We start from the raw sequence: 69,449 nt of genomic DNA on the forward strand, positions 1-69,449 counted from the left end.
CTGATATTTAAAGACACTTTATAACAGTTATTGTCTAATTATTGACTTTTGAAAAACTGATATTCACTGAGGCCAACTGCCGAAGTGGATATCATGTCCTATGTTTTTTCAATTTATTCCACTGTTTTGATATTCATTGTATGCTATTTTACTTTTCAAAGTTATTTCATTGTATCGGTGTTCATTGTATCTTTAATGTATTTTACTTTGTTCCACTGCATTTATGTTCATTGTAGGTTCTATGTATTTTTGATTATTCCACTTTATTGATGTTCCTTGCATGTTGTTACTTTTTAAAGTTATTTCACTGTTAGTTTTATATTTTTAATAATTTCACTGCAGAGATGTTCATTGTATGTCCTATGTTTTTCAAGTCATTCCACTGTATTGGTGTTCATTGCATGTTCTTTGTATTTTAAGTTATTCCACTGTATTGGTGTTCATTGCATGTTCTTTGTATTTTAAGTTATTCCACTGTATTGGTGTTCATTGTGTGTTCTTTGTATTTTAAGTTATTCCACTGTATTGGTGTTCATTGCATGTTCTTTGTATTTTAAGTTATTCCACTGTATTGGTGTTCATTGTGTGTTCTTTGTATTTTAAGTTATTCCACTGTATTGGTGTTCATTGTGTGTTCTTTGTATTTTAAGTTATTCCACTGTATTGGTGTTCATTGCCTGTTCTTTGTATTTTAAGTTATTCCACTGTATTGGTGTTCATTGCCTGTTCTTTGTATTTTAAGTTATTCCACTGTATTGGTGTTCATTGCATGTTCTTTGTATTTTAAGTTATTCCACTGTATTGGTGTTCATTGTGTGTTCTTTGTATTTTAAGTTATTCCACTGTATTGGTGTTCATTGCCTGTTCTTTGTATTTTAAGTTATTCCACTGTATTGGTGTTCATTGTGTGTTCTTTGTATTTTAAGTTATTCCACTGTATTGGTGTTCATTGTGTGTTCTTTGTATTTTGAGTTATTCCCCTGTATTGGTGTTCATTGTGTGTTTTTTTTTTTAAAGTTATTCCACTGTATTGGTGTTCATTTCATGTTCTTTGTATTTTAATTTATTCCACTGTATTGGAGTTCATTTCATGTTCTTTGCATTTTAAGTTATTCCACTGTATTGGTGTTCATTTCATGTCCTTTGCATTTTAAGTTATTCCACTGTATTGGTGTTCATTGCATGTTCTTTGTATTTTTAGTCATTCCCCTGTATTGGTATCCATTATGTGTTCTTTGTTTTTCAAGTTATTCCGCAGCTTTGATGTTTATTGTATGCCCTTTTATTTTAAGTAATTCCACTGTATTGGTGTTTATTCCATATTGGTATTCAATATTAGTAGGTTTCTCTATATGAATTGGATTTTGAATAAAAAAGCATATTCACCTGAGAAAGTGTTATTCACTGCACTAAACGTCACACGCTTTTATATGCAATGACTTTTGAAAAACTGATATTTACTTCGGCAAGTCAATAAAACTGCATATTTACCTCACCAAAAGACAGTAATTTTATATTCTATGTACTTATAGTTTTTCAACTATTTTATGTTCAATGTATGTTTAATGTTTATTTCTTCCTCTGCTATATTGATGATCAAGTTATGTGCTATGTTCTTTAAGTTATTTCACTGTATGTTCTTAAGTTTTTACTGTATTTGTATGCATTGTGTGTTCTAGTTATTCCACTGTACAGGTTTTCATTTTGTGTTCTATGTATTTCTGGTTATTCCACTGTCATGGCTGTTGTTATTCCCCTTTATTGATGTACATGGTATGTTCTATATACCTTAAGTTATTCCACTGTAATGATGTGATATGTGACAATTTGATTTTAGAATTAGAAGCTATGGTTTAATTGCCAAGGGTGACAATCAGCAAAAGACCAAACACCAAAGGACAATGATGTAAACAACTTCAATATTTGCCAAGTTCATGCTGTATAGTTAGCTATAAAAGGTCTTGACACGGCAAAATATGTACCAATTCAAAAGAGAAAATCAACGGGCTGATTTTTCAATTTTTTACTGAAAAATTAAAAATAGCTTAGGCACACTTGTTTGATGGCAAAATAAAAGTCCTAAAAACCCTGCTCGTAGCAAGTATGACTCTGATGGGGGTCATTTGTGGTCATAATGCATTGACTTCATTAGTCATTCTAAATCTCATCAATATGGGTGTAGCAACTTTTGATTGTTGATGGCTGTTCAGTGACTTATGGTTGTTAACTTCTACTTCATTAGGTCTTTAGTGGAGGGTTGTCTTATTGGCAATCGTACCACATACCAGTATTCTTATTTTCATATTATTATGATGTCAAAGCAACAAGTCATTGTTCATGAATATTTTTATTCAATGACTATATATAGATATATATATATAGAACTAATGAGAAATGATGAGTATGATGATGGTTTAATACTGCCCAACAATCTGACAAAAATATCATACACTGTACAAAATATCACAGAATTAGTATAATCGGCCAGATTTTATATCAACTTTTAACTATACAAGAAAAGTATTTCTAATTTATTACCATCAACAATTTAATTTTTAAACAGAGCAAAGATAGGTTTTTCGTTAAAATTTGTTTAAGGGGAGATAATAGGTTTTTGTTAAAATTTGTTTAAGGGGAGATAACTTCCATTATTATCCTCATTTGCTTATATTAAAAATTGGTTTGAAACTAGTAAATTCATAACTTACTCAACATCTTTTAACTCAAATACGCAGTAAGAAATATAACTGAACTAAAACATAAAAATTCTAGAATTTAAAAAGTTATAACATTAGAAATATAATAAAATTATGTACTAGCAAGTCTTTGTATAGTTACAAATACAAAGCATTGGTACTAGCATATGTTTTTTCAGTTAAACCAAAAGCCTGAATATGTAACTGATTTAAAAGATTGATAGATATTCAGTTAGAAAAAAAGTTTTCAGATAATGTTTGTAATTACAGAGTCAATATAAGCCCACATGTTTTAAATAACATAGCTGTTGAAAATACATTAAAGAACATGATTATATTACCTATACAATGAAATATACACCAATTAACAACATTAAATGACTTGTTTACATGCAAAAATAAAACATTCGTCATAAAAAACCTTCTGTAAAAGGACTGATTTAAAACATCAAAAGTTCATAAAACACTCCAAATATAAACAGCCTAGCTGCAATATAAATGACTAAATCTAAAATAATTTAAATTCATAAAACTATACTTTAACCCTTAACACATTTTCTTGAAATTAAAAGTGAAATAAAAGTCAGCTTTCGTAAAATATAAAGATTAAAGAGTAATCACAATTTACATTGCCAAATTTTTGCATTTTAACATTACACAATTATTCTTTAAAGCATATCTAAATTAACTATTAAAAATAATAAGTATTTGATGTAAAGCGAAATAACATTTAATGGGAAGGCATTTTCATGAAAAAAAAATTAATGACTCATTTAAAGTTTATATCTTTGGCATTTAATCAAATAAAGGTTTTTTAACATATATATTTTCTTACTGCTTTTTAGTTTTCAAAGAGATTAAAACAATAAATGTATCTTAGTAAAATACACAATTAAGCACCTTGTGAACACTAAAAGAGTACACCCTAGTAAAGTTTCAAATCCACATAAAAATAATAAAACCTGATTCACAAAATAATGCAAAATGAATGTTTTATTTTTAATTCATATAAAATAGCAACCATTGTATTTATACTTTATAACCAACTTCCAGTGTATAACAACAATAGTCTACTAGCATAAAAGAAATATATAATAAGGCCACACCAATTTGATTACTTGTTCGACGGACCCGCCCGCACCTTTTTTTTTCAAAACAGATTTTTTTTATTTTTATTATATTCCCGCTTCCCGCATCCGGAAATGAAATCATGTCCATTTCCCGCACCGTTTTTTGTAAATATTTTATAAAGATCTCAACATTTGTTTTTTAAAATCACAGTCTAGCCTTTATATAACGATTTAAAACCTATCAGCACCCTACCACACTGTAAATATCTGCGAGAATGTTTGTTTTAGCATGAAACCAATTTATTCCAAGCGGGAGTGCTCCGATATAAATAGAAATACCAGTACAGAACAAAACGTTGGTTTCTTTCCCCCTAACTTATATTCCCTATAAAAAAATGTTCGTTGTTAAAATAAAGTACAAAGAACTTCTGAAGGATTTGCCTGCAACTGCAATTATAATGTATGGTGACGGTCATACACGCTGCAGGTTTGTGCACCTGTCCTGGTTGATTCAGAGACCTGTCATTCAGCAGTTATCGTTTGTTGATGTGGTTCATTGGTATTTTCCCGTTTGGAAATATAATTTAGATCGTTGGTTTTCCTGTTCGGATTGTGTACAATACTAAGTTGTGGTCCCTTATAGCTTGCTGGTTGGTCTTGATCAAAGCACTGTGTAAAAGGCCGTACTTTGACCTATGTTTGTTATCAGGATGGGACCAACCCTCCCTCAGACAAGGGCCTTGAAGGGGTCATTTTACCAAGTTTACTGTTCAGTCTGTTGTAGAAAAGAAAATAGAAATACTAAGGATTTGTACAGTGCTACTATACAAAACCTTTGACAACTTAGAATTTTTTACTCAAAAAGAGGAGAAATACATTATATTTTAAACAACTTTTCTAAAAGAGGGATGGGTCCACTTATTTTGAATAATATTAAACTGTTAAAGTAAATGTGTTAACATGGTTAAAGTCCAGGAATATTACAAAATTCTTGGACATGATTTGACCATTTAATACCAAATATTATAGTTCTTTGGGAAAATATAAGCCCTTTTGTACTTAAAAGTGTTTTTACCAAAAAATATATTATAACTTTAATATTTTGACCCCTCGTAAAAGGGATATTCATAACATTAAGGGGTTGTTCTGAACCTGATTATGACTTGGATGGAGAATTGTCTCATTGTCAGTCACACATACACAGACCAGGTTTAATTATTCAATTATTTTTGTTGAACAGGGAAAAAATACTTCATAAATTAAAGAAATGTCAAGGTACAAGTGATAAATCAAGTTTTAATATAGTCAAAAACCTACTATTTTATGTTTACAAAAAAAAATTATAATCGCTCGCCTTTACTTTTTAAGCTTCGCCTCAAAAATTTGCAAATTAAATTATTTTTTTATTAAAATTTTCAAATCGCTCGCTCGCCCCAATTTTTGGAGTCCAAAAATCCGTAGAACAAGAAATTAAATTGGTGTGGCCTAAGTGTATTGTTAAATTGCAATTTAATAAAACCTCACAAGCAAATCCCTGTGTACAACACTTTAAAGGCAAACTTACAACTAATCTAACCAGGATTCAGTCTAAAAGACTTAGGACAGGATAGTTAGGATAAGAAACCATACCTGCCAACTGCCCCTATTTGCTGCAGATTTATTTTGCCCATGAAAGCTCCCAAATTGAAATTTTTAATAAAGAACTTTTGTCAACAATTTTAAACAAAACAGTTAATTTTACAATGGCTATAGGCTTATAAAAGTATGAAGAAGCCAAAAAAAACAACCCAACATTAAAATACATTTAAAGGCCCACTTGAAGGTTTCTTAGTACTAGTATAAACAGCTCTCTTGCATGGAAAACCCCCATGGGTATTTTGAAAAGTTGGCAGGTAAAAGAAACCTATAAAAAAGTAAATTTCTATAAACAAATAGAAAATTTGGCCATAGGAAAGTTAAAAGTCCATTATTCTTAATTTTTTCTTTCAAGTTGCTTTGCTTATTCTCAACATTAAATTAAGCTAGAAAATGCAAATTATCTTTAATATTGAATTATAAAACTTTGATGATATATTGCAAATAGTTTTACAGACTTAGTCATTAAAAAACCCTTATTAACATTGCCCTAACTTGTAAATTGTTAAAATGATACATGTAGCTACCGGTAAATATCGATGCAGAATGGTCTATATCTCTCATGTCTCTTATGAGTACAAAATTATCACCTTATTAAATCATGTTTTAAAATGATTCCCTATAGATGAGCCCTAATCACTAATGCACTAAAAGATCCAACTATTACAGAAATAAATAAATAAACAAATTTCCTGAACTTATTGTATGTAATTGGTTATAAACTGGATGAAAATGCCATAACAAAAATAAATTAAACCCTGAGAAGCAACATTCTGACAAAAACCTGCTGCTAACGAATTTCTGTTGCTGAGACAAATAGCATAAATTATAATGAAATAATGACAACTAAAATTTAAATCTTGAAGCCATTAATGAAAGTGACAGGTGTTTTAAATGCAATTTAAATGTGCCTCTGAGGTCAAATCAGAAACAGATGACCATAATGTTGATCTACAATGACGAATTAATATAAAATTAATAACATAAATTCTCGGCAAAAATGTAAGCAATGTTGATGTTATTCTAATGCCACCTTTTAATCTTTTATAACCTTTTTATTCTTTTATACTCTATTGAATGCGAAATGAGAATGAACATGAAACGTCAATAGAGTATTGATAGATAAAAGAATTTTAAATCACCAAGAGTTATCTCCCTTATAACAAATCTTTGAAATTTATTAAATCTTTCTGCTCCGACCAGCAATAATTATATTAGTGAGTTGTGTGAGCTTTTGACTTTTTAGATTTTTAGATGACATCAAATAATAAAAGTTTTGTTCCTTTCTTTCCTCCTTAATTATAAAGATGACAAATACAAAAATATTTTGTAGAATTTCTAAGAGTACTTAGAACAGGAACCAATAACACAATAAAAATTTCCCGAAAATTTGGTTTAAAGTCTGTATTGTACAATGTGGTTTTAAAAAAAATATGTATCGTGCAACTGTCAGCTAAAAAACAAAGCATTAGTAATTGTTTGTACTATTTTCAATAATTTTACGACACTTTACATAATTATTCAAAGATTTAGATGCCTTAACAAATTACTTAATGACAGAAGGAAATATAAAAGTAGCAATCGATCACGTAAATCACAATGACATTTTTATATTGACAGTTAATAACGATGACTTATCTTGTTGTGGAACTTTTATTGTAGAGAGCATCTCAAAACATGTAAGCGGAGAGAACCTGACGTCAGAGGTTGTCTCGTCTTATCTCACTGTCTTTTCTCATTTCATGAATTTAGTGTGGTGGCGGCAGATCTAATACATCATACATGTATCTGTTTTGATTTATTTTTCAACTCCGGATGATTTATGGCTAAATTGTAATAATTTTCATAATCTATAGAGTACATTTCAGTGGGAGTGAGGGGTTTTCACAACTTTGTAAGGAATATGTTTTGAGATGCTCCCTTTGATACGTTACCACAAGTACAAATGACAAATCCCATCTTCATTAATGAAATATAATTATAATAATTTCGTGAAGGAATACCTTATTCATGACAAAGAATGTCATTATTGACAATTTCAGATATTGAATATTTAAGAATTTCCAAATTTTTTGAGTCGATAACATTGTTCAATGACATTAAAACTACATGACATATTTTTTTAATGATTGTTGACATGAAAGATGTTCATCAGACATTTTGAAGAATCAGATATCCCAGAAGCAATAGTTTTTATAAGTAGATTACAAATTGACATTTATTATCTTTATCATCTAAATTGGCCAGGAATTCTGCTCTTATGCCCTAATTAAGATTAATATCGAAAAAAAACCTAAGGTCTGACAGTTTCTACAAACAAATCTGAATATAGCCAATCAAATTACAACTGAATATTTGACATATTTGCCCTTAAACTTTATTTTACTTTTTTATGAATAAAAACATTTCACTCTTTCAATTTTTTTCATTTTTTCTTTAATTCGTTATTAAAAATTTGCTTGTTAATGATTAAAAATTATTTAAAAGTTAAATTGTAAATTAAATCCAATAAAATAATTTATGGTAACTTAATAAACCTTACATACCATAACATTTAAAAATATAAATAAATAAGGTTAGCTATAAAAAGATATTTATATGCTCAGCTAGTACAACAAAAAAATATTTCGAAAATACACATAAATATCATTATATACATAACATTTTGCTACACCAATGTTGACAACTTAGTACCTGACTCTTCAAACAAGGCAATAGTTTTAAATGGTTTATCTGGGAACACTTTATCCGATGATGTGTGACGTGGAAGTGTTGAAGACTTAATGACAGGTGCCACCACTGGTCCATGTTCTTCTACAAGTTGTCGCCGTGGCAACATTTCAGGTGTTTCATTCATTTGTTGTCTATTTAGAATTAAAACATCATGGTGAGTGTGTTCTTTAGTTTTACCTTGATTGCCACTTTTAGATGATTTGTCCGTTGATTTTGAACTATCTCCACCCGTGGAAGATTTTCGCTTTTTCCCGAATAAACTTCCAAATGGATTCCATGATTTATTTTTAGAAGAAACACTTGTTGATGATGACCTTGGACGAGGTTCGTCCCTTTCATTGAAAATATCATTTGGATCGCTTTTCCCTGATGCCACAGAAACAGGCACTGCATGAAAACTATGACGATATGATGCAGGTCTTTGAAGTTGCGTAGCTAAATTCTCCTTACTCTGAAAAAGATTATATATATCAGCAGAACTTGCAAAAACGGTCCTTTTCCCATTTTGATTGATATTGTCCACAGACACATATTTAGTCTTATATAAGTTTCCTGGCACTGAATGGCCAGAGTGTACACTTATATTATCGTTACTTGCATGAATAAAGTCCTGCGAAGAAAAATGTCCCGAACTATTTGATACAAGCGATCGGTATGAGGTATTCTGACTTTCATAGCCATTGGTTAATCCATAGTTTTGAATGTGCCGTGGATCTTGTGAATATGCTCTCTGGCATAATTCAGGCATATTTCTAGCATGCGATTGTGTTGGCAATGTCTGTGTCCTAGAATAATCCACTGGATTTGAAGCACTTTGATAAGAACTAGGTTTGTAATAATTGTCTTCTCCATATTGTTGTTTAATCATTTTCTCTTGAAAATATAGCACTTTTGAACTATCCTTTTCATCACTTTGCATATTATCAAATCCATAATAGTTACGGTAATTCAAATCCATGTCTGTTAATTTATCGTATAATTCACCTTCAAATTTCTTTAAGTCATTTTGAACCACCTCTTCCTGTTTTTCCTCCTCTTCTGACGAGGGACGACCTCTTCTAGTTACACGGCTATTGTCTCTTGTTTGTGTAGAATTAACAACACATTTCCAATGTGAATCATTGTCAGAAGAATAACCGAAACTTCCAGCATCAGAATTTCTTCTTAGTGGTCCTAATCTATCTTCCTGATTTTCTTCATGAGTATTTTCTTCTTCAATAATGGCAAGTTGACGTAATTTTTCCTGTAATGAATTATCTTGTGATTCTGTCATTTTTGTCCTTCGTTTCACAGCCCATGTAGTATTAGACTGTCCATTTTGTGAGGTATTGTACACATAAGAATTTGCACTTGTATTTATTCCGTTTGGCATATTTCGTCCAGTTTTCTTTAAAATACCATGAAGTGGTTTTTGTTCTAGATCACCATTAGCAAGCAATGACAAAGAAGAAGAAAAGTTTGTACTTGTACTAGAATTTGTACCATATCCATCATCTTCTTCAGAGCTTTTAGGTGATAAATCAATGTCCTTAGAATGTTTAAGATATTGTGTACCACCATTTTGCATTCCAATGCCACCATTTTGCATTCCGATAGGATTTACAGTCTCCCTTGTAGGAGTCAATTCACTAGTTGATCCAGATTTTGTATTCTCAAATGTTTTCTGATTCTTTTGGATTTTTTCATCATTCCGCTGTTCTTCTTCCGTGGTCATCATAATCATCGTATCAGCTGATGAATCACTAGCTGAGTCTAATGCATCAAGGGGATCATAATTATTCCACAATTCTTCAGTAGTTTCAGGGGTGATGTCCTGAAGAGGCGGTACAAGTGTTCCGGGTTCATGTTTAGGTTCATCCTTTACCCAGATTTTGTCATGTTGAGTAACATTGGTTCTTGTTAGTGGTTTAGCATCCCTTTTTTGTTCGGATATTCTAGTATCCTGAATCAAACCTCTTTCTGAATGCAATTTATAGCTATTTTCCTTTCGTACAGAAGTCAAATTTTTGTCTTTATTTGCTATCTGACTTGACCTCCTTTCAGTTCTTACTGGAAGAGAACTTGATTCGTTTTCTTTACTTTTCAGTTGATGATTTGGAGTCCTATAACTCTGGCTAGGGACTGAATATTGTGTTCTCTCAGATTTGTTTGAGGTCTGCTCTTGAACTCTTGGTGACAGCAGTGTCCGTCTATCTGTTCTTACAGGTAAATTACTCTGTGTTCTTGTAGATGATGGTTGGCTTGGCAACCTTTTTCTTGGAGGTAACCTTGGCGGTGCTTCTATATTTTCCTCTTCCTTTTCTTCTTTATGAGTGTCCTTTAAATAAGATGAAAGTCGTGCAACAGAAGAAACAGGTGTGATGATACGTGGCTTTGGATCTTTTGTATCCTTAAAGTCCTGAGAATTTCTATCCACTATTTTTGACACAAAATTATTAGCATCTGGTGGAAACAATGGTTTAAATCCATGTGCTTGAGTTTTACTACGCCCAGTGACAACTGATCCTGATCTTGTTTTTTGAGCCTCTTTACGACCATCCCTAGGCAAAGAGCTATGTGCAGACGAGGAAACAACTGGCAACATTCGTGAACGATAGATCTCAGATTGCCCTGAGCTTACTTTGCTAGCCATTGTGATCAACTTTTTATCAGATAACAATTAACAATATCAGTCTGGTGATCTTGATCTGAATTCATCCATTTTTATCCAATTAAATCATGACGTCTGCAAATTATAAAAATGTTACGTCTGCTTATTACCTACAACCAGGTATACTCAAATTAGCAAAATGTATTCCAAAGATATTTCTTCACTGAACTAAACACCAAATAGGCCTTTGGCTATGTTAACATATGTAACACATAAAGTAAACTTTTTAATTAAAATTTGTTAAAAAACTTTCCTGAAGTTAATTTTCCACCATTCAATTGTAAATCCTTTTCATAACTATGTCAGCAATAATTTTCCGTTAACTTTTTTGTTCTTCGTATTGGTTATATATCCTCAAGATACATTTAATGTACGGTACTTTAAAAATTTTAACATTCTTGTCAATAATTTATGAATAACATGTATCCAATATTTCAAAGCAAATAGGTCACAATTCACGCTGAATTAACCATAAATTGCAAAAAAATATTTATTTTTGTTGCAAATTGTTTCCAATCCAACAGTTTAGTAATCCACTCATGAATATATCGAAAATCACTTAATAGCTCCGAAAAACTGACTTCGTATAGGTTTAATGTGTTATATTTAGCCCTCCTTGTAACCTGCTACCATCTTTTATATTCTGAAAAGAGAAAAAAGGACAAATAAGTATTATTTCAATACCAAATGGTGCAAATGATAAATACGAAGTCTGTATAAATGTAATATCTAATCAGCTTATATGAAAGTTCATATGAAGACATCAACCGAATTGTACGTGCACTTTTACATATAAATCTTACATATAAAACTTGGTTTAGTTCATTTGCATATTAATTTATTTCAAATCTCATGCATCTCCCAACATTTAATTCTGGAATGATTGAAAATGTCACATATTTACTTGTTGTAGTGAAAATGTATGTATTTCACAAAATTAGGTCTAATATAAATTACCAAAAGAAAGATTCAATATAACACTGAGTAATTTATTTTAACTGATTATAGAATTTCACTCATTACATTATCTCAAATATCCAATAAATATTGCACTTGAACTAATTTCAGTACAACCCTCATTTTTTTTAGTCTCATCTTTTAATTCCAGAAATATGAACCTCAAAATATGTCAAATATATATCTATATTTTATCTTAAAAAAATTAACAGATGGTAAAGTTATTTTTAGACCTATTTACACTTGTATGCAAATTAGTCCACCATTACATAAAATCACACAAGTTCCAATAAAATTTGTCATCATTTAAATATTTTGATGTCACATTTCAAAAGTGATTGTTGCTTGGTGCCAGAAGGCTATTGGAGCAGATCTTATGTCTTTCTGAGACAAAGTTCAGCTTAATTCATGTACTGAAAGTGTCAATTAGTTGAGTCCTATAATGTAAAAATTCTCCAAAGAATATATTTACCCCAAATAATTGATTTAAATGTACCTTCCATTAGTATATCTGACCTCCAATCATGAATCTGATATTGAGGCTAACAGTTATTTTTACATGTACAACCAATTAAGAATAACATCCTAATGACATATTACATGTATACTATAATGTACCTGCCCACAGACACCTTGTTCTTGACAATCTAGAACAATAAGCATGTTACCTGTTAATGACTTCCTTTGATGTTACACAGGTGAGAACAGGTATGCCCTGACACCTCTTACTTCATCCTAACACCCCAGGGAAACAAGGTACATCTTGTAAAACATTCCATGCTTCCTTTCAACCAAGACAATGTCATTATCCAGGGGGGGGGTGTGAGTGAGGTGATTAAGTATGGTCAGGACATAAGCAATAGTTAATTTTTTACACCAAGAGCTCAAATTCTGGGCTGCATTTTCTTAAAGGGTAAAGGGGAAGTAACTCTTAAATAGTAAACTTTTTACTTACCATATGCTTTTTTGCGACCAAGACAATGTCATAAATATCCAGGGGAGGTGATTTAGTATGGTCAGGACATTAACAATATTTAATTTTCAACGTTAAATTTTTTCATCAAGAGCACAGTTTGCAAAAAGGGGAAGTAACTCTTAAATATGTATGAGACGATTAGTTAAATATCAAAGTAATAATAGTTTTAATAGGCAAGAGTTTCATATGGTACTCCCACTATTCCAAAAATACACACTAATGTATTAAAGTTTATTCTGTGAGGGGTGCAAATGGTACTCTTTCAAAAAAAAGTTTAAACTCAAATTTTCAAGACAATATAAACAGGTTTTTCTGCTGCATTGATGTAAATGACCTAGATTGACAGTGAATTTTCCAACATCCAGGTAACAATTTTATTTTAATGAAGTACTAAAACTGCTACATCAGCCACATAAAACCATAGAAACAGATAATAAACCATTTAGACAAAATGTTTTTAACAGAAAGTACTAATTTATTCCACATGAAACCCACCTGCATTCCTTAGAATCAGTTCAATCTATTTTAATATCTACCTAGATAATTTTTTCAAGGATAAATTGATTTGTTATTAATTTGATCAACAGATAGTTGCATAACTTTTGAGTGATATTTTCTAGATAAGGGGAGATAACTTAACCTAATCTTACAGAAATCTAGTGATGCACAATCTTCTGACAGAAGATCAATTCTTCTGATCAACCTTTCAAAAAGTAACTTCAAATTTATAGATCTGCAACATATATGCCTGGTCATAAGGAATACTTTATTAATAAATAACAAAGATACCTTTAGACTTCTTTACTTAATTTCATTTGAATAAAACACTTGGTTTTTTTTGGTGATTTTTAACAATTCTAGAGTAGCTATGACATAAAAATACTTTGCTTTGTAAACTATTGCAAACCTGCTACAAGAAGATGTATCTAGATATAGGAAGATGTGGTGTGAGTGCCAATGAGACAACTCTCCATCCAAATAACAATTTAAAAAGTAAACCATTATAGGTTAAAATACGGCCTTCAACACAGAGCCTTGGCTCACACCGAACAACAAGCTATAAAGGGCCCCAAAATTACTAGTGTAAAACCATTCAAACGGGAAAACCAACGGTCTAATCTATATAAACAAAACGAGAAACACTTATATATTACATAAACAAACGACAACTACTGTACATGGATTTTAAAAAAACTTTGCTTTTGTAATGTCCAGTCGCAAACATTTCATGCAGATTTAGGACGTTTTAACAGGGAATACTTAATGATATTTTGAAAAAGTTAAAACCTCTCTGTCCAATGAAATAATAACAAATCATCAAAAAAGAAAACAAACATCTTTGTCAACCATTTTCCTCATCCATGCATCCATTCATTCCAACAGGAAGTTGATGCTTCACCAGATCCAATGTGTTACGATTTATAAATGTATTTATTATACAAAACAGATTATTGGTAATTATTGTCATGTATACAACATGACCACAATAAAATATAAATGTCAGTTGCCAAACCATTCATCAAACAATTGGTTCCATTCTATATCAACAATATGTGTACCAAACAACCCTGCCACGCCCCCTTATTATGTCCTACTTATTAAACTGTTCAATTTTTTTAATTTTTATTTAGAAAATATTAATTTGATTTCTTTGTCTATGAATCTGATCTAATCTAATAAAATCAAAACTTAAAGCCATAGATTGTTGACTAAACTCAGTATTATCAGTTAACAGACTGCCATATTGAGTTGCAAAATATTCAGAAAAAGTATCAAACTTAAATATTAATGGCCAATATTAAAATGGCTACATTAACTATATATTTGCCAATATGACAAGTTTTCCTTTTAAGATACTTATGCACTAACTGATTATAAGTTAGAACACATACGTTCCCTAAGGTTTCTGACATATAAAATATTAGAATCACTTTTATTGAACCAATAACCCTAGGCCTTATAACAACCTATAAACCTACTTAAAGAAAGTCCTTACATGTAACAAGGTATAAAGGTGTCTATAAAATTATAATAAATATTTTTTGTTTGTTTCTCGTGAAGAAGGATGTAACAATAAAAAGTTCTGACAGTTTAATGTATCATATATTTGTTATTAAATACTTATCAGTCAAAAATAAAATGATAAAAAAGTTTTCAAAAAACTGGTTACTGTACAAATTTGGCAGACACAGATCTAGAGTTCTTGAAAAGTGGCAGTCTAAAGGTTTTGACCACAAAAATTTTGAAAATTACCACATAATTGGGGTATTTTGTAATAAAATAATAGTGAAGACCAGAAGATTTTTTTCAGGGACCACATGAGGGAAAAAGATTTTTAGAGCTCTGCTGACTTTATGATTCATTCTTTGTTAATTCTGTTTTTTTCTAAATTTATTTTGACATCAAGAGTTCTCCAAACATGATTTCCAAGAATCAATATAATCTGTTAAGAAGAAATGTGGGTTTTTTTAACAGGCAATATTTGAGACACATATCTTAATGTATTTATACATTTATCATGTAGTGGGTGGCTTTAAAAAAAGAAATGGTATTCCTTTACTTTATAAACTGGATTACCCCTTATAGAAGGGATAGTGTACCAAATAGCTTGCTAAACTGCACCTCTTTTAAACAAAGTAAGAAAAATGGCTCATTTAAGTTATTAGTGTGGTTTTATCATTTTTCCTGTTTGAGGAATTTGAGGTTTGTTGATATAGGAGAAAATGTCATCTGTTTTACTTCCAAATCATAGAATTTTTCATGTCCTTTCAAGCAAAAGTTTGGGAATTATCTATATTTCATTTCATCATATTGAGTTTTACTTTCATTCTTAAGAAATTACATCTTAAGAGTTGGACATATTTCAACATAGAATAGTGAATGGAAATGGGAATGTGTCAAAGAGACAACGACCAAATCAAAAGCAAAAACCTGCCCTATTCCACCAATGGATCTTCAAATACAGCGGGAAAATGATTGATTATTGGTGTTTTAAAGCCATTTTAAAGCACAGCTTTTGGGCTTATTTCATGGCAGTCAGTTTTTATTGGTAGAGGAAAAAGGTGCCTGGAGAGAAAAAATAAGACCTTTGATTGGAAAACTGACAATGATAGTCAATTAAGATTGAATTCCAGTGCACCCCCAGAAGCAGGGATCATACTCTCAACCTCAGTGTTGACTGGCTACAGGTCCGCAGCCAGGAATTACCAAGGGGGGTGGGGTTTGTTGGACTCACGAACTCGACTTTTAGTCACAATTTAAACAGAACATTGACTTTAACGAACAAACCCACCTGGCTACGGGTATGGGCTAGTGATCCCAGTAGTAACTTCTTAGACCACTCTGCCACCAAAGCCCCAAAAAAATGTTTCACAGCCAGTTTGAAGGAATGAATGAGTGCTAACAATCCCTATAATTGTAAAATAAAATCACAAATGTCCCTGTATTTATATTCCAATATCTCCATAACTTGTCTTTAGTCCAATCTATTGACAAATTGGGTCATAAAATTGACTCAATAGAACCTTTTGTTTTCAGTGTATTTTTTTGTTGATACATTATTAGGTCTTTGATCATTGTTGATAAGCTTAGATTGATTGATTCTTGTTTGTTAAAGGTAGATGACTGTTGAAGACATTACAGTTACCAGAATAGATGTCTAATTGGCAATAACAACCTGTACACCCATGACACAAAATCTGTACACACTTCACAAAGCCTCAAGCATTAAAGAGCACTTAATTCATTTCTGTTTTTTGTAGTGAAGAAATCCAAAATGGGAGCAAAAACTCATACGACACTCCATGTCCCAAGACAGCCACTATCATTAATGGACGTTCACAACAAAAGTGCAGGATTACAAATCCATGAATAATGAACTATTACATAAAAAAGAAATGTCACAACTGCAGTCATTATGTAGACTATAATCTCACTGTAAAATACATGTATATATGTCACGGAATAGATTCGTTCCTTCATAATATAAGTTCCAAAAGGAAAAATTATTCTGGAATATTATTTCCACAAATAAATATTACAGAACTTGTTCCTAACGGAATAAATGGTATAGAATTATTCTGAATATTTGTTCCAACAGGAATAGATATTATGACAATGTTTATAACTAAGTTTTCATTGGAACTTCTGTTAGGCAGAACAAATATATGTTGACATATATAGCCCCCATTTTTGCAAAAAAAATCTTAAAATCACTTTAAAAAAAATTAAACTTACATGATTTGAAAATTTGCATCTTTACTTAGAACATAAGGTCCAATTGTCCTTTCTTAACTGAATGTATAAATGAATTGGCACTAACTTAGACAACGTGTGTCCTATTTATAAAAGTAATAACAACATCCCAGAAATAAATGCACTACATGTAAACAAACCTGCACTATTTGTAAATAAATTCATTGCCAACTATTTGGAGCCAATTATAATAGAAATGTTGCAATATGTGTGATATGTGTTACAAAGTACAATGTATTACATAAAGATAGCTAGCTGTAATCAACTTGATAATTAGCCAATTTTATAATCAAGCAAAAAATGAAAGTCAATAAACTTCTGATGTCAACAAGAAATAAATCAGAATTTTTTTTGCAAGTAATGCCATGAAGAATCTCAGGAAAACTAGATTTCAGTAACCTTTTTTGCATACTGATAAAATTAGATCAAAGATAGATTTTTAACAGCTGAATGATTCATGATTAAGTCATAATGGGTTCATCAGAATTCTGTGTCTCAACAGCCATCATTGCTATCAGAGTAACAGTGTAATGTTGACTGCCAAACATATCACATAATACAAATATATGTTGACATATATAGCCCCCATTTTTGCAAAAAAGAATCTCAAGAAAAACTTTGAATTTTCGAAAAAACTGAGGATTTTTTATCCCAGGAATAGATTACCTTAGCCGTATTTGGCACAATTTTTGGGAATTTTGGATCCTCAATGCTCTTGATTGGCTTTATAAATATTTTGATATGAGCTTCACTGATGAGTCTTATGTAGACGAAACTCGCGTCTGGCGTACTAAATCATAATCCTGGTACCTTTGATAACTAATCCACATATCAGTAAAATACAGAAAATTAGAAATAAATGAACAATTTCTTTATAATGTTAATTCTTGATCTTATCAAAGTTTCGTAACACTCACAGTCCATGAAGATGACAAAGATATAATGTTTAAAAAAATATATTTTGGAACGTCTTGCAGTTTTTGAGGATTTTAATGCTTTTTTAATTTATAGGTTACTCTGCATTTATTAGCAGTAAATAAATAGTTGCACACTTGTAATGTAAATGGATATACATGCATCTGACAAAATAAAATGAAATGATAATAATTATCTATCAGGATGATTAATCTTTGTACTTTTATGTGTTGAATAAGGTCTTCAATGTCTAGTCTGAATAAACTTTAAACATGTAAATCATTTATTTATTTAAAAGATGATTTTATTTATACTGCAATATAAAATGTTTGCATATGTAAATCCATTCATTTCTTTTCTATTTATCTACACTTTTCCTGCATGACATTGCATAACAAACTGTAAACCAAAGGCATGTAAAATCATCAAATATGTAAATAATTTATTTATTTTTCATACCTTGCAGGTAAAAAATTGTTTATCAATTAGTTTCATGTCACTGGCCCATCAATCAAAGGCGAGAAAATAATTTACAAATTTATTAAAAATGAATGGGATTTCTAGTAGTCTACTGAAATGAACATGATTGAATAATCAGGTATTTCTGTAATTTATGAATGTTTTTGCAAGAATGATCACTCACTATAAATCTGCCAACTTGTCAATTTCAGGTCTCAAATCTTTATGAAATTATTAAAACTCAATTTAAATAAATTTAAATATGAAATCATTTTACTGTCAGTTTGTATATATATAAAATACAAGTATTGCAAAAATTCACTTTTAAATAAATTATGATATATGAAGTTAACATTGACCTTTAACCTTAATAGGGGGAGTTAAAGATACATTTATTTACAGATTACTCTACGGACAGTTTAGAAAATAGTTTGAAGAATAGCAACCACTTCTTTAAATAGCTATAAATACATCCTGTGTATATGTTAAAGTGCGATACAAATAGTACATGTAACAACTTTTGCTTCTGAAAAGAAGAAACTCTGTACAGAAAAAACTCTAATTAACAAATATATTTTCTGTAAAACAGGGGGGGAAATATTTTGTAAAATAGAACAAAACCTGTATTATAATTTACCAACAGTAAATCTTTGTAATCATGGGAGTATCTAGTACATGTTTTCACACGATCCAGATGATAGTTTGCCATAATCAAAATAAAATACAAGCTGATGCCAAATTCAATGCCAAGTTGCAAAAAAGAAGCAAAGAAAATGTAAATATCCAGATACACTTCTACAATATCAAGGTTTCACTGGCTAACTGAATCAACCAATCACTTTTCTACTGGTTAGCTGAATTCACAATGGCAATGTTTTATTGACTCACTGAATATGCAATGTTAGTGTTTCATTAATGAACTGAACCCATACTGTCAGTGTTTTACTAATGACTGAATCCACAAATGGCAGTGTACATTTTATTGACAAAATGAATCCAAAATGCCAGTGTTTTACTAACTGACTGAATCCACAATGTCTATGTTTTGCTAACTGACTGAAAACTCAATGTCAATGTTTTACTGGCTCAGATTGAACCCACAATGTCAATGTTTTACTAACTGACTGATTCCACAATGTCAATCTTTCACTGACTCATTGAATCCACAATGTAGCTGCTTTATTGAAATTGAAATCCACAATGTCAATGTCTAATTGACTGACTTAAATCCACAATGTTAACTTTTTCTGACCAACTGAATCCACAATGTCTTTCTATTAGTAACTAAATCTACAATGTCTACCTATTACTTACTAAATCCACAATGTCTACCTATTACTTACTAAATCCACAATGTCTACCTATTACTGACTAAATCCACAATGTCTACCTATTACTTACTAAATCCACAATGTCTACCTATTACTGACTGAATCCACAATGTCTACCTATTACTGACTAAAACCACAATGTCTACCTATTACTGACTGAATCCACAATGTCTACCTATTACTGACTAAAACCACAATGTCTACCTATTACTGACTGAATCCACAATGTCTACCTATTACTGACTAAAACCATAAGGGCTATCTATTACTGACTGAATTCACAATGTCTACCTATTACTGACTGAATCCACAATGTCTACCTAATACTGACTCAGTGAATCCACAATATCTACCTATTACTGAAACAGTGAATCCACAATGTGAATGTTTTAATGACTGATTAAAATCCACAATGTCATTTTTTACTGACTGCAGATTTCAAAGTCATAACTTTGTCTAAATATAACTGTCATTGAGAATAATACTTCAATATTATATAACAAAGTCACTACTAAGAGATCACTAACAAGATGTAAAATCATGTTCTAATTTAAACTTATGCAATGAGTTAATTAGTACTATCTCGGTACACAAAGGTGATAGGTACTGATAAAAAAAATCAGTTTTAAATATTATATCATGTCTTTTGAATTGTTTCATTGTCAAAAGATGCAACATGTGTTCAATGTTAAAACTTACATGCAATTTTAAATGTTACATGTTACATAATGTGAAATATAGATAACCAGCCAAATTCATACTGCCGCATAATGACTGAAAAGTCTTTTTTTTTAAATAGATTGTAAAATTGAGGATGGAAATGGGGAATGTGTCAAAGAGACAACAACCCGACTATAAAGAACAGACAACAGCAGACGGTCACCAACAGGTCATTTCAGACCTTGAAGCATTTGTTCCGAATGATTGTGAACAGTGCTGATTTGTATAAATTACTTCATTTTTGTTTTATTTCAATATAAGAAAATTAAAAGAACATAATGTGTATACTATCAACATACCTTATGGTAAAATTTAATTGTTTAAATGCCATAAAAAAAGCCCAAGAATGAGCCGACCATGTTAGAGCTGTATATCCAGTCAAGGTCGTTAAAAACTTCCAACATCATACTATCAACTATCTAAATTATGATCCCTTCATTTTATCATCATTAAGAATTACATTGACTCCAAATTATATGATTTACAAGAATAAGTTATTCTAAAAAAAAAAAGTTGAAGTTAAGCAATAAAGTACAGAGAAATATATAAAACTTATCTTCTCTCCAATTTCAGATTTATTTTATTTTAATATCACCAGGTTAAGTTTAATTTGGTCAGATTCGACATTAAACTCTTGGCAACTTATCCTCTATTGAACCAACAATATCTACACACAAAATCTTCTACATTATGACTTTCTTTCTATATTATCTCATTTAATTTACATTTAGAAGATGTGCTCTAGAAATCATCTACTTATGATACATTATCATAAAAAATAGCTTTTGGAGGTATGATTTTATTTCAATTTTCTTTATGCCTTACATTGGTGTACATGAGAGTTAAAATCACTTTGAGGTGTACCAATCTCAACTTATACAAGGATAAGGTATTAGAAACATATTAAAATGCTAACTTCTAAGTGTGATTTGAACCATTGCAATCAAATCAAAATGAATTATAGTGAATTGTTGAATAATTGAATTGTATTTTTTTTATAACATTTTGGTGGATTTTGTTTGTTGGAGATTTTGTCCTGATTTATTTTTTGAACAGAATGAAATCAAATGCCAAAATTTTCAAAGTTTTGCATATTTCAAGCATTTTTTGCCAGTTGTTCAACATTGACATTGATAAATACATGCAAAAAATTTTAAATTTAGTTTATTTCTCCAATGGAATGAAATAATCAATGCATTTTTTTTTCTAATTTTTAAGGAAATAAAAAAAAAAAATCAAAGAAAAAAACATAATATTTTGTACAACACTTTTACACTTATTCTGTTTTTAAATTGTTGAAAAACACCCTTTAAGAACTATCAGCAAGTTGCTATTTATATAAATTCATACTGACATAACCTAATTTCTGTGAAAAATAACACTTGTTATGTGTTAAAAATAGTATATATAAACAACAACCATATGTTACTTACAGTTTACAAATTACATCCATGCTGATCAATCCTCGAAAAAAATGCACCAAAAAAAAATCTCACAAAAAATTCAGTCCCAAAATTCACCGAAAATAAAAACTGTCTGATAATTTGTCTACAAATCATCAATAATCTATGAGTATTGATCCCGTACTGATCATAGCAGTGAAATCACCTTGCTCCAGGCCCTGTGTGTTATGACAATTTATTACCCTACCTTCACCTAGCCAAATTACTACATACTTTACTGATGAAATCACCTTGTGCTATTTTTACCTGTTGAGAAACATTAAAAATTATCACCACCTTTTATTACAATGTATTAGCATTGGGTTGTTACCCCCATATTGTGCAGTTACGAATGGTCTTAGCTCCTTGGTTTACAAATAGCATTGTGCAGCGTGACAATAGCTATAGAGATTTACCTTAGGAATTTAAATTTTCTTTTTTTCTTCTTTTGAATTAATTGCAGGGTATTTTATTGCAAGCTAGTTCTTTGGTTGACCTTCAAAATTTTAACACATTTTAAAATCCTTTCAATAGTATGCAGTATTATCGCAGAAGTTTACCTAAGATAAGATTATACAGAACAATCGCATGATATACTGCATTGTTTGGCTTTTAATTTTCTTGTTTGTGTTTTGTTGTTACATGCATGTGCAATAAAAGTATTTAAATCTAATAGATTTTCTAAATACAAAAAATAACACTGTTGAAACACCTGACACAGATTGGCATGCACATTTTTTTTAGGCTACAAAACTAGATACTTCTTTAATATAATGCAAAATTAAGCATTTAGTTTTCTGAGATGCATGAAAAAGTTTAACTGAGCCACATCTTTTAAAACCCTACCACTTTTAACACATCGATGCTACACAGATGAAAACATTTTTTTTTTTATTTCCGTGCAAATACTAGACATCACCTTAGTTGTTGTTTTCTTTGAAGGTAAAAAAAAGTCCAAAAAAAGAAATGCAATATGTGAACCTCATAGGATTTTTAATACAAATCTAAAATTTAAGTTGAATGAATTTGATGCTAAATCATCCTTTTCATTCCCACGGAAAACCAATAACAGATTACGTATAAATTGAACCCCAGCAAAGTTTCAATATGCACCCAACCAGTCACAAAAGTTCAACCAATTATAAAAAGTTTTGACAGTAATGTATTAAGTTTGTTCTTGCTTGGCTAATGCCCTTTACTGTCAGTTTATTTAAATACTTAAAAGTATTTTTACACAACTATATTTGTTATTAGAGAGAATTATATTTTAAACCTAAAACCCATTTACACTTGACTACACGAGACTAATTTGACAACTCCATCAATTAAGAGGTACAAAAAACTCATTTTAGGTGTCATAATTTAATACCATCACAAACTTCAGGTGGTAAACATTTCATCTCTATAATACTGCAACCAGAGACATATAATACAACTAAATTAATTGGAAGGTACTTTACTATTCTGTATTTATTTATTCATAATGATAAAATCAATTTAATTTGATTATCAGTATTCAATTCAAAATAGTGATCAGATATTTTTAAAAGATAAACTATAACCAGTTCATTAAAATATAAAATATCTCCCTTATGCAATCCAGTTGTTTTTAGGTCCTGCTTCATTTGAGGTATATGATTCTATTCCTAGCACTTCTCTATTAAAAGCAGGTTAACAATGAAGTAACTTTTAAACATGAGGCCATTTCAACAATTAATCAGCCTGATTATGAACAACTTTACAAATGAGACATTTGTGTACAATTTATCCTGAATGACCATAACATTAAATTACTTGAATTCATCACCATGACCAATCAGTGCCCAGGAGACTAATCATTAATCATTGCACAAGATAAAAATTGACCAATAAATATGTTAGTAGGGTTCAAAATAAATCATCTAAAAAAAGCTATAGGTCAAGACTTAATCATTCCCTCAGTGAGCAACAAAATAGCTAAGAAAGAGCTAATGATTTTGTATTATAAACTGGTTGCAGAATGTTTAATGTGTAACCAGAGAGCATGAATTTCATTACAAAATTATATGTCTCCACCAGGACTCGAACCTCCAGTGATACAAGGCAGCATGTGAACCGACTGAGCTGAAGAACCACTTCCTAATTAGCTCAACCGCTTACGGCTGACTAAGTATCTACCACAGAGCTCCAGATAAGCTGCGTATTTGCGTGATCACGCAATACAAATAATAGAAAACCCAATGCAATTGTCCATTGAAGGGTTCAACAACCCAATTAATTCAACGGAAAACCCAATAATATGCCAAAACCATGAGTTCTCAACCCTTTTATTGGCTACCATTTGCGTTATTTACCCTTATCTGTTTACAGTCGTCGCGTAAACTATTTTTATAATATTTATAATTGGAAATTTCCTGTCGTTCTTAAAATAGATCCCTGCATCAAGTAACGGAAATGGGTCCCTGTTTGAGTTTTCCGTTGCTCAATAGGTACACGTGTTTTTGTAAACATTTCGATCTTCTCGGCGTTTATCCAATTAGCGTGTGTCATATTATTTTCGCATTGCTCGGGATTTATCATAACATACAATGAAATAAAACGAAAGTAAATGTCCGGTAAAAATATTGAATAGAAGCATGTTTTCGGCTTCTTTTGAAAAGCTGAGGGAAAGTTATGATGATAACAAGACTCAGCCAGTGTTTTAAGGAAACGTCCATCGAACGCACGGGCGTGTGTGCGTACCATAACGAGAACATTGCTTATAAACACAGTTTCATCAAAAACGAAATCAGTTGGAAAAAGTGAAAGGCCAAATCAATTACGAAATGATAAAGCATCAGAAACCAAAAGTTCTAAATAAAAGTCAACTAAACCCAGATTTATGTAAATTGAATAAAACAAAATCATTCAAGTGTACGAGTTTATATACTATTTTTTATTCATTTTACGGTTAGAATTGATGAATATACAAACCATGCACACAGGCACTGGTCTCAGAATTTATTATATAAACTTTAAGGTATAAGACGAATGCCTGTGAATACACGTATCCGTTTTTGTGAGAAAAAACAAAACTGGCAAAAGGTTTGAAACGGGACACAATTTAAACCTACAATTGCTCCTCAGTGAATAAACCAAATAAAACAGCTAGCAAATAACACTCACCATAACTCTAAACCAAATAAAACAGTTAAAAAAAAGAAAGAAACATATAGATGGGAAAAAAAGGGGTTGATATCATATTGCCTAAATATTTCAATATTGTGTCGATGAAAAAACCCAATACATTAAGGAGCTCGGTGGTGAAAAACCCAATTTGATATTAACCTGACGGGTGAATTGAAATTGATAATGCAATTAAAAAACTTTATCACCCAATTATATAAGAAAATGGTGGGTAAAAACCCCAATTTGTGAATTCTTATCTGGAGCTCTGCTACCACATGTTCTAATGGAAGCAATCCTGTCACAAATGCATTTTCAGAACAAACTATTTAACATAAACTATTTTGATTGTGAGGAAAACATGATTATGGTTCTCTATAATTTACTGTTGTTAAAGTATGGCCTGTCAGATTACTCAAGCTTATACATAGATGAATTGTCTTTGTGCTTACCTCCAAGAATTAGTATGTGGCTTCTGACCTCTACATTCAAAAAGTAGAGAGGATTTTAAGATCCATTTATCTAACTCATCTTAAGAAATATAAAATCCACTGAATTTTCATATATCTTTCACAATAAGGTCAAAGTTCTACATATATACCAGTAAATCTGTCTTTTTTATACATGTAATCCACTTCCACAAATTTCACTTTTAGATTCAAACGCCATCAAATTTTTCAAAGTTGAAGTTCTGGACTTCAATTCTATCTGCCTGAAAGGTGCTTACTGTCTGACATGGTATTAAGCCTAGGACACCATTTTGTTTTGACAAAAATTACATGGTGAATTTGAACTGATAAAAGGTCAAAATGACATTTTATTGTATTTAATAATCCTCCATTCAATACATGTTATAATCTTTAGGTAAGAAAATTTTAAATATATTTTAAACCAATATGCTTCATTTAACAAAGATAAATTAGCCTATTAAAACTTGTGAATTAATTGTTATTTATAGAAGTCTGTTGGTATTCAGCTTTTAAAATGGTAAAGGGTACATGTTTGAGAGAATTTACTTAAGCCGTTGTGACCTAATATCCTCATAAGATTAAACCACTTCAAATCATAAAGGGTACATGTTTGTGATTATTAATTGAAGCCGCTGTGACCTACTATCCTCATAAGATTTAACCAGCTAAAAATATTTCCTGAAGAAATAAAGTACCTTGCAAAAGGCCTTGTAATAGTTCAAGACTAATGTTGAACCAAAAACTGCTCTGGTTGAACTCATTTTAAGCATGGAAGTATTATATAGGCAATATTCACAAGAAGCAACGAATGTTTCCCCTTCAAAACCAATCGTTACACCAATTTATACTTGCACTTTTGCTTATCATTTATTCATTTCTCATTTTGTCAAAATGAAGCAATTTGTGAAAATCAATTTTGAAAAAATACAAGTACCTGTTTATAAATTATGAGAATAAACTCTTAAACATTCATATCTCTTAAATGATTTTGCAATTGACTTGGTTTTAACATGCATCCTTGCACATTTCATATATTTTCATGTATTTAATAATCTTTTGAATGCACATTAACCATTAAATAAGACTTTGACACCTACTTATATCATTATAAGAAACAAAACTTCTGATAAAATTCCTCAACATAGGAAAAATCATCCAGAAAGAAGATTTCTTTAACATGAAAATTTGTAAATAAACGATAAACCACCTGGTGATATAAACATTATAGTGCAATCAATTTCTCCTACCTGGCAAAGATGTCTTTTTCCTTATCATTAAAAACACTAAAATAAATAAATGTTTGTACTATATGAAGAATTGATGGTATAGTGTAAAATATAAAGCTGTCAAAAAAAAAATAGGTGATCATTATCTAGTTTATAATATAATACATGAAATTATATAATGTATAGGTAATAACAGTGTCAGAGATAACAGAGTTCAGTGAGGGAACAAAGTGCATTCTTTTTGCATGTAACCAAACATATTATTTGGAGGCCTTTTGCTGTTTTGTTTTTTTACTCTTTGATTGGGTTGTTTGTTTTTGACACATTCCCCATTTCCATTCTAAATTTTATTGTCATTATTAATTTTCATACTGTACAGTAAAAAGGAGATTTATTTAAGGGTTTTATTTTTTACTTATTTCATTAACAAATGTTTTAGGTAAAATCTTAAAGCATATCAAAATCAGGGACAAGAAAAAACATGAAAAAGTTAACTCTGAAATAGGTTAAAGGTCACCCTTATATAAAACATGAAACTTAACACTGCAACAAATTAAAGTCATTTAAGAAAATTACGATACACATCCCCGGATCCAGACATGCAAGTGTTAAATAGCTGCAATGTTTATTTTATTTCTGGAAAGTAAATGTGCATGTAAATTGAGATGATGCACCAATTAGATGTTAAGAAAGTTAGGAAGTCAGTAAGTCAGGGTTATTCTTTTGTATTGGTGGTCGTCTGCATCAACACTATCTATACTAATTGCAAAAGCATTTTAACAAGAATGCATCGAGCATACAATTAATTACTGTGACTGCTCTGTAATTTAAAAATACCCTATCTGTTTCTTACTATACCAGATTTTCATGATACAACCAAAAACTGCTGTGCTCATCAAAACAAGAGCCATCATTATGTTAGCACTGCATTGATATGTAGCTAAGTGAAAGTTCCAAAAGATTGAAAAGTAAAACAAAAATCATATTTCTTCCATACCCATAACCAGACGCAATAAACCTGCATTTTGTATGCATTAAACAGCAGTTTTACTATATAACTATTTAATTTTACTTTATATTCTCAACCCCCAAGTAATTCCAATTGCCAATAAACAGAATAATGGCATTTTATTTTTTGATACTGACTTCATTAGCTTGAATATCAGCTGGCCATAGCGGGCTCGCTTGATATTCTTGCTCACACTATTTGAAAAATCTGAAATCCCAAAGTTGAAAATTTGAAGCAACCAAAATAAAACATCCACAATTTACTCCATACCCTCAGTTTTTTACTACAAGTTTGGATGACCTAGTTTATCTCTAAAGGTATTTTAATTACCTATAGTAATGGTGTCCCCAGCAAATTATATGATATCGGAGGAAAATCAGGATTGTTATAATAAAGGCCATTCTATCCAAGTCACGCTGGTTTGTTATTAGGAGACAATTTTTATCTCAATGCATACAATTCAGTCGTATTATCCCGTCACATAGCCTTCTAACAGTTTAATCGTAGGGGGGAATTTAAAATCATTGTTCAAAATTGCATCGCCAAAGAAAAAAAAAAAATTCTATTGTTACATAAGTATTAGTGAGGGTTTTGATTAAATTAATGATTTTTGCGCCTTTTAATATTGTAAGATTAGTAATGTGATATAGTATGATTTATTGTAATCTTTTCCACTTTAAATACAATATCTTTACATTTGTATTTGGTAATATAAAAGATCAACACTTTGAAGAATTACGAGTATCTGATTTGCCATCTAAAAAATTCTAACTGCTTGCTTGTTATTTTCTCTTTCAGTTACCCATGCTCATAGTCAGGTTGTCTCTGGGAGAGCTATTTTGGGTCAAGAGTCTTGACATGCTGGCTCTTAATCACAGGCACTAATGCCTCAGTGCCTGTGCTCTTAATAGTCAAACTGCTATTTGGGAAATACTACTTCCATATATAGTCTTTTTAAATGTTTTTTTTTCTCAGAGTGAAATTCATCTGAAATCAACAAAATGACCCTGGCAGCGACTATGTATTTAACTGGTTTTTGAGAACATTTGATAGTTGCAGAAAGGACCATAGATTAACACAAAACAGTACAAGATCATGAATGCCAATCAAGAAACAAATCCTGTCAATTTCTAACAATGTCTACTTTAGTAAAGCTAAGACATTAAAATCAAATTTCTGACTGACGAATGACAGACAGACAGACAGACCGACCAGCCAAAATAGCCAAAAAAATCCGCAACAAATCTAATTCAATTTGTCTAAGCCTTAATTATATTTACCATTTTATTTCTGTTTCACCAAATGCCTTTAGCTTTAAACTTCATCTGTTCTAAGCAACCTGTAAAATCAATTAACATTTACACAAGACTATTTTAAGACATGCTATGTAATCTGATGTTAGCTTAAATGTTAAAGTTTCATCATCTAAATCAACCTCTACTAATCACACTTACAGAATAAAACTGATGAGTATTCTAAGTACCCTAGATATTAAGCTTAACTGGCCAACAAAAGACTGTTATAGTAGAATAACATGGCAGGAATCCAAGTACATGTACACTATGTTAGTGTCGAACCCTGTATATTGCAGCAATATACAAAACAAAACAAAACAACAATGTTACACCACTGTTACGTTACATAAGGGGTGGGGGTTGAACACCCCTAACATGTTTAACCCTGCAACATCCAGTATGTCTTGTCCAATATCAAATGCCTGTTATTTAGTGGTTGTTGTTTGTTACAGTATATCAATTTTGTATATCAGTTATATTTTTTATCTACATCAGGTCATTTATAGTTTCTTGTTTGAATTGGTTTGGGTTTTTGCTCATTGTTAAAGAAAGTATGGTGACCGATAGTTGTTAAAATCTATGTCATTAGGTCTCTGGTAGATAGTTGTCACATTGGCAATCATACCACATCTTCTTATTTACATAACAACATTGACATTAATATTACGTACTGTACCATCCATAAAAAAAGTTCTTCAGAAAGCTTGAATTTTGATTGATTCTCAACAGTTGTTTATATACCAATTTGCTGCATATCATATTTCCAATTCATCACTGTATCAAAGGTTTAAGTCAGTGGTTTAATATCATTTAATATATACAGGAAGTGTGGAATTGATCACCAGCTTATATGAGAATTGTACTTGATATGCATCTGTTGAGCATGCATGCAGAGTTAAGACTCCTGATGGTGCAGCAAGGACAGACAATTCTTGTACTTATGTGGTTTCTTGATATATAAGTTTCTTGGATACTATGAACAGCTGTGCCACAAGCTCACACTATTATACCTAGTCCCCCCTTTATCCAATTACTGTGGTTTTGTATGTCACAATAAACTTGATGCTCTCAATTTTAGTGGTTTTATATAAAAATAATATGTGTATGAAATTGACTTTATAATTTTGATAATATTGCAACTGAAAAAGTTTATTTTTAAGTTACTGACTGTAAAATATTAAACCAGCAAGAATTAGTACACTATAGTTTCAGTATAAATACATCTTTTGCAAAAACTTTACAACTTGTACAAATAGTCAGCTTGGCAACAAACAATCTTGTCCAAACCTAGATCTTTCAATAAATCTAAGATACAAATCCCTCTGAAAGCTTGTCTCGTATTTGGGTAAATAGGGCCATCAATTATAGTCATATATTTTTACCTGTAAATTGTTTAAATCAAAGCAAAAGTCCTAGGTACCTTTTTCAACACATTTTAATTCTTAAAAATGTGACATTTTTATAGTAATTGATCATAATCTTAATGGCTTGTTAAAATTAACACATAGATATGAAATTTACTCAAACATTTTCTTCAACCTTAAAAAAAATTATTTGTTTATATAAGGACACCATGCCCTGTTGCATTATATATATGTTCATTGTTCAGCGAACCTGTAAACTGGGTCAAAACTGTAATTTTTCATGTAATATTAAAAGTTCACCTCACTCACAATGAACATCTGTTCTAACATTGAAGTTGACGGGAACAAAACTTGTATGATAAACTACCTTAACAAACAACTTTAACCTGAGGATATACTTATTTCCTGCTTTTGCATCTCTATGTTCGTTCAACCCTGTTATATGGGTCAGAATAGTAAATAATTAGCATACAAATGAAGTTCCCATCATAATTATCATATGAATCAAGGATTTGTATAGTAAGATCTTACTAAACAAAATTCCTTGTATGAACTAAATTTCAAGTTGATGTTTTCTTACTATAGTCTTTTGCAATTATAAATCAAAACCTATCTTAGGATCTAAAAAAAATCTTTTGCCTGAAAAAAAATGTGGATTTATTTGACCTACTTCAAAATATAAAAGTAATTTTCTTAAACCAAATTACCCCTGTATCTAGTGCATCTAGGATCTAACCCAGGATCTCTGCTAAACTATTAAACCATTAAAGCAAATCTTTGTTCCATAAACTTTAAGCTTAACAACATTTTTAAGGTTTCATAATTTCTACGACTGCAAGAGATTTGGGGTTTTATTCTAGCTGTGGTTGACGCATTATAATCATAATATGTCCAAATAGGGTGATGTTTCTTAACCTTGTGATGGTGCCATAGTTTAAATATGTATCACCTGTCGGTTAAGCTCAAACAGGACATACTCGTAAACAACAATTATGTTATCACACACATTGCCCAACCTTTTACATTTCTAAAAGCCTCATTTGGGGTTACATATCAAATTGTAGCCTGGCAACACAAAACTGGAAAATATGCAGTGAAAGAATGAAAAGTGCAACAATATGCATCTACCTGATTATCTAAGCTTTTTGATGATAAAATTCATAATAAGATATAAGAAGATATCTTAGTTATAAAGATTAGCAGTATAAAACAGTAATTGAAATTCCTAGACATAATTCTGAGCAATGGTAATTTGACTGATTGAGCTAATTGAAGAAACTTTCCCTACTTTTTATGATCTTAAAGAAACCTTTCTTTACTAAATTCAGGTTGGATTAAAGGTAATTGATGGTAAGGTGTGTTTAAATTAATGGAAAAGTAATGAAATTTCAATAAACTTTAGGGTGGGTTCAAATTATCAATTATGATTTCTTTAAATATTGTGTGAGAAAAAAAATGATGGAGATTTTTAGGCAATATATGGAGTTATTTAAAAACATTTTAATTAAGTTCCAACTTTTATTTCTAAATTCAAATTAAAAAGTTTAAATAACCATTTACATAAAATTTAATAATGAAAGTAAGTTTTTTCCCATATAACTCCAATATAGAAATATATTTGTGTCAGTTTTAAAAACTAACTTACAAATCAAGGTGAAAAACCTCTTCTGAAGATTTTTTTAAAGACAAAATTGCAGCACAACCCTATCATCCCTTTCACGAATTTATTACTAGGATAATTCAACTAAAAGGAAAAAACCTTTACCTTGCATATGAATGCCCCCACTTCCCAAACCATTTTCCCACTCCTCCAACTCTTAAACCAACACTTTAATACTGATAGAAAACAGTTTTTAAAACTTTTTTTTGCCCTTTAGAATAGAAAATGGAAACCAGGATGTGTCAACGAGACGTTACAACCCCACCAAAGAGCAGAGAACAGCTTAAAGGTAACCAATAGGTCTTTAGTTTATTGACTTGTTTCATTCAAACTTTTGTATTCTTGTCTGTGGATATAAGACATCTAACCTAGCAAATTATACCATTGTTTAAAAAGAGTTTTCAAAATTTCTGTAGCACAGATATGAATATGAATGCATGCCCTGTTTGATAGTGAAGAACTAAAAGTTTAGAACATGTGTGTATATTGGTGCACCTATACCTATCCAACGTTTACTATCTTCGCCTTCACTTAATAACTCTTTACTCATAAACTTAGACCTTCAAATAAAGAACCTTTTATTCTTTCAAAATCTTCCCACATTCATATCGATTATCTTCAAGACTTATAACTAAAGCCTTTCAAATTTCAATCTGCATATACTGCGGTTTTGTTATACATAAATTTGATAAGTTATAAGTCATGAAAACATCGACTTCAGTATTAAATTCAAACTAATCATTTTATACTTTTACAACAAAAGAAATGTAACTTTTTCTTGTGAGAAAGTGTTTAAAGACATCAGATTACAGTTTAAGGTTAGACGTACCTAGTTATATGTAATTTTGTGGTTTGGGGTTAACTTCAAAGTAACATTTGTACACGTTGATTTGTGTTTAGATTGTTTTCTTTTAACAACATACTGATAGCCAAAAGGTATCCTTATTCATTATAAGACCACACTCCTATATTATAGTATCCCATTAGTAAATATACTGATATAAAAGTCTGACATAGGTAAAATAATGCATATTGATCTTTGAATTAAAATCTTCAAGTCCAAAGTCCATTTCTCAAATCCTTTTTTCCAATCCTCTTACTATATTATTCAAACAGTCTTCACTTTTCATAATAAAAAGTTACCAATATCGTCCCATTTATAATAATGCAAGTCAATTATATAAAATTGAAAAAGTTTGAGTGACAAATTATAATCCATTCAAGTCATAATTTGTAAATTCATAGGTCAAAGTATGGTCTTCAAAATGAAGCCTCGGCTCACACCAAACAGCAAGCTATAAAGAGCCCCAAAAAAATTGATAGTGTAAAACCATTCAAACCATGGTATGGAAAAGTATGGGCAATAAAGGTAAAATGGTGGAACATATATTAGTTGGTCTTTCTAAAAATTTCTTTTAATCCCAATAACGTTACCAACCTCTAAAATCTACAGTAAGAAAATTTATTGAAGATAGTGAAAACAAAATTGTTAGAAGGTACAAATGCACAGATGCATCGATGGGCCATCTTATTGTATAGTCTAAATGGACAGAAAATACCACAAGCTTTAATATTGTTGATGGTGAGCATTGTGCATGTTGTTTATTTATGAACTTCTCAATGCCCTCATCTTAAAACTTTTTCCCAAATAATCTAAATGTAGTCTTCAAATTATACAACAAAGTCTAAATTCCACCTCAAACTTGGCAACTATTTAAAGAGTTTGGAAAAAATTTCCCCTTATAGTATTTGTCAACTAATAACCGAAGTCATATGTATAGAAAAAGAGTGACATTGTTTGGTCTTATGAACTTCCTATGAACTTGCCTTATACTTTCCAATAAAAGTGGTATATATTCACACTTATCATAATTTTTACTTAAAACTTGACAACGAGTACAGAGATCAACAAAACATTTCAACAAGCATTATATATACATAGATATAGGAAGATGTGGTGTGAGTGCCAATGAGACAACTCTCCATCCAAATAACAATTTAAAAAGTAAACCATTATAGGTTAATGTACGGCCTTCAACACGGAGCCTTGTACATATATAAAAAAGAAGATGTGGTATGATTGCCAATGAGACAACTGTCCACAAGGGACCAAAATACAAGGGACCAAAATGACACAGACATTAACAACTATAGGTCACCGTACGGCCTTCAACAATGAGCAAAGCCCATACCGCAGAGATATACCTGCTTATTTCAACTAAAAATTAAAATGCAGTACATGTATTCACAAAATGCAACTAAGTCAAAATTCCAAATATAAATTAGCAACAAGTATCAAAAGTTCCACAAAAAATTACACCAAATACAGTTTGGTGTATACTTGATTTTTTTTTTTGTGGTGAGCATTGTGCATGTTCTATATATGTATGAACTTCATAAGCACTCACCTGACAATTTCAACTAAAAATTTCACATGTTGTATTCACAATTAACAATCAAGTCTAAATTCCACCTCAAACTTGGCAACTAGTACAGAGTTCCACACAAAAAAATGTGCCCAAACATTTGTCAAGTGATAATGACAGGCTGATGTATAATAAATACAACATATAGGGGGAAACAGAGTTGTGATTGTTTGCAAAATATATCAACAGCCACTACAAATAGTTACGTCTCTAAAGGGGATGTTATCTATTGTAGCCGAAAATATCAAATTGTTTTTCTGAGTGACAACTTAAAGCAATTTTCACAGTAAAACATTTATAAAAGAGGCTTATATTATAAACTTCCTTTTAACCAAGTAAGAAAATCGTGAAATTGTTACATTTTTACAATAAAGCATTTATAAAAGAGGCTTATAAACTTCCTTTTAACAAAGTCAGAAAATCGTGCACCTCTTACCTTATATATGCAATATAAACATGTTTTAACTGCACAAGTTTCCGTCTTAAACAAATCCCTGCTAACTAAATATGGTACATATAATATGGTCTTTTCTTTAACATTTCAATTGATTTTTAAATATTGACAGTGAGGTGTTTTTAGAAAAGAAATATGACTCATCTATAAAATGAAAACTACGGGAACAAGTGATATGGTAATCTATCGAAAAAATCTCATTACCTGAGGGGGTTAAATTCAAAACTTGGCTACGGATGAGAAATTTGCAAGATCCAGGAGAAATACTATGAAAAATGTTTATTATATAAGAAGTGTCAACAACCTAACTTAGGATTAGTTTCACACAAACTAGTTCAACATGCAATATAGAATAAGGACATTTTTAAATAGCGTGTTTCACTCACACTTGAAATAAGAACATTTTTAAACAACTAATAAAACCACTTATTAAAAGATAGCTTTCATTTATGAATATATTTTAGATAAAACTGATCAAAGTTTATTCAATTCTTAGCTGGCTGGAGAGAAGGAAATATCTAAACAGACTCCTTTCTATTCTAAGAATAGACACTTTTTTACTCGAATATTAAAATATCATCACTAATTGTGTATTAACCATTTAAGGAGGCTCGCGGGTATAAGATTTTCAGAAAAAAACATTTAATTTTCATTACAAATTTTAAAAATTACCTTAAGTAGTTGTTACTTTATCATATACAACAAGAGTGCACACACTGAAATGTCTCGCCTTCTTTAATAATTATTGTCGATATTATGTTGATAGTCCTAATTATATATAAAGCTTTATTACAACTGTCACTTAAACATTACATGAACCAAAATAACTAAACAAAGACCAATGAACCATGAAAATGAGGTCAAGGTCAGATGAACCATGCCAGGCTGACATGTACAGCTAACAATGCTTCCATAAAACAAATAAAGTTGACCTAATACTTATAGTTAAAAAAAAATTAGACCAAAACACAAAAACTTAACATGGAGCAATGAACCGTGAAAATGAGGTCAAGGTCAAATAAAACCTGTGGGACTAATATATAGATCATAAAATATGTCCATACACTTAATATAGTTGACCTATGGCATATAGTATTAGATAAAGAGACCAAAACTGAAAAACTTAACTTTGAGCACTGAACCATGAAAATGAGGTCAAGGTCAGATGACATCTGTCCGCTAGACATGTTCACCTTACAATCATTCCATACAACAAATATAGTAGACCTAGGCTATTGCATAAAGTATGAGAAAAGCAGACCAAAACACAAAAACTTAACTATAACCACTGAACCATGAAAATGAGGTCAAGGTCAGATGACACCTGCCAGTTGGACATGTACTCCTTACAGTCCTTCCATACACCGAATATACAGACCCTATTGTTTATAGTATCTGAGATATGGACTTGACCACCAAAACTTAACCTTGCTCACTGAGCCATGAAATGAGGTCGAGGTCAAGTGAAAACTGTCTGACGGGCATGAGGACCTTGCAAGGTACACACATACCAAATATAGTAATCCTATCACTAATAATAAGAGAGAATTCAACATTACAAAAAAGCTTAACTTTTATTTCAAGTGGTCACTGAACCATGAAAATGAGGTCAAGGACATTGGACATGTGACTGACGGAAACTTTGTAACATGAGGCATCTATATACAAAGTATGAAGCATCCAGGTCTTCTACCTTCTAAAACATAAAGCTTTTAAGAAGTGAGCTAACACCGCCGCCGCCGTAGCCGCCGCGGCCGCCGGATCACTATCCCTATGTCGAGCTTTCTGCAACAAAAGTTGCAGGCTCGACAAAAATCATTCCAAAAAACCAATTTCATGTTGGCCCCAGCTGACTTTTAAAATGTAGATATCATTGAAAAAGCTCGAAATTATCTCCCTTTGGTGCAAAAATGCTATTTTTTGGCATTAAAATTGAAATATTTTTTTTTTACTTATCGGTGACCTGTACTTTTTATTATTGTTTTCAAAAAAGCTATACATAAACTGAATAATTGTAAAATTTAAGCGATTTCTGTAATTAAGTTCTTTTTTTATTTCGATATTACCTCCTTTTCTCCTATTAGTTCAACAGACAAAAAAGTACTTTTACAAAAATGTATGTTTCTTTCGAAGGCAGATTGTGAGCGTAAATGATCAGTGACCCCACTTTTTTATTTTATTTTTCTATAAGATATAAGATAAAGTTCATTTATAGAAAGAATTAGCGAAATCTTATATTAAATAAAAAAAAAGATTTAGACCCGCGAGCCCCCTTAAATATTAAAAATTGGAAATTGAGCTTATGCCTACCCAGAAAATTATTTTAGTTTATGAAAAATGACATCTACAGTTTGAAGCTTTCCATGATAATCTAAATTTTTCTGTACAGATTGATTGATTGTTGGTTGCTTAACGTCCAGTGGCAAATATTTCATGCATAATCAGGACGATCTGTACAGAGCCCAGTGTTATATGACTAGACCACGACAATTAAGTGTGCTTTAATATGCTACTACTTTGATATAATGATTGCATGGTAATAGTTTTCTATTTGTTTAGTACATGTGACTTTTATAATTTTTCTGTTGCACTGGTCTTGTATTGACCTACTCACACAATGTCATAGCACTTGTGATTGCACAAACATTTCATAACAGTAAGGCTTATTGTCTATTTTTTCATCAAACAAATAATCAGAGGATTTTAAGGATAAGGCAGTAGGTGTGTTTCTAGGCATAACTGAACATAAAATTAATTATTTCATAATCATATAGACAGGATGTTAAGTTAAAATAAAGGATAGGAATGTGTGCTATGCTTTGACTGTACTGTCTTTCTTATATAATCAGTAAGCTTAATGATTTTGAAGTTGAAAGAAAGCATACTTTTAACTATTTCTATAATACGGGGCTCCAGTAGAATACTTTCTTAGGTTACAAGGTCACTTAAAAAGAAATCCCTCAGGTCAAAGGATCACTTTCATTCCCACTATACAGTTTCCAGATTGATCTTCCTTCTTTGAAACATTTTTGAAGGTCACAATCATAATCCTTCTAATTGAGATGTCAGATTGAAAATCCACCACCAAACCTGGGAGCTATATATTGCTTACTGGGTCTGAATACAATTAGCCCTAATTTAAAACCTTTAAAGGCTTTTATGTACTTACTAATGGAAGTTTAAACATTAAAATTTATGCAAAAATCCAACATTGGACTCCATCTAAATTTTGATTCAAATTTCTGTTTTATATTGGTTTTATCCTTAAATGTTGATTGTTTTTTTCTCTCATAAAATATAGGGTGTAATAATCCTCCACCGCAGTGTCAAACTGCAAGTGAATTTTAAAAAGTCGAATTGAAACATGTACCAAACTTGCACATTGATAGGAAAAATTCTTCAGTTACAGTATAGCTCCATTGCATACTAATGTAACCTGTTAAACCTTATACTATTTAAACTTCTTTCATTCCGTATATTAACATTTGGTTATTGTCAAAAATACATTGTTAAATTATGATATACATTTTTCATTCTGAACTTTAACATTCTGTAATTGTCAAAAATATATTGCTAAAATTTATAACATGCCAATTTTGTCCATAGTAAAATACCTGAAACTTCTAGGGGGTAACTGTATTTAAAAAAAAACGTCAATCACAAATTACAATAGCCTAATTTTTCATTCATTCCATTGTAAACTTGCCTACATAAGGGCAATATAAGATCATTCTGCAGGGGTCTATAAAAACTGTTTAAATAAACGGAAGAGACTTAATCAATTTCATAAAATGTTAAAGAACTTATATGAAGTATTTAAATTTTTAAATGACAATTTAAAATCAATTTGACCTTGCTTCAAACATCAATAGATATATATTACTACCTAAAATCAATGTTACACCTACCCGATTTAAAATAATTTGTTTTACCAACAAGCCTCCATCAATACTGTCCCCGATACTTGATTACATAATTAAAACGTGTCTTTTGATAAATCCACCCACTATAAGACTTAATAAAATGCTACACCTCAAATGTCCCAAAGTGTTTGTGGCTTGTCAAAAATGTGTGGGTTTTGATAAACAAATATGTACCCTTTATACATCAGATACTACTTCACACATATTTGACAGATCACTGATAAAAAAAAGTTTGTGTATAAAAGGTGGAAATTTTTCAAAATATTGTACATTTCTGAGTAAAATTCTTTAAATTAGGAAGATCTAATGGTTGCACCTTTCCTTGTGTTTGATTATGCCATGCCTCTATGTCAGGGAGTAAGTATACAAAAAAAACTTTTTTTAATAGCCTTAATTAATTCACAATCAGATTTTGGTGTGCCTTCTTTGTTTTGTCGACAAACAAACGGACACACAGACCAGAAAACATAATGCCACTCTACTATCTTAGGTTGAGCACATAAAAAGAAGATGTGGAATGATTGCAAATGAGACAACTCTTCACAAGAAACCAAATGGCATAGAATTTTACAACTTAACAAGGATTTGATGTGTATTTCAACAAAAGTTGAAAGTAAAAATTAAGTTGTTAAATCCCACATCAAAATATAGGACTAACTTTCTTAGGACAGGAAGTAAGCCATCAGAATTAAACTATATCAAAAACATAACTGCTATTTCAAACCAAATTAATATCTTACAAATGTAACCCCACATACCAGAGAGCTCCAATGTCAGTCACAAACTCCTGTATGGAGGGTTTCCACAAAGAAAAGGTTCATTTTAAGAAATTAAATACAGGACATAAAACATAGTTAACATACCTTGGTATCTATTATTTGTCAACTTCCTGTCACCGATTGTCATTCAAGATAAAACTTGTACTTCTCTCATTTACACTATTTAAATATATCTTTCTGAAAAAAAGTAGAATTTGTTAAAAAAAAAAAACCACCTTAAATTTAATAAATATATAATAATTTTGGGGGTATTTTTTCATTTAAGTTTAAAAATAAGTTCTTAGTGTCCACAGGATTCCATCTTTCTACTTTGTCATTTCTTCATTGAATGTTTTAGGTGAATGTAACTGACCAGGGCCTCTGGGAAGATTAGTTATATAGCTAACTGTGTAACCCTCTTAAAATAAAGTAGTGTTGTTGTTATGCTCAGTCTTTAGATTTGTATGTTGTGTTTTGTAGATTGTTGTTGTTATGCTCAGTCTTTAGATTTGTATGTTGTGTTTTGTAGATTGTTGTTGTTATGCTCAGTCTTTAGATTTGTATGTTGTGTTTTGTAGATTGTTGTTGTTATGCTCAGTCTTTAGATTTGTATGTTGTGTTTTGTAGATCGTTGTTGTTATGCTCAGTCTTTAGATTTGTATGTTGTGTTTTGTAGATTGTTGTTGTTATGCTCAGTCTTTAGATTTGTATGTTGTTTTTTGTAGATTGTTGTTGTTATGCTCAGTCTTTAGATTTGTATGTTGTGTTTTGTAGATTGTTGTTGTTATGCTCAGACTTTAGATTTGTATGTTGTGTTTTGTAGATTGTTGTTGTTATGCTCAGACTTTAGATTTGTATGTTGTGTTTTGTAGATTGTTGTTGTTATGCTCAGACTTTAGATTTGTATGTTGTGTTTTGTAGATTGTTGTTGTTATGCTCAGACTTTAGATTTGTATGTTGTGTTTTGTAGATTGTTGTTGTTATGCTCAGACTTTAGATTTGTATGTTGTGTTTTGTAGATTGTAGATTGTTGTTGATCTTTTTTGCTATGGCATTGTCAGTTCATTTTCAACTTACTTTTTGTCTATCTGATGAGTTTAGCCTTTTTCAACTGATTTTTATTGTTAGTTCTTATGTTGTACTGTTATACCACTGTCTCAGGTTAGGGGGAGGGTCTGGATCCCGCTAACATGTTTAACCCCGCCACATTATTTATGTATGTGCCTGTCTCAAGTCAGGAGCCTGTAATTTAGTAGTGGTTGTTGTTTGTTTATGTGCTACATATTTGTTTTTCGTTTATTTTTTAATATAAATGAGGCTGTTAGTTTTCTCATTTGAATTGTTTTACATTGTATTATCGAGGCCTTTTATAGCTGACTATGCAGTATGGGCTTTGCTCATTGTTGAAGGCCTTATGGTGACCTATAGTTGTTAATGTTTGTGTTATTTTGGTCTTTTGTGGATAGTTGTCTCATTGACAATCATACCACATCTTCTTTTTTATATTATGAGTTTGACACTTTGACTATACCTATGGTATCTTCCTTATGATTTTGACACTTTGACTATACCTATGGTATCTTCCTTATGATTTTGACACTTTGACTATACCTATAGTATCTTCAGGATCTCTTCCAATAGACTCGGAGTTTTTTTTGGTGAATTTAACATGTTAAAATGAAGTGTTATTCAGGATGTCAACAGATATATTGCAGATTCACAATTTAAATACTGTGGATTCATTATTATTCGTTGGACACCACTTTTGTGGATTTCGTGGGCACAGTCAAACCACAAAATTAAATGTTTAACGAATGATAAATTTTCTATAGGTCTGTATGCAGACTTCATCAAAACCACGAAATTAAATATCCACCAATATGCAAGTTTTTTCTCAATCCACGAAAATTGGTACCCACGAAAATAAATGAATCCACAGTAGCTGGATATTTTAATGTAAAATAGGTACAAACAGAACAGTTACAAAATTACATTTTTCCATGTTCCCCATTCCCTTTTCTAAATTTCCTATTCAAGCATTTCCTATTGTTATATACGTAGAAAAATAATTGCAATGAAATCTCGTTATTTTCTTTTAAATGCTGTTCTAAAAGCATTTTGGCATTTATTTATGATTTTTTTCTCATTTTTGTATGATTTTCAATAATTCTTATGAAAAATATCACATTCAAGAGAAGCTTAATTGATGTCTTTTAAAAAAGCCTTTAAGCATCTAACTTTTGACAACTACACAAACACATGTGTACAATGTATTTGATGTATCATTTCTAGTCACCACAAAATCTACCCCATTATTTAATCCTATGACGGTCAAGTACCTCCTTAAAGGATAAAACCCTATTCTCTTTCTATTTATCTCTCTTGAAAAACTACTTGTAAATACCTTAATCTGTCAAGTTGTAATCTCAATTACACTGTCATCAGCCCTTTGTAAATAGGGTGAAGAGGGCAATAAAATACTCTAATGTTGAACAATTTTAATTATCGCCCTCTCTAGATAATGAGATATATATGAAGGTCTGTGGTATTGTGCTTCGGTCAATTTTAAGTTCATTTAAAGGTCTTTAAATGCAACAATGTATTTATTCTGTAGGTTTCTTAATTTTGAGAACTAAGTATCATTCTAAACCATTGTAGAAAATGATCTTCTTGTTTCTTTTATTTACTTATTTGAACTGCTAATGCAAGAATTTCTGTGAGAATGTGACATTTTAGCCATAATGACTTAAACCTTGGCCTAGGAACCATTAAAACATTTTTTTTTTCTTTTTCAAAATGCATTTGTTGAAGAACAAATATTCAAGGATATCAATACTTGCATACTGCATAGACACCTTTTAAATACTGTTGCAAGTTGAGCAATCTAACCCTAAAATGACATTTTTGTGGGTTGTTTTTTCTAAGTAAGTTAAAAACTTACAAAAATTATGACTAAAAATATCAGATTTAAGTACCATGATTTTTTTAATGATTCTCTTACTAACATATGAATTTTCTAAAAAGATTTGCATCAATTTCAGTTTTATTTATTAAAAGCATCAACTTCAATTCAACCCTCTAGTTTTAACTTAATTTTTAAAACACAAAATGCATTCCTCATTTGGAATAAGTGAATTCTTATAAATCTAAATGATGTCCCACATCTCAGACAACCAATTCATTATCCATTTAAACTGAAAATGCCAGAATCCCATCTTAAAGAATTCAAATTAAAATCTAATTCATTTTGTAGAAATCAATCTCCATGTTGAGATAAAGATGATGAATTCTTATTCAATGTAGATTATAGATTGATGTGTCTATGAGATTGTCCCCTAGGGGAATCATAACAGAAGTAAATATCAGATTAAGTCTTATTTCATTGGATCAGCAGAGTTATGAAACAGTCAAACATTCTGTTGGTTATACATCATTAGCACATATTTCCCATCAAACAAATCAAAGCAAAAAGCTATTTTGTGATGAGATTTCAAAGAATAAAGTCCAATTTTATAGCCAACATGACATAAAGTCTACAGACCAAAGATTTCAACTATATATATATATATATATATATATAGTGTCTAAAAATAGCAACAATCAACATTCAATCTATATAGGTGTGGATCAGTTTGTAAATAAACTGATGCAGTTACTAAATTGAATTATATAAGTGTCTAAGAATGTAACTTTAACACACTAATGAGTGTTATAAAATTAGGTGTTATATTTTATATATTATTCACGCAATATTTCGCTAAACAAATTAGCTTCATCGGGCGTGTGCATCTATCAAGGTGAAATCGGATGCATGACAAAAAATATCTTTGTAGCTTGAGCTACACAAAAGTTTAACATATTGATTAATGATCTGTATAAAACAATTTTTTGCCGTTTATTGTACATAAACAATTTTTTCAAAAATTAAAACAAATAGTTGTTTTAGTTAAATAGAAGTAAAATTGATGAGTTATTCCTTTGCTTTCGGGTAGAACTGTTTTTCATCCCTCTCATTAAGTCCACCAGGTTCAAGAGTACGTAGCTGATGCATCCAGAACCTTTCTCTCTTTTTTCTCATTTCTGAGTCCCAATTTTGGTTTACCTCAATTATTTGAAAGGTGATATTTTCAAAAGTATGTCCTGTTCTTAAGAGGTGTCTCGTAATTGGACAGTTTCTTCCTTTTGTATAAAACGACCGATGATTGTTTAGTCTGATATTAAATGTGGTTTCTGTTTCACCAACATACTGCAGCTTGCAAGTTCCACAAGTAAGAATATAAATACTATTTTCCGTTTTGCAATTAGATGTAACATAGATGTTGTATCGCTGCTTTTATCGCTGGTCGTTTTATACAAAAGGAAGAAACTGTCCAATTACGAGACACCTCTTAAGAACAGGACATACTTTTGAAAATATCACCTTTCAAATAATTGAGGTAAACCAAAATTGGGACTCAGAAATGAGAAAAAAGAGAGAAAGGTTCTGGATGCATCAGCTACGTACTCTTGAACCTGGTGGACTTAATGAGAGGGATGAAAAACAGTTCTACCCGAAAGCAAAGGAATAACTCATCAATTTTACTTCTATTTAACTAAAACAACTATTTGTTTTAATTTTTGAAAAAATTGTTTATGTACAATAAACGGCAAAAAATTGTTTTATACAGATCATTAATCAATATGTTAAACTTTTGTGTAGCTCAAGCTACAAAGATATTTTTTGTCATGCATCCGATTTCACCTTGATAGATGCACACGCCCGATGAAGCTAATTTGTTTAGCGAAATATTGCGTGAATAATATATAAAATATAACACCTAATTTTATAACACTCATTAGTGTGTTAAAGTTACATTCTTAGACACTTATATATATATATATATATATATTAGTATAAGAACAATGTATTAAACGCTGTTGATGTAAAATTACACAATTATTCCAGGCCCTAGCTTTGGTTTTCCACACAATATTACCAATAACTAACAGGTTTCACGTCAATCCAATACCAATACCAATAGTATATGTTGCATATATGTTATGGTTGTATATTCTGTATTTCCCTCCTTAAATAAGAGCACCAACAAGGGTTATGGTGTAAAGGAGGAAATTGAACATTATCTATATAAATCAGTGCAGATTTAATTTGAGCATTTCTCTACATAGTTTCCAAGCCTGGCCGTGACCATCTCAGGTCTTACTAACAGAAATTTAAGTTAAACTTCCACCAAAATAGTAGAAAGAAAACCACGTGAAATTGGGGTTAAGGTGTGGTTGAGTGGGGTTGGGGTGCTTATTTCCAAAATACAACTTTCTTTGTTATTTTGTTCCCAATTATTTTCTTTCAATTTCCTAGATCCCACTATTTCTAGCCCTTATATCCCACATCCAAACTTCTTTAACTCCCTATATCCCATAATGTTTATCCATATCTGCACTTTTTAAACCCTATATTACTCATCTCAAAAGTTTATCATCTGCTCATAATAATTTGCTGCCTTCCCAGGGGGTTCTTTTTCTACTCAAATATACAAATATGAGTAAGTAATAAGAAAAACTCATACCAAAGACAAATTCAAATCTTATTACCGAATAAAACACAAATTTCAGACCTCATTACGGAAAAATATGGAAAGACATATAGAATATAAAAGCCTTCTATGAAAACAAACAATAAGTTCAATATATTAGTCCTTCAATACAGTATATATATATTAAAAAGATTTAAATGAAAACAAATATGAATATAAGTCGATTAACTTAAGATGACAAGCCCTATCTTCTGAGTAAATTCTAACAATAAATCCAAATATCTTCAAAACAAACAAATCTATAGTCCAAAGTGAATTAAAACCCAATCAATCAGTCCTATATCTATGTAAACAGATAGTGAAGCAGGTTTATCAAAGCTCTGTCAATACTATGTGAACAGATTATATCAACATTGTGGTAACTTAATGATGTTTGTTTAATGGACTTGTTGTATAAAATAAATACTCAGTTTGTTTGTTTTACAAGTGACAGACGGAAGACTGGGGAAATTCCTTAACATGAAAATTATAAAAGTAACATTTACCATACATGTATACAGTTTTTGATATTTCCTGTATAAGATCAGAGAGTACGTCCAAAACTAGTTCATGGTCGCTTTAATAAGAACCTACTTTTTGAAGTAACATTTACCATACATGTATGAATCTTTCTATATTTCCTGTATATGAGGAACCGAGAGAATGGTCCCAAACTAGTTCATGGTCGCTTTAATAAGAACCTACTTTTATGAAGTAACATTTACCATACATGTATGAAGCTTTCTATATTTCCTGTATAGGATCCAAGAGAATGGTCCCAAACTAGTTCATGGTCGCTTTAATAACAACCTACTTTTATGAATTATGATGGATCTTGGCTATAAAATACCAGAATGCTAATCAATTTTTTAAGAAAAGAAGCAAGTTGTTATGTGATTTATCGGTATTATACACATTTAAATTTACATGTATTTCACTTGTAACATAATTTAAAGTTGAACCAGGGAAATATTGTATTTATTGCATCAATCAGTGTATTCATCCTGAAATAAGCTCTGAAATAAAAGTGTAAAATAGTCATGGGAAAAACACAATCTTTTCTGGAGGATTAACATTCAAATTTTGTAAGCTGAAGGTAGCTTATATATATGTCACACTAAAAATGGAAATAGAAACATTTTCATGACATACAGAATACAAATTTGCAGTTGATTGAAAATTTAACTTCATAAATTGGTGGGTCCCAAGTGCTTTTCTTGATTTTCCTCCATTAGGAATGCTCAAACCCTAAATTTAAAAACCAAAGGCATATAAATACATTGAATACGAGGGTATTTGTATGATCAAAAGGGACATAAAATAATAGTCAAATCCGTTTAAACTTTACCTGAATTATTTGTTATTCATCATGTTAAGTTTTGGTACCGACTACTAAGCTGATTGTACCTGACTATAGATTAATAGGGTCTCAAGCCTACATGTATTTGGAGATTGGTGAATATAACAGCAAATTAAAGAAAATAATCGTTTGAAATCAATTCCCCCATCTCTCTATTGATGGATTGATTGTTAGTTGAAGTCCAGCAGCAAATATTTCATGCATGTTCAGGACAACCCTATAGAAAGTATAAAGTTCAAAGGAAAGCTTTCAGTGTTCCGTGACCAACATTACAGTTAAAAATATATTTTTAGTCCTTTTTTTGCTGATACAGATTTTTTAGTCAGGGTTTCATGATGAAAGATGAGGGTATCCAGCCAAGTCATCAATGCTTTGATCATGTTGTCTTAGTTTCATAAGAATAATGGAGATCTCAACTCCAGTAACATTCTCCTATTTAACCCAATTCCAGATATCCAGGTTTTGCAGTATTAGTGACGTCACAGACCCGTAGCCTGGGGGGGCTCAGACGACCCCCCCCCTTGAAAACAAATAAGCACTGTTAAAGTCAATGTTTTGTTCGAATTGTGACTGTTAAAGTCCAGTTTGTAAGTCCAAAAAACACCCCTCCCCTTGGAAATTCCTTGCTTCGGGCCTGCGTCAAAGTCATGCTTGTCCCTGATGGATATCAAGATATTATTGTCAATGCAAAATGATAGTTTTTAATAATCTTTAAGGGGGTCTTTCAGCAATATTACCACATGTTAATGAAAAGCATGATAAATGCAGGGGATATTATTTCATTTAATGACATCTTGGTGGAAAATACACTCTAATGTATTGTATTGAATTGTCAGTGATTGTATTGTATTCTGAAGTCTGCATCAATAATCTTGTTAAAACTGTTATAAATATCATTTGCACAGCATAACCAGATATTTTATATATTTTCAATGAAAATAATGGGTTCAGAATAAAGGCATATCTGTGCACACTTAATGGCATTACAAAATTAGGCCACACCAATTTGATTACTTGTTCGACGGACCCGCCCGCACCTTTTTTTTTCAAAACAGATTTTTTTTATTTTTATTATATTCCCGCTTCCCGCATCCGGAAATGAAATCATGTCCATTTCCCGCACCGTTTTTTGTAAATATTTTATAAAGATCTCAACATTTGTTTTTTAAAATCACAGTCTAGCCTTTATATAACGATTTAAAACCTATCAGCACCCTACCACACTGTAAATATCTGCGAGAATGTTTGTTTTAGCATGAAACCAATTTATTCCAAGCGGGAGTGCTCCGATATAAATAGAAATACCAGTACAGAACAAAACGTTGGTTTCTTTCCCCCTAACTTATATTCCCTATAAAAAAATGTTCGTTGTTAAAATAAAGTACAAAGAACTTCTGAAGGATTTGCCTGCAACTGCAATTATAATGTATGGTGACGGTCATACACGCTGCAGGTTTGTGCACCTGTCCTGGTTGATTCAGAGACCTGTCATTCAGCAGTTATCGTTTGTTGATGTGGTTCATTGGTATTTTCCCGTTTGGAAATATAATTTAGATCGTTGGTTTTCCTGTTCGGATTGTGTACAATACTAAGTTGTGGTCCCTTATAGCTTGCTGGTTGGTCTTGATCAAAGCACTGTGTAAAAGGCCGTACTTTGACCTATGTTTGTTATCAGGATGGGACCAACCCTCCCTCAGACAAGGGCCTTGAAGGGGTCATTTTACCAAGTTTACTGTTCAGTCTGTTGTAGAAAAGAAAATAGAAATACTAAGGATTTGTACAGTGCTACTATACAAAACCTTTGACAACTTAGAATTTTTTACTCAAAAAGAGGAGAAATACATTATATTTTAAACAACTTTTCTAAAAGAGGGATGGGTCCACTTATTTTGAATAATATTAAACTGTTAAAGTAAATGTGTTAACATGGTTAAAGTCCAGGAATATTACAAAATTCTTGGACATGATTTGACCATTTAATACCAAATATTATAGTTCTTTGGGAAAATATAAGCCCTTTTGTACTTAAAAGTGTTTTTACCAAAAAATATATTATAACTTTAATATTTTGACCCCTCGTAAAAGGGATATTCATAACATTAAGGGGTTGTTCTGAACCTGATTATGACTTGGATGGAGAATTGTCTCATTGTCAGTCACACATACACAGACCAGGTTTAATTATTCAATTATTTTTGTTGAACAGGGAAAAAATACTTCATAAATTAAAGAAATGTCAAGGTACAAGTGATAAATCAAGTTTTAATATAGTCAAAAACCTACTATTTTATGTTTACAAAAAAAAATTATAATCGCTCGCCTTTACTTTTTAAGCTTCGCCTCAAAAATTTGCAAATTAAATTATTTTTTTATTAAAATTTTCAAATCGCTCGCTCGCCCCAATTTTTGGAGTCCAAAAATCCGTAGAACAAGAAATTAAATTGGTGTGGCCTTATAAACATTTATTTTCTTCTAGACATAGACATCTAAAGATAACTAGCTCTTCGACAGACGTTTCAAATTTCATGTTTCAAAAATATCAAAAGGATACATAATGCAATCTTGCAGAGCTGTCTAAAAATATCACAGGTATTTTCTACAATTAGCTTTAACTGTTCATTGTAAAAGACATACATTGCACTTTGCACTTCAGTTTGAAAGAAATACTTTAAAGATATATGAATCTGATTTATATAAACTATATGAAACTTTTATTTAAAAACCTTTATTCAAATAGTAAGATGGCCAATTGCAGGATAAAAAATCCTATTTTTACTGGTTGCACAAAGCAGAGACATATATACACATGTATATATGTCTCTGCACAAAGTAAATGTTAAAAGCAATCGACTCTACTTTACTAGTCCATTATATGCTTGGTTTATGACTAAAGTAGTCTTTTTTACAGAACAAGGATGTGAAACCAGAGTATGACTGTTAGAATAAATGTCCCCAAAACTAAAGAGGTTAAGTGGAGTGATACAAAGTTAACTATTAACTGTAACGTTAATGCCCATTACTGGTTATAAATGGGATGTGATACACCAAATTGCACATCTAGGCCTAGATTGTACATTTCCAGTTATCAAAATAACATTCAAAGTAAAACAAACATATTTGTATTGCTGTATTAGTTGTGTCAAAAACCTTTTTCCTGTTACATGTATCTGCAGTTAAATGTTAAACGATATGTTGTATCAATTTTTAATTTCACAGGTTGTAAAAAGTGTTAAATTTTTATTTCCTTTAAAAGTGAAAAACTCTATAGGGTTTAAGATGACAATGTTTTAACTTTCCGAATTATTTTCTAATTTCACAGTTCCCCACTCTTAAAGGGATGCATCTGTCATTTCCAACTGTTAACTAATTAATTTCCACCTTTCCTATCAGCATGCTTTTGTACAACATCATATTTCCAATTGTGAAAAATTACAGCATAATATTGATTCATATTGAAATTAATATCATATACTTTTCAAAAATCAATTTTTGACACAACCGTAACAATCATTGCTAACGAGACATCGAAATCAACATCCCTGCTTGTCCTAATTAAATCTTGTCGATAATTTAATAGTAATTTGTATCCATAATTTACAGCCTTTTCAATCATAACAAGTGCAGCATATCCTGACATTGATTTTTTCTGTTCTGTATAAAATTTTCACCTATAGATAGCAGTCGTAAAGGGATTAAGTGAATCAAAATCTATAGACCAATTTTTTTTGAGACACAACTCCTCTGAAACCATACAAAGTCAGAATCAAAATCTATACAACTATAGGAAGAGACCAATTTCTTTGAGAAACAACTCCTCTGAAACCATACAAAGTCAGAAATATTTGTGATATGAATGTAGTGTTTTGAACTTCTTATAAAAAAATCCACAGAAAACACCAATTTTTGAGAAAGTATCCAAATTCCAAGACCATTATCAATCAATTGTCTTATACTCTTTGAACGACGCTTTCAACATACTGCAGTCGAAATCTAATTACACTTTGTTTCAACACATGCCTAATTGTGCTGTGATTTTACAGGCATCTTCTAGTAGGTTTAAAAACAGAGTTCAAAGTACAAAATGTACTATGAAAGTACATGTAAGATTTTTAAATGTATCAAGTTCTAAAAGATTTTTTTCCAGTAAATTGATACTCTATTTCACAGCAATCTAGACATTTAATCACACTTAAATCATTATATATAAGTATAATCAGTGTGTGGTCCAGGATTAATATTTCAGATATATTTTATTTCATTCTGCTGATAATTATCAGGTTTTAGTTGTTTCAAATTTTGTTTTCTGCATGTGCCATTGATAATAATGAAAGAAATAATATCAATTGTTGAAAACCATATGCTCATCTATAGTTATCTTTTTGGGTTTTTTCTGTTGCTGGGGTTGCTGTAGAATTGATGTATGTCCCATATTACCTCCTGTTATCTACTGGTATATAGTTCCAATTTGAATAACAGAGCGAATTTTGACCTGTACTATGCATCTTTTGAACTATGGAAAATAAATTTTGTCAAATTGTAATTATACCACACTCCTAGCTGATGACATATTTGATCAACATAGGGAAAAGCAAGCATTGAATTTACATTTCTCTCCCTTCAACTTAACCAGGTGTCAATTCTCAGCCTGAAGAACTCTGACCTCACTTCAACCATCTTCCTTTATATTCAGTTACAACCCCCATATTTCAGATTTTATAAAAACATCTTTTATTGCGTTTCAATGTGGGTTGCACCTTTTACGATCGAAAAAAACAGAATCCAAGTCTTAGCTTCATTTTATCCAAAACAGCCTCAATTTTTCCACTCTAGAGATGCAATTTCCAGATTTCTGTAAAAATGTTGAAATAATAGGTCTTTACAATAGAGAGTGTTACACAACCAGTAATTACTATCTATGAATGACATTACCCCCTTAATACAGCATGCAGTAATTACATGTTTAGAATGTAACAATAATCATTTATCACACTCTTTTTGTTGTTAACCAATTATCACCCTTGTATCAAGTCATTATCACAGGGCAATATCTATTTGTGATAAAATTCTCCCAGGAGAGGAGAAAAATACCAAGAATTTCTCTAGAAATACTATCAATAAAAATAATTCCTAACCAGAAGTTTATCTGGAAGGCCTGTAAAATTTTGACAATTTTTTTAATAATAAGATTACAGGGAAAATGCCTTAATCGATTAGTGGTAGATCCAGGAAAAGGGGGGTTGGGAAACCCTCTTTAGAAAATAACTGGATTCACCCCTTATCCATGTGAGGTTATACAATGCATGTTTAAATGTATTCAGAAGATTGTAAATGATGTGTTCCAGAAGAAAGCATTTGTACCTTAAAAATTATGTATGTGAATGAAAGCTAGAAAGAAAAGGGACAAAAATACAAAAAACATCCTGACAACTAGCTTGGTCTTCTCTCAATAGAGGGACTGCAAAAGACTCTTTTTTAGTTCTTACTATTTTCTAACTATCAACTTTTTTAAAATAAGCACAAAAATCTCACAATATATTCTGTACACTTTCTTTTTAAATTGATTTAAAAAAGCGGAAAAAAAGTTATCAGAGAGATGTTTACCTATACTATCCTATGCTTACTTTATAAATCAATTAGATGTGGGCTGACTGATGAATAAGATACCAGGATACATTGGTACTATTGTTATAAGACGTAATTTCGGTAAACACAGTCTTATTTCTTGTCTACAAACACCAACATGTGATTGGTCCAAAAATATCTATCTATTATTAAAAAGAATATTTATTAAAATTGAGTACTAAAGAGGCATTAAAAACCTACAAAATATATATCTTATTTCACCCCAGGTGTCAAAGTGTCACAAAAAATAAAATAAAAGTTAAATTATGTCAACGTGGAACAAATTGAAGGCCAGGACATCAATTCAACAATTATAACAATTCACACATACTAATTTTCATCAAACATACATAATTTTCCCCACCAAAGTATATACTTATATTCAAATTAATGTCACAAACATGATATTAAAGGGTATACTTATGTGTAGTTCTAGTCAGGTTTACACGTAATAATACAATGGCTCATAGGAAAAAAGTTGAATTATTACGCTTTGAAAATTTTATACCATCGCCCTTAGATTTAACCTACATAGTTTATATTGTATATTACATGTATTAATGTGTGAAAGAAGATCTCAGTATCATCTGATTGCCGTGAACCTACAATTACTTAATATGATGAGAATGTTTGTAAACAACTAAATTAAAGGTATAAATTCATCTTACAGATGTCTATGCAAATGTGCAGATTTTTGTCATGTGACACGCCCCATGTACTACATTGGAGTTGATGCTACAGAATTCATTTTCATTCGAGAAAACAACTGTTTTAACAAGCAACATCCAAGGTTGAGACTCATTTTCAACAAAAAAGAATCTTATGTGAAAAACTTCTTGCTAGTCATGAGTAATTTAGTATAATGTACCATCAATTAATTTCATATGAGTTTTTCTAAGCATCTGAAACTGTACAACACTAATTAAAGTAAAATAGAAAAAGGTAAAAAAAAGTCAACTTAAAAGTGAATTAATATCTAGCCTTAAACACATCCAGAATAAATATCCAAACAATTGAGACAGGCACCCAAAAGCTAACACTTATCCCAGATAAATATCCAGATACAGTCTTCACATGCAAATGAGCAGACAATTTTTCACAATACTTTTGTAATTTAAATCGTGGGACCAATGGTAGATCTACAGAATGATCAAAAGAAATTCATATGGTTGAAAGTCAAATAATGACCTTTATAGATCTTATTTATTGAATATATAAAAAAGAAGATGTGGTATGATTGCCAATGAGACAACTGTCCACAAGAGACCAAAATGACACAGACATTAACAACTGTTTAAAAGACAGCAGGAGCCTAACTTGCTAAAGGACAGTAAAGGTGATACCTGACAAAGTTACAGATCAATACTTATGTAGGCTTATCATTAGTATATGGTAGGGTATTCTTGTTTCAAATAGGGACTAGAATTTCATATCTAATTTTATTGTAGACATTGTTTGAAATTCATATCTCTTTATCTATACTGATGAAAAACAGATGGGTCTTTTTGTCTCTACTCTTTATGTGAAGACTTATTACAACTTAATTCTATCTGATAACTGCATATTTCTACATACAAATGATCGAAGTGCAAAGCATTCCAAATATGCCCCAATAAATCATTAAAATAGAGAAGTTATTTTGGATGTTTCTCGGACTGTGGGTCATTTATTCTATTACAATGTAGCCGTTACTTAAATCCAACAACATCAAGTGAGATGGTTCTGTGAAATCATATCTGTGGCAGAAAAGGCCAAAGATTTCTTATGTTTTGTGAAGATTAATACTAAAACTTGCACAAGTTACATTTTTGTTCCCGTCCTAATTCAGGAACCCAAAAACTGAGAAAACAAGCCCTAGAAAAATTATGTACGACTGATGTCTGAAAATATAAATTTTTATTGCATAATGTATAATGTATATTTATATTGTAAAGATCTTCTATCTGTTTATTTTTATTTGATACTATATGTGCCAGTGCGTTACTTGTTTGAGTTAATGAAGTTATCATTTTGTTGGTATTTAGACTTGTTCATACCTCAATGGTTAACATAAGATTTTAATTCAATTTAAATCTCAAACATTTGAATATATTCCTTTTGACCATTTAAAGGAAGATTTGCTGTATACCTTGTATCTGCATCAAACCTTAAGAAATATGTATTAAAGGGTCAAAATATTATAGAATTAAATGCTACAAGTTATCTATTGATTTCTGTTAGGAAACACTTACAATATTCTATCTTTAATCTTTAATTTCCATTCTATCTAGTTTAATGACATACAATTTTCTTTTTTTAACATTTATTTCAAATCATGCCCAAGACGTGCAATATGTATATAAAGCTGGGTGCAATTATATAGATCCTATCCCATCTTCCTCTATTGGCAAAAACTTAAAATATTTTACTACTATTTAGTTGTCATCCATTTAAACAAAGTTTAAAGTAGTGGTTGTTACGAGTGCTTTCAGCCATTCGTCGAAACTGGCTGTAAAAGATTGTGACCCAACTCCATATGTACTTTGGTACCACAGCTGTGGTCTTCTTGCTTACAAATTTTTATGCCAGCAGGATGGAATAATAAAATAAGTGCCACTAAATTTCCCTATCAATATTTAAAACTTACCTGCATGGGACAATATTCCTCTGTTCTATAAGATAAACTAGTACTCCATCATACATTGAAATCTGTTTACTTAGGGCCAACAGAATACACTTGTAGGTCAACTAACAAACAAATATCATAAATCCATTGTTGTGTTATATTGTCCACCTGTGATCGAGCCTGTGATGGTTACCTGAAATAAATGACAGGTAGTATTTAAAGCCTCCAGGTAAATAAACTATAATTCACATCAATGTTAAATTCAAATGTATGGTTCCGTTTTATTCAAGTGATTATAATAAAATTCTTGCCACTCCCAATAAACTTTAATGTATTGATGCTAATAAACAAAAGTATAAGTGATGTTTGTTTTTTTAGTGAATTTTAAAAGTGACCTAAAAAGAATCATTGTATTTTTATTTTCTTCAGTGTTTTAAATGTAAAATGTCATTTTGTCTATTTATTTTTATGGGATTAGAAATTTCTTATTCTTATGTCAATAAACTTTTCAAATTCCTTATAGGATAAAATATTTAATCCTATCAATGGATATATGATTTATAGCTTTAAGCAGCTTATAATAAATTCGAATAAGGGAAACAACTTTTGTTATGTTATGTTGCTCATTTCAAATTATCTCCCATTTAAAATTTCATGTATCAATGAAAAATCAGGGGTTTACGCAAAAAGAAGGTTTTTTTTTTATATATCAAAATTGTAGAAAAAAAGAAGAGTAAACATAAATCAAACCTGAAAACATTGGCATTAAGGTAGAAATGTTTGTTTTTCCTTTTTTTATACTACTTTCAGCTAATACTATTTCTACACTTTCATAACTTGTACAATTCTTTGATACATACCTGCCAACTTATATCATATTACCTATTTCAAACCAATTCTTTATTTCAACATACTGTTATCTATGTTCTTGCACATCTGTGTAATATCTGTGGAGCAATAAAAACATTACAGTGAGTTATCAGGGCAATCTATGCTAATTGCATTAATACACAGTATATCACCTAACCATCTAACAAATATAAACACTTCTCTACACCATGGTAGTCTGGTTGTCTGGAATATTATAAGATACAATGCTGATTCAACTCTCACATCTTTTTTACAAATGTATCTAAAATTGTTTTTGAATTGATAAATTGTGTGCATCGTGCATACCCATAGCCAGGGGGGTTCGGGGGTTCAGATGAACCCCTTGAAACCAAATAAGCACTGTTTAAATTGTGACTGTTCAAGTCGAGTTCATGAGTCCAAATATAACGTTGAACATGGATGTTAATGAAATGTTTTTCTTGGTTGAAGAAATTATGTAGATCAAATTTTAAAAATCTGACAAAAAATTGAATAATATATACTTTTAACAATTGATTTTGCATGTCTTTTGCATTCATTGTTCAAGTTCAACTGTAATGTCAAATCACTCCTTTTCCTCTGAGTTGGCAGTTTTCACTTTGCCAAAAAAAAAGAAAAAAAAGTTTGCTTTTACACAAATATAGTCTAAGCATTTAAAATGGTTAGTGAAACAGACTTCAATATGACTATATCATGACTATATATATTGTGCATTAAATTCAGCATTTGAAACAAATACATGTATCTAAAATTTTTTGCTGTATATCATTTGTGTTTCATTCATTGTTTTTTTTTTTTACTTAAATCAGGTTGTAAGTTTTCATGTTTTAATTATTTTACATTTGTCATAATTGGCCTTTTAGAGCTGACTTTGTGGTATGGGTTTTCTCATCGTTGAAGGGTATATCAACACATATGCCCTTCAACAATGAGAAAAACCCATACCACAAAGTCAGCTCGAAAAGGCCAAATAATATGTAGTTTTAATTTCTATGTCATTTGTTGTCTGGTGGATTGTCTCATTTGCAATTAAACCACATCTTTTTTTATTTTTATATATGCAGACAAATTCATATGGTCATATCTGTCAATGTGCTTAAAATAAATGTTATACTGATGTACATGTTTATAATACTACTGTCAATGAGTGCATTTTCTAATTGCAGTGCACTACACATAAACTTAACAAAATATCCAGACGAAAAAAACTAATGCAGCAGAACCAATTTTTTTATCCATAAAGGAGTAGGTCCGGTAAGGACGGATTTTGGCCTCAAATGTCAGGTTCATCTGACGACGGATTTTGACTATTTCTTAAACACTTCAGTGTCTATTTCATTTGATTCAAGTAGTTTATGTGCAAGATTTTAACTGATTTAGGCATTAAAAACCGATTCAAGCTTAAATATGAAAAATCTATCAAATATGCAAAACATCATCACTTTTCAGATGGTTTTTGTCAAAAATGAAAGTGGCAGCATCCGTGTTTATCCTCAACCTTTATATATGTTATGTATTATCATAAAATACAACTTACATTTTAATATAAAGGATGAACACGGATGTGGCCACTTTCGTTTTTCATGAAAACCGTCTAAAATTTAACTAAAATGTTTTTTTTCCTATGTCTGATTCATGCTTGGCAGCATTGCTATTTATTTATATTCAGATGGGCTTCTATTTGCATTTTAGTTAATATTCTAATATATTGTGTGTGGTTACTGTTTAATAGTCTACTGCACAGAGTTCTCAAAGAAAAAATTGCACTTAAGAAATATTTGCATGAAATATACAGCTATATAAATCTCACCTTAATTGATTAAAACTGTACATCCTTACTTAATTCTTCCATTCAAACTATTTTCTGATGTCAATTTCATCTTTGTAATAGATTTCACAGCCTGTAGTGATGCTGATTTCTCTTATCTGTTTCAGATGAGTTTCAGCTGTTCTGTGAATTTACAAGTTATCTTTTAATTTAGTTAACAACTATACTTCAATTTACACATAATATTAATTAGAGAGTCCTTTCACAGTAAAGAAAATATATGTATACATTGACAACCATCACTTGTTTTTAATTGCATGTTAATTGGCTTACATGGGAAGAAAACAATAACACTCTTATGTCTGCAGATGAAATAACCTACCAGCTAAAATATTTGTATTTCATTCCTAGGTTAATTTCATGCTAAGAAATTAATGAACATTGAATAAACAAAAGGGAGAATGACTCAATCCAGCTGTTTTTAGAAACATCTACAGAAAGTTGTATACATATAGTGTATATGTAACTCTTATTAGAGAACTCTTGATATCTCAAATTTGTAATGATATATACATGTATATTAAGTATAAATTAGAAATCTTATTCAAGCAAATCATTTCTATAACTTTTTATAAGAAAGAACACTCTGATTTATCTTTCCCTAAACTTATAACCTTTATAATCTAATTACAGTGGATTCATTTTTTTTTCGTAGGCACCAATTTTTGTTGATTATGTCAAACTTGCATATTTAATCAATGAGGTTTTGCCGAAGTATTGGTACAATCCTATAAGCTTGTAACAAAGAAATCCAAGAAGATTGGTATCCAACAAATAATAATGAATAATAATAACAGCACCTAATAATATAAAGTTTGATAATATTGATTTAAGTGTAATATTACTGAATGTTAAGTAGTTTCAGCTTTTATTGATTGATTGATTGTTGGGTGCTTAACATACAGTATCAATTATGCTATTTCAAACAATACCACGTTAGCATCAGGAATTACAAAATGTACAATACCTCAATCAAATTCCCAGATCAAATTTAATCAAGACCAAAAGTTTCAAGAAGTCAATAACAACAAAAATGTTGAGACCAGAATATCTATACTACTATATATATAAGGTTGGAAAGGACCTTTATCAGGACTCCAGGATCAGATGTTTTTAAATTCAGAGATTTTGGGATTTCATTTTTTTAAGTCCGGGATTTCGGGATCAGGACCCCTCTTATCCCCCCTATATATATCATTAGAGATAATGAATCCCTCTTCCTCTATTGGTGCTATTGACTTTTGTCAGTTGTATAAACAAGCATACATAGATAAACTGACATTTTTTCTAACATTCCGCTGCAGCTAGTAGTGAGAAGATAGAAACAAAGCTTGTTAGAAATATGATACAAGGGGAGTAACTCTATTTTATCATGTAAATAATTTTTGTTGGATGTTTTGTTTTTTTTAATGCTATTTGGTACCGTTTTAATCATTAGGTGACAGAGATTACTAAATATTTGAAATATAGTAATACCAGAATAATATAGAAAATAACTCAACTCATAATTAATGAAGACTATTTAGCTAAAATCTAAAATTGACCAGTGATAAACTAAATCATGAAATGACCAAACTAACCAGTACTGCAGATTTATGATCAATACTTAGTGAACGCAATGTTTTGTTTTACTTCATATACAGCCGAACAGGTGGTCTTTCAATCTGAGACTCTTTTCATTTCAACGATGTGATGATCTGACGATTTATGTACATGAGAACTTTCAAGAAAGGGGAGAGATATGAGCATTAAGAGTGTTGTGCCTCAAACAGTAATCGAGTGGTTCTCATGAAACGCAATTCTATTAAATATTGATCAGAATGTTCAGATTAGTACAAACCCGGGGACACATTTCATTCTGGGATGTTACATCTCAGAGGCGGATTTGGGGGTTGGGGGCATATATATCTCATGATGGTATGATACTAAACCCAGCCCTAACAGGTTATTAGTGAACAAAATGGTAAAACATGCTGCACAGAAGAACAAGTGATCAATATGCAGGAGTTTATTATCAACAACATATTTTGTTCAATTTGGAGGTAGGCCTTTTCAACAAATTGTCTGCATTCCTTTGGGAACGCACTATATGAGCCTCTCCTCGCCGACCCCTTCTGATTTTCATATGAATGAGAGTTCCTTCAGACACTTGTCAAAAACAAGAAGATCAAAGAAGCCAGATTATTTAATTCCACTTTCAGATATATTGATGATGTTCTTTCCATTAACAAAACGAACTTTACTGATTGGGTGCCATAAATATATCCACCAGAACTAGAAATTACAGAAACAACAGGCATGGCTTCTTCCGCCTCATTTTAAGACTTATATCTCATCGGATTTCAACGGAGTTTGGTATTTTTGTGATTTTGACGATTTTCTTGATATTCATATGATGAAGACATAATTTTACAATTAGTTTAATTGAGGTCTGGAGCTGGCATACCAGTTACTGCTACAAGTCCATTGATAATTTATGTATCTTTGTCATTTTGTTTCGGTTCGTTTGCTACCTAGTCTGACAACGGACTCTGACTTCCTTTAAACTGAATTTTACTGTGCGTATTGCTGTGTGTTTGTTTTTATACATTGGCTACGGGTATAGGGAGAGGGTTGATATATATAAAAAAAACATGTTTAACCCCGCCGCATTTATTTAGCCTGTTCCAAGTCAGATACCCCGCCACATTATTTATGTATGTGCCTGTCCCAAGCTAGATACCCCGTCACATTATTTATGTATGTGCCTGTCCCAAGTCAGGAGCCTGTAAATCAGTGGTTGTCGTTTGTTTATGTGTTACATATTTGTTTTTCGTTCATTTTTTTACATAAATAAGGCCGTTAGTTTTCTCGTTTGAATTGTTTTACATGGTCTTATCGGGCCTTTTATAGCTGACTATGCGGTATGGGCTTTGCTCATTGTTGAAGGCCGTACAGTGACCCATAGTTGTTAATGTTTGTGTCATTTTGGTCTTTTGTGGATAGTTGTCTCATTGGCAAGCATACCACATCTTCTTTTTTATATTTGTAAGTCTTGTGTGATTTGTTTTTATATATTTCGGAGTTTAGTATAACGCCCATTATTAATTGACTAGTTCATAATTTTATTTAGGGGCCAACTTAAGCACACCTGTGGGTGCATGATTTTATCTCTGTATTGAAGACTTATTTTGTCGGGTTGTTGTCTTTATCACTATTTTATTCTCAATTTCAAATATTGTTTAAAGAGAGGTTATTAAAATTTCCTTTGGATAACATATTTCTTTTAATGATAAAAACCTTAAAAAGAAATAGTATTTTTTTTACGGTTAATGTTTCTACAACTAACATTAACACAATGCAACATTTTGTTATGATGAAACACTCATGCAACCATGCATCCCATATTGCATGATAGGACCCGACACTACTAATAACGTGTTTCGACAGTTAAGCTCGGGATGGACATTTTAATATGCATTATTTGAATACTAATATAATCAAATTTGTGAATATTATTCAATTTTATACTGATGTGTTTATATTTTAATTCTTCTTCTCTAGATCTAGATGTTATGACAGATCTGCCATCATCAGGGATCCTGATAACAAAATTAAAATTACTTTTATTGAGAATGTTTTCTTTTCTATATATATAGTAGAAGTATATACAACTCGTCTAAACATCAACCCATCAATGTTGTTTATGTAAGTTTGCTTTCGCAAACTTGTTGTTCCTTCCACGCCGGGTTTCGAACCCATGCTACTGAGATATCGTGACACCAAACCACCCGCACTGTAGCTGTCCCGCTAGACCACACGACCACCTGGGTTTCATAAAAATGAAGCTTTTGGTTACCGGGACGGGGTGTTACCTTTCTACGTCGGTTTTAATCTAGCGTCGTACACATATATTTTTAAATACGCTTGAGGGGAGATAACTCAAAATCCATTATTACAGTATATTCTTGCATAAAAGAGAGACGAAATATGCCACAAGTACTGTCAAACTCATAATGAAAAAGACAAACAATAGTACACATGACACAACATATTAAACTAAAGAATAATCAACACGAACTCTACCAAAAACTGGGGGTTATCTCAGGTGCTCTGCAAGGGTAAGGGGATCCTGCTCCACATGTGGCACCCGTCGTGTTGCTCATATAATAACACATCCGGAAAACAGTCTTAATTCGGTAGGTCACATTCATGAAAGGGCAGGGGATCGTTACTACGACGTAATGAACATATCCGATACATCTGTGAAACGGTTATTCCATAATGGTCAACCAACTCGTGATGGCGTTCGTAAACTTTACGAAGGGATGATTTCAACTTCACCATTTGGAACTTTTGGTTTAATAGGTTCTTTGTGAGAAGCAACCCTCTATCAAGGAAATATTGATAGGAAATACCAGTACGGAAATATCGTATCAATTGGGAGATATATACCCCGTATGCAGGTACTGCTGGAATGTTGCTACTTAGAAATGGAAAGTTCACAATTGGAAAGCTGAAATCATCTCTTTTGTCGTAAAATTTTGAACCGACCTTCATTGTCAATTGCTTAATTTAAGTCAAGATATGAGGCCGACTTAACTGTATCTGTTGTATCCTTTATCTTTAGTTCGAATAGATAGATGCTTTCAACATAGTCATAAAAAAAATTGAATTATTTAGTGAAAGAACCTCATCTTTATAGCGGAAAGTAAAGTTAAAGGATATTGCTAACTTCTTATCTTTCTTACTAAGAAGTTCCTGTATGAAGTCGGCCTCATAATAATAAAGAAACAAGTCGATAAGAAGAGGGCACAATTAGTTCCCATTGGAATGCAGACAGTCTGTTGAAAAACACGTCCTCCGAACGTAACAAGTATGTTGTCAATCAAGAAATCAAGTCTTTTGATAATGTCAGATTCAGAGAATAATTTGTTTGAATCAGAGTGATCCTTTGAATTTTTTTTTTTTCCCTCCCTAAAACAAGATACGTTAGCCTTTTTTATGAAACAAAGCAATACCAACACTTTCAATTTGTCTGCTAGTTTGGAATGTGGAATACTTGTGTAAAGTGTAGAAAAGTCAAATGTTTTAATACTATTGGAAGATGAAAGAGAGTTAGATTGTATGTACTCTTAAAGATCTTTGGAATATTTTACCTCATACCTCTAGAATAGACAGTTTCACAATAAATTTGAAGCCCGGCTTTGATTGCTGATAAAACATATGTTAATAATTTAAAAAGAGGTTTCGTGGAGCACTTGGAAGACCCAGAAATATACCGGTGTTTGTAAGGAGACTTGTGTAGTTTATGTATCCAATACAGTGATTGAAGATCAAGTTCATCATCTTTGGTTGAAATTCCAAAGGAACATAGAACAAACCTATGATTATCCAGGATTTCCTCTTTGATAAGTGTCGTCAGGACATATAGTTGAGCTTCCAAGTGAATTGTCAGTACATAATTTGTTTATCAAGCAGTTCATGTAATGAGTTTTACACACAAAACAATGTTATTTTGGTCTTTTTCTGCAGGGACAACACCATATTTGTCATGGAGGTAGGATAAGTGTTTTGCAACATTTGGGTCTTTAAAGATTGACGTAGCATGGGCATTGATATACTCATTCCCTTTTTTTTAATTTTGATTTGTATCAACGACCGCACAGCCTTAATCTATTCGGAATGAGTGTCTATGTATTCCTTCTCGCGCTTAGCTTATTGCCTGGCATAATCCTTGACTATATCCATCAAAATTTTGAAGTTGTATTTCCAATTGATGGATTTAGGCTCACGATATTTCGGACCTTTCAATAACACATTACGCAGGGAAGTGTTAATGACAATTTTGAGGTCACCGATGATAAAGCGGACAGCCGGATTATATGAAAATTGGGAACTAGCACAAGTGTGATCTATATTAAAATATATATTTGCAAAGAAATGAAAACAATTAATCTATTAAGACAACAGTAGTACATCGCTGTTCAAAAGTCATAAATCGATTGAGAGAAAACAAACCCGGGGTACGAACTCAAACTGAGGGAAACACATCAACTATAACAGGAAAACAACGAAAGAACAGAACAACTACAGTGCAACAAAAACAAACACCAATGCAACATATATAGAAACCGAACTATTCGATGAAAACTACCATAATATAATCAGAGAAATATACTAAATATCATTCTTTTTAACCAGGAGGATAGACTTTCACAGAAATAGATTTGATATGGGGTTGGCTGTAGTTGTTTGATTTTGATAACATTTGCATTCATCGATCATTCCACAATTTTGGTAAATGTAACAAAAGAAGATGTGTTATGATTGCCGATGAGACAACTCTCCACAAGTAAGTTGTTTATAGTTTCCAACATTTGATGCCTAACCTGGCAAACTAGGAAATTACAATAAACTTGTTTGTAAACAGATTCGTCAAGGTGTTCCGGTTATACACATGGTCACATTATGTATTCATCAACCGCTTATCTGTCACAGAACTTGAATCAAAAACCAAGGAAAGTAGTAGCCAAGTTCACCAAATTTCAATGAAGAATACCATCTGAAGCCTATACAATATTACTTAAATCTTTGAACAGCGACAACTGTATCCATTTCTTTATATCAGCTACTATGTTGGATGTTTTACCAAGAGAAGGCTTTATTGGAAAGCTGAACAGTCGTACTTGAATGTTGTGTGTATCAGTTGCACATGCATGTGGATAAATGATCTCACCATAGAAACCAGGATTGAATTTTTTTTTGCACAAGACGCTCATATCGTCTTCAAAAAAGACTCATCAGTGACGCTAAAATTAAAAAAGTTAAAAATAAAAAAAGTCCAATTAAAGTTATTAATTGAAGAGCACTCAGGAAAAAGCCAAATCATGAAAGTGAAGAGCACTGAGGATACAAAAATCGAAAAGGTTTGTCAACATACAGCTAAAGTTATATATTCCTGAGGTAGAAAAGCCTTATTATAAAATTTAAAATTTGTAAACAGTTATTGATATGTAATGACAATTCATGTCACAACACAGACGTCCTGACTACTTAGAAGGCGATACCAACAGGTAATATAAAACTCCGCCAGAAGTGGCATCGACAAAAGACTCATCAGTGACGTTAGAATTCAAAAAAGTAAAAAATGCCAAATAAAGTATGCAATTGAAGAGCAATCAGAACCAAACATTCCCAAAAGTTTTGTCAAATACAGTTACGGTACTCTAAAAGCCTTAGTATTGTAACGAAATTTTGTTTACCAAAAATGGAACTTGTTTCCACTAAAATTGTGTGATGATGTTGCTTTTATTGTACTAATATTGGACTTTTCTTATATATTTTTTCTTGTATAACTATGTTTACAAGAATCGTTTATTTCAATAGTCCATTTGCAAATTACCGATTTGATTCTGTTATTACACAGTAAACAAGTAAATTCCCTTTGTCAATCGTAGACTAGTTCCATACTGGACAAAATTGGCTTTAGCCCATACAAAGCATGATGAATTGAAAGTGATTTATCAGCGGTTTAAAATAATTTCTAATGTCAAAAATTATTTAGTAAAATAACAAATTAATGTTATTAAAAGATTTGAAAACCTTATGAATTACTCACATTACGCACATGCAGGTAGATTTGCTCTTTCTGCTAGCTCTCCATTGTAATTAAAAATTGGTAAGTTAGGTATTTTCCTAAATGGTAAATGGTTAAACAAAATGGTAAATGGTTAACCAAATCGGTAAATTGGTTAAACTAAGTACGGCGGAGAATACAGATAAGTCTTAGCACGATTTTACCATGAATTAAAAGTAGTACTCGCTAATTCCATGTGTTTTTTCTATACGTACATAGACATTCTATCTTTTGACGTTAGATTTGATTTATCATTTGCCGATTACCAAACTACAATTAGTAGACTTTCTGGGTATATTTTTCTGCTATCCATTTTCTTTAAAGGGGGATGAAAGATACCAAAGGAATAGTCAACCTCATAAATGTCGACAACGCAAAGGCTAATAATGAAAAGGATAAGCATACAAACAATAGTACACACAACATATACAACAACAGAATAAGGTAGCAGTACACTGTAAGGAAAAAACTCAAAATTGACACTCATAATTTTTAAACACCCTATTTCCCCTCCTGTTTAACAAATAAGGCTTAATATTTGTGTTATGCATGTATCTATTTAAAAAAAGAAAATCTTCCATACATTTGATTTCTAATGGTCATAATAGTGAAATATAATCCCTTTTGGGTGTAACCATGGCAACAATCTGCATTTCTTTGATATACAATATAGCAAAAAAGGAGGGGGTGAACAAGTCACAAAAGTCTCCAAAATTTGGTCCAAAGGAAAATTTCAATCAAATACAGTGATTCTTTTCCTGAAATCAATTGGTAAAACAAATTCATATGCATTTCTGCTCGTTTTTCCATGAAATTGAATTGAAAAGATCGAGCTCAAAATCTTTGTTGATTAACACTACAATACTAGTAATTTATGGACCTATGGACGGTACAGATAGGAAAATACGGACTTTCAAACAGATAACTGGCATATAAAACATGCTACAAACAATCTAAATGATCATATTAAACCACTTAGAAGACTATATTATTCTTGAATTATCTAAAATAATTTTTTTTTTACAAAAACTTTCATACTTAAAACCCTGGCCATAATGCGTAACTAAACTTTTTACTGTGCTGCCTTAGCAACACGAACCCCATTTAAAAACTAGGGGTGATCTCAGTTGCTCAGAAATAGTAAGCAGATCCTGCTTCACATGTGGCACCCGTCGTGATGCTTATGTTATAATAAATCCGGTAAGTAGTCTTATTCGGTAGGTCACATTCATGAAAGGGAAGGGGATTGTAGTTACGACGTAAGGAGCATATCCGATATCATTTGTGGAACGGTTATTCCATACAGTCAACCAACTCGTTATGGTGTTCGTAAAATTTACGAAGGTAAACATCAACTTCACCAATTAGAACTCTTGGTTTAATTCACGAAAGACGGTTAATAAAGTATTTATCTGTTATCTGTAACCCGGATTTGTTTTATGATCTTTTATCTAAATAGATTTATGACTTTTGACAAGTGTTATACTACTGTTGCCTTTATTTAGACTAGAATACTGTTAAATTATATATTTATGTATTGTTGATATTTAATACATTTTTAAGTTAATACAAGTTGATTTTTGTCGAGCCTTCGACTTTAGTCGAAAAAGCGAGACTAAGCAATCCTACTTTCCGTCGTCGTCGGTGTCGTCGTCGTCGGCGGCGTCCACAAATACTCACTTTGTGGTTAAAGTTTTTGAAATTTTAATAACTTTCTTAAACTATACTGGTTTGCTATTAAACTTGGACAGAAACTTGTTTTTTATCACAAGATAGTATCCAGAAGTAAATTTTATAAAAATAAAATTCATTTTTTTCTGTATTTTACTTATAAATGGACTTAGTTTTTTCTACGGGGAAACATTACATTCACTCGGTGGTTTAAGTTTTTAAAATTTTAATAACTTTCTTAAACTATCCTGGGTTTGTACCAAACTTGGACAGAAGCTTATTTATGATCATAAGAAAGTATCCAGAAGTAATATTTTGTAAAAAGATAAATCCATTTTTTTGTTATTTTACTTTTAAATGGACTTAGTTTTTCTGCCGGGAAACATTACATTTACTCTGTGGTTAAAGTTTTTAAAATTTTAATAACTTTTCTTCAACTATCCTGGCTGTGTACCAAACTTGGACAGAAGCTTATTTATGATCATAAGATAGTATCCAGAAGTAAATTTTGTAAAAAAAATAAATCCATTTTTTCCATATTTTACTTTTTCTTACAGTTTACATTACATAAAGTCTGCAGTTAAAGTTTTCAAAACATTTATTAGATTCATTAACTCTCCTAGATTTTTACCAAACTTGGACAAGCTTCTTACAATCAAAAGATAGTATCAAGAGGAATATTTTTTTTGATTTTTTTCCTCAGATTATGTTGAGCCTGCGATTTACTGCAAAAGTAGGCGAGACACTGGGTTCAGCGGAACCCTTACAATTTTTTATTTAAAGAGTCCAATCTACCCTTTTATATCCGAGTCATAATCTAAGCAGAGGAACAAACCTTACCATTGTTTAATCAGAATACCATAGTACCTCATAGATACCAGAGTACCACGCTACCAAAGAAGGGTCACCAGTTATAACTTTTATTTCTCATATACTCGTACATTCTTTAAAAAAAATCTTACAACATCGGACTAAGGGATACACATTAATAGATTAATATTAAGAACTGAACGCTCGGTTCTCGTTACAATATTTTAGAAATTCAAAGTTTTGTAGACATTAAATTAATTAATATGAAAAAATCAATGATAATTCATGTCAACACAAACTTGCTGACTATAAGGCTGTTGATACCCTCTTGCAATGTCAACTACGTAAGAGAGTATTTAAGATTCAAAGAGGGGATGACTGGTTATTCTGCACCAGCAAGAGACATTGCAGATAGCAATTATACAGCCCTTTCAGTGACAAACGTTGTAAAGCTACAAATGATCATAGTTTTAGATTCTTTTGAATTTACTGCTAACAAATCTTCTAAAACTACAAATTGTTTGCAGATTTAGTTTTTTTTAAGAATCGTTGGCAATCTTTGATAATACTGTGGATTCATTATAATTCGTTGAATACCAATTTTCGTGGACTTCGTGTGTAAATGGAATTCACGAAATTAAATGTTGAACGAATTGCAAATTTTCTGTATCATTAAATGCAGACTTTTGAAAAACCACGAAATCAAATATCCACGAAAATGCAAGTTACCCTCAATCCACGAAAATTGGTACCCACGAAAATAAACGAATCCACAGTACTTAAATGTGCAGATCATAGTTTACTAACACTGGTAGTATTTTGAATCCAACGGGGTTTTTTCTTCTTCATTTTCTGTCTTATGTTTTTGATTGTAATTTCTATGACCCAAATGATTGCTTCTTCTTTAAACTTCTTTGTTTGCCAATATTTGGATTAATTGGCAAGAGAAGAATACCACGGTTTAAAACAACATTGCGTAATTGAAATACAGTACAAATATATGCAAGATCACGCAGATCAGTGAAATTAATACCATTACGTGACAGGAATACAGTTCAAATAAATACAAGAACAATCAGAACAGTGAAAGTGTTTTTGATTAAAAAACAGATGTGTTTGAACGGTTTGAACGTTGCACTAGTTTGCATATCGTCTGAAAGTTATAATTGTTAGCAAAAGTAATCAATTGAAGTTTTAGAAAAATCTTTGAAATGTCTGTTTATTTGAATGTTTTTAAAGCAAATTTAGCAGAACTTCTGATTGCTTAATATATGATCAACTTATATATTGTTGATACATACTGATTTATGCAATGTTTCGTACCCGAGGGTATCACCAGCCCATATCAATATCAATAATGTGGTCATTTTTATAAATTTACTATTACAAAACTTTGAATTTTTCGATAAAAAATAAGGATGTTCTTATCCAGGAATAGATCACATTAGCCGTTTTTGGCACAATTTTTGGGAATTTTAGATCCTCAATGCTCTTCAACTTTGCACTTGTTTGGCTTTTTACTATTTTGGTCTGAGCGTCATTGATGAGTCTTATGTAGACGAAACGCACATCTTGCGTATTGAATTATAATCCTGGTACCTTTGATAACTTTATACCTTCTAATGCATAGAAATGGTAAACGACATAAAGTTATCAAATGTTTTATTTTTATTTTCTTTTATATGGAAATGACTAAAGCATACTATCAATATAACCAAAGTATGGTATGTTCATTATATTGTAGGTGCATAAATTCACTTTTGGTTACATATTGTACCAAGAGTCAGTAAACAAATGTACATATAAGTTTATAACCCCCTTGTGAAAGATATACAAACGAAAATATAAATTATTCGAAATCCAATATTAAGTAAGGCCGACACATATTTCAAATAGATATATGAAGCATAAAACATTTATCATACATA

General features: G+C 31.1%; 1 protein-coding gene across 17 annotated transcripts; it reads right to left on the reverse strand.

Moving 5' to 3' along the window:
- Positions 1 to 5,258: 5,258 nt before the first annotated feature.
- On the reverse strand, positions 5,259 to 59,148 carry LOC134693398 (uncharacterized). 17 transcript variants are annotated; one of them, XM_063554202.1, is made up of 8 exons: positions 59,003 to 59,140; positions 57,405 to 57,545; positions 55,607 to 55,671; positions 54,746 to 54,917; positions 39,673 to 39,765; positions 28,968 to 29,026; positions 26,700 to 26,735; positions 5,259 to 11,427 (listed from the first exon to the last, which is right to left on the reverse strand). In XM_063554202.1, exon 8 carries the CDS (start codon positions 10,764 to 10,766, stop codon positions 8,070 to 8,072), a length of 2,697 nt encoding a protein of 898 aa, XP_063410272.1. In that variant the 5' UTR covers positions 10,767 to 11,427; positions 26,700 to 26,735; positions 28,968 to 29,026; positions 39,673 to 39,765; positions 54,746 to 54,917; positions 55,607 to 55,671; positions 57,405 to 57,545; positions 59,003 to 59,140; the 3' UTR covers positions 5,259 to 8,069. The 17 variants fall into 17 exon arrangements, with proteins under 17 accessions (XP_063410272.1, XP_063410270.1, XP_063410266.1 ...); XM_063554200.1 differs by lacking the exon at positions 26,700 to 26,735 and having other exon boundaries at positions 59,055 to 59,148; XM_063554196.1 differs by lacking the exon at positions 26,700 to 26,735 and having other exon boundaries at positions 59,003 to 59,142.
- Between the last annotated feature and the right edge of the window lie 10,301 nt (positions 59,149 to 69,449).

Source organism: Mytilus trossulus, chromosome 12 (genome assembly GCF_036588685.1).
Source record: "Mytilus trossulus isolate FHL-02 chromosome 12, PNRI_Mtr1.1.1.hap1, whole genome shotgun sequence".
Taxonomy (NCBI): domain Eukaryota; kingdom Metazoa; phylum Mollusca; class Bivalvia; order Mytilida; family Mytilidae; genus Mytilus; species Mytilus trossulus.

Excerpts from the sequence above, each read along its gene's own strand:
- LOC134693398 (XM_063554200.1), bottom strand. The coding sequence starts at position 10,766 with ATGGCTAGCAAAGTAAGCTCAGGGCAATCTGAGATCTATCGTTCACGA.